Consider the following 59,544-nt stretch of genomic DNA (forward strand, 5'->3'; position numbering starts at 1 on the left):
GGCTTGGTTTCAAGGAGTCCAGTGTGCTGTCACTACTGGAGGGACCTTTATTTTATTTTATTTTATTTTTTTTTTATTATTATTTATGATAGTCATACAGAGAGAGAGAGAGAGGCAGAGACACAGGCAGAGGGAGAAGCAGGCTCCATGCACCGGGAGCCTGACGTGGGATTCGATCCCGGGTCTCCAGGATCGCGCCCTGGGCCAAAGGCAGGCGCCAAACCGCTGCGCCACCCAGGGATCCCTATTTTATTTTTTTTTTTAATTTTTTTAAATTTTTTTTTTAATGATAGTCACAGAGAGAGAGAGAGGCAGAGACACAGGCAGAAGGAGAAGCAGGCTCCATGCACCGGCCAAAGGCAGGCGCCAAACCACTGCGCCACCCAGGGATCCCTGGAGGGACCTTTATTGCTGCCCACAGGCATATCTTCTGCAGAATCGAATTTATTTCCTTTCCCAGAATTCCATGGGTGGCAGGGTAACCTTTTCCTCTACGAATGGTCTCTGCTTCCTAGGAAGTTCTGGTCTTTCCAGACACCTGCGCCCAATGGCTTCAGTAGGGCATGCTCACAGTGGCCTCAGGTTTCTAGCCAATCACTGGCTGGGGTTGAGGTTCCCTGATTGCAATCTCCCAACTGGGTTAAAAATTTGGGTTTGAGGGCAGCCGGGATGGCTCAGCGGTTTAGCACCGCCTTCGGTCCAGGGCGTGATCCTGGAGTCCCACATCAGGCTCCCTGCATGGAGCCTGCTTCTCCCTCTGCCTGTGTCTCTGCCTCTGTGTGTGTGTCTCTCATGAATAAATAAAATCTTAAAAAAAAAAAAAATCTGGGTTCAAGTCCAAAGTATGATACAGGTTATTGGCCAGCCTGCAGTCCACTAACCCTGGCAAGAGGTCCATCCACGGTGCACCAGCCTCCAGCCAGGGGGTAGAACCACATGCAAAATGAGACTGCAAAGGCATGGGGTGGGGCCCTTGGCATGACCAGTATCCTAAGGCACACAAGATGGCCTAGCACTCTCATTGCACCACTGGTCCTTGAGAACAAGGTTCCTCAATCCAGCCTCAAATGTCATTGAAGCTAAACACTGCTGCAGGAAGGGCTGTTTTGTGCATTGCTCAGACATTTAGGAGACTCCTTGGCCTCCACCACTGGAGTGGGCAGCTCCACCTTCACCACCACTACCCCAATGTCTCCTGACACCACCACATGTCCCAGGGAGGGAGAGAAGTGCAAGTCCACCCTCCTTTGAGAATCCCTGCTCAAGGATCACCCAGCGCCCCCCCTTAAGTTCTCTCTATGACACTCGCCTTCCCAACACTAATGCTCCACACTTGACCACTCGTTGACAAAGTCCTGAAGCAGAAAGGATTTATCCTGCATGGGAGTTTGGAGGAGATAAAAGAGCCTGATCATCACGCTGGCCAGAGGGTCCTGGGATTTCCCCTTCCTCTGTCCTGACTCCAAGAGAAGAGCCGGCGGCTAGAACCATTCAGCAACCGATGTCCAGCTGAGGTTTCACTACTCGAAGCGCTGCCAGTCTCCTGTGGGTCATCTTATTCAGCTCCATTCCAAATAACCTTAGGACACAGAGCAGGACACATTATGTTCCAGGCCACAGCTGTGGCATTCAAATCTCTCGGGCTTCCTACCTTGTTAGCACAATTTCCTTATCTAGTACTTCATCGGAAACCAAATCCTCTTGGGAAGCAGGTTTGACTTCCAGCTGAGCACCAACATGGTAAGTCCCTGACCTGTGCTGACTTCTCTGATTTGGAGGATACCGAGGAGCCAAGACATTGGATAATGTGCAGAAACATCACAAAACTAATAAGGGACAGAATTCAAATTTTTTTAAAGCTTTTATTTATTATTTATTCATAGACATAGAGAGAGAGAGAGAGAGGCAGAGACACAGACAGAGGGAGAAGCAGGCTCCATGCAGGGAGCCCGACGCGGGACTTGATCCCAGGTCTCCAGGATCCTGCCCTGGGCCAAAGGCAGGTGCTAAACCGCGGAGCCAGCCAGGGATCCCCCAGAATTCAAATTTGAGGCCTAACAGTCATTCCAGATTCTAAGCCACAAGGGCCTCATTTGACAGGTTAGGAAATGGGTCCTCAGTGATAGACATCGGCCAGGACAGGGATTCCTGGCTGGCTCCAGTTGAGCATCTGCCATCGGCTCAGGGTATGATCCTGGGGTCTTAGAATGGAGTCCCACATCAGGCTCCCCCAGGGAGCCTGCTTCTCCCTCTGCCTAAGTCTCTGTCTCTCTGTGTGTGTCTCTCATGAATAAATAAATAAAATCTAAGGGGATCCCTGGGTGGCGCAGCGCTTTGGCACCTGCCTTTGGCCCAGGGCGCAATCCTGAAGACCCGGGATCGAATCCCACGTCAGGCTCCTGGTGCATGGAGCCTGCTTCTCCCTCTGCCTATGTCTCTGCCTTTCTCTATCTCTCTGTATAACTCTCATAAATAAATAATAAAAAAAATTAAAATAAATAAATAAAATAAAATCTAAAAAAAAAAAAAAAAAGAAAGAAAGAAATTGGCTAGGACATAAAGACCTCAGCGTTCCACACTAATTGCACACATTACCGCACGAAGGAAAGTTTTCTAGCTTTATTTGTTCACCGAACCACGGGTATTGATTACTGACCCTCACCCCCACCTCCAAGTCCTACGCCCTGCCTCCTTCAGACCCAGAAACCGGTCTCTCACCAGAGGACTTGAAGTTTGCAGCCGGGATGACTCAGTCCTTTGCAGAGCAGCCTGACCCCTGCATTCCCCAGGGCATTGTTGGTCAGATAAAGCTCCCTCAGGGTCTGGCTCACCCCGAGGGCAGACGAAAGATCCTCACAAGCTTTGGCAGTGAGGCCACAGCTATCCAGCCTGTGGAAGACAAGGAGTGGTTGGAGCAACATAAGGAGCTGCCTCTTCAGAGGGATTTGGGGTGATGTTTTTACAGGACCAATTTAAGAGGAAGCAGAGTAGAACCTGACCGGTCCCGGATAAGGCCAATGTGGTGAACGAAAATACTTAAGACAGGTATTTGGGGATCCCTGGGTGGCTCAGCGGTTTAGCGCCTGCCTTTGGCCCAGGGCGCGATCCTGGAGTCCCGGGATCGAGTCCCACTTCGGGCTCCCGGCATGGAGCCTGCTTCTCCCTCCTCCTGTGTCTCTGCCAATCTCTCTCTCTCTCTCTCTCTCTCTCTCTCGAATAAATAATTTTTTTTTAAAAAAAGAATATTATATTTTAAAAAAAGACAGGTATTTAAGGATGCTTACCTATCCAGAGCTGCATCTCTCTATAGGATACCCACTGATTTTGCAATCAAGCATCCACTTCCCTTTCTGGTAATTCTATCCCAATTTCTCATTCATACCCCAGTCTCAGCCTACCTGCAGCTCACACCATCCTTAAACTAATATTCCAGACCTGAGCTGGTTGGTTTTGATGTCTCCAGTTACCATGAATGGCTTCAACTGGACATAGGCCCACCCAAAACCAGTGAGTCAGAACCATTCTGGATTCCTGGAGTTCTTTTTTCAGAACTTAGATCCAAAAGTCCTTTGTAGAGCTGCGGGTGTTGTGCCACCAAGTAGGATCAAGGCTACACTTATTTGATAAAGGAGCCAACACAGCAACAAGTACGGAAGATAATAGAGATCAAGACTCAACACCTAGGGATGCCTGAGTGGCTCAGCGGTTGAGCGCCTGCCTTCAGCTCAGGGTGTGATCCTAGTCCTAGGATCGAGTCCCACATTGAGCTCCCTGTGAGGAACCTGCTTCTCCCTCTGCCTATGTCTCTGCCTCTCTCTCTGTGTCTCTCATGAATAAATAAAATCTTTAAAAAAAAAAAGACTCTAAACACCTAGATCAAGCCATGCCTGAAGTCAATCCAGTTACACAAGTCAATAACCACCCTCATTTTTTAAGGAGCCAGTGTGAATTAGGCTGTCACCTGCCCAAACAGTATGCTGACTGATTCTCTCTGATTTCTAATCGGCCTCCCATTATGTTTCTTTCCTGCATTCTGTGCTGTTTGTTCCAGTAAGAACAGATAGCATTTACTGAGGGCCAAGGCATGCTGAGCACCTTGCTAAGGGCTTTGTTTACTTCATCATTTATCCCTCACAGCAAGCATCTGAAAGAAATACCATCACAGCTGGGATGTTAAGTAGAAATATATATATATATATATATTTTTTTTTTTTTAAGTAGAAATATATATTTTTTTAAAGTAGAAATATTTTAATCCTAGTTTTCCTGAGCCTGTGCGGCAAGAGATGCCAGCTTCCAAGATGAGGTATAAGACGGAAGCTCCGGGACTTGCAGAGGAAGAGAGAAAAAAAAAAACAAAACAGTTTGGTGACGAGGAACCACCCAGAGATGCAGAAGGGTCAGGAGAAGAAGATTAGGGTGAGACCTGGGGGGGGGGGGGGGGCGTGTACAAGGAGGTAGACCGAGATTCCACTTCAGGAGAGTGGGCAATGGGAACAGCTCCCGGGGGGAGGGGGAGCTGGTAAGAACGTGCCTATGGGGGAATCCCTGGGTGGCTCAGCGGTTTGGCGCCTGCCTTTGGCTCAGGGCACTATCCTAGAGCCCCGGGATCGAGTCCCACGTCGGGCTCCCGGCATTGAGCCTGCTTCTCCCTCCCTCTGCCTCTCTCTATGTCTATCATAAATAAATAAATCTTAAAAAAAAAAAAAAAAAAAAAAAGAACGTGCATATGAGGGACACCTGGGTGGCTCAGTGGTTGAGCATCTGCCTTTGGCTCAGGTTGTGATCCCAGGGTCCTGGGATCGAGTCCCGCATCAGGCTCCCTGCAAGGAACCTGCTTTTCCCTCTGCCTATGTCTCTGCCTCTCTCTGTGTGTCTCTCATGAATAAATACATAAAATAAAATAATAATAATAATTAAAAAAAAAAACGTGCATACGATCCCCATGACAAAGGTGACCTCTGGATGCCTGCCAGATGGGACCCTAGCAGCACCAATACAGGGAAAGTACCATCCCTGAGCTCCTGCCTTGATGCCCACCTACCTAGCGCCCCAGATAATTGAGAGACTCAGAAACCGCCACAACAGAAACAGACCATCCCTCAGGGTGAATGGCCAGGCTGATCGTGGGGAGTAAGGAGGAGGAGGAAGGGACAATTCACATTTGACTGGAATTCACACTGGAGCAGATTGAGTTTTTATTCCATAAAGGTCACCGAAAAGCCACAAATCTGTGCAAGTAAATGGCAGCGGAAAAGGCGAGTTTTACAGGAAATGTTTATAGGCAATGAGCAAAGGGGAAAAGGAGGCATTTTATGTTTGCATCCCACAAAGAACATGAGCGGTTTGCATCTTTTCTTTCTACGTCGCGGTTCCTGGTGTCTTCCGGAGCGGTGCAGGGATGGCCTTTCGATGAAAAGAACGTATGGACAAGACTGCGCCCCCACCCGAAGCCCGCCAACACCACCACCCTCATGCCACCAGTCCCGATGCCCAGGGCTCACCACAGTTTCTGGAGTCTGCAGGTGGGGTGACACAGCCCCTCGCAGAGCGGCCACACGCCCGCATCCCCCAGGTCATTGAAGCTCAGGTCCAGCTCCTGGAGGCAGGGATTGACCTGCAGCACTGTGCAGAGACCCTTGCAGGCTGCCGAGCTGAGCCTGCAAATGCCCAACCTGGAAGACACGAGGCCCAGAGCCCAGAGACTCAGCCTGCAGCCTGCAGCCCTCCCCGAGAAGCGGCTCCCATGCCAGGCACCCCCCAGGCAGAAAAAAGGGAGAAGACAGGAGCAGGCAGGTGGGAGGGCAGAGGGAAGAAGGAAAGAAGAGAGTGGGCGGCAGGAAGATCATATAGAAAGGGTAATAACTGGCATGGGTTGGAATTGGACAGGTGCCAGCAGATTAGCTTCCTGAGGCTGCTGTAACAAGGACCTGTGCCTGCAGGCTGGCGGCTCTCATGGTGGAAATTAACTGTCTCGGGGGGCTGGGGGCTGGGAGCCTGGTTGATTCAGGAGCCCTGAGCACCTGCTCCTGCCTCCCCTGGCTTCTGGGGTCTGCTGGTAATCTCGGGTGTTCCCTGCCCTGTAGAAGCATTGCCCGGATCTGTGTGTGTGTGTGTGTGTCTGTGTCCAAATTTCCCTTCTTCATAAGGATTCCACACAAAAGATCAGCCCTGCTCCAGCCTGCCCTCACCTGAACTAATTTTTTCTGCAATGACCCTGCAACAGGGTCACAACACAACTCTGAGTTGTGTCCCTCCCCAACTTCTTTTTTTTTTTTTAAGATTTTTAATTTATTTATTCATGAGAGAGAGAGAGAGAGAGAGAGAGAACAGCAGAGGGAGAAGCAGGCTCCATGCAGGAAGCCCGATGTGGGACTCAATCCTGGGACTCCAGGATCACGCCCTGAGCCAAAAGCAGGTGCTCAACCGCTGAGCCACCGGCATCCCCACCTCCCCAACTTCTATACTGAACTCTATCCTAACCCCCTGCTTCAGAATACGGCTGCATTGGGAGATGAGGCTTTACAAGGCATGATTAAATTAAAACACTGCCCAACTTGCGATTCCTGGGTGACTCAGCAGTTGAGTGTCTGCCTTTGGCTCAGGGTATGATCCCAGGGTCCTGGGATCGAGTCCCACATTGGACTCCCTGCAGGGAGCTTGCTTCTCCCTCTGCCTATATCTCTGTGTCTCTCATGAATAAATAAATAATTTTTTTAAACACACAGACACACACACACACACTGTTCACCCTAACCCAATATGAGCTGTTGTCCATACAAGAGTAACTTTCGCCACACAGACAGACATGGGACATGTGTGCACACACAAGAAAGATGGTGAGGACAGTGATGAGGTGGCCATCTGCAAGCCAAACAGAGAGGTCTGACAACAAACCAACACTGCCAACATCTGATCCTCAACTTCCAGCCTCCAGAACTGGGAGAAAGTGCATTTCTACATGTGAGCCCTCAGTCTGCGGTATTTTGTTAAGGCAGCCCTAGCAGATGAAGACAGACTCATACAGACTTTACTTCCAAAGGGGGCCTGGAGGTTGGGACAGCAACATGGGGATTTTCTGAACATATGAACTCATAACAGCAAGCGATATACAAGGGTCTCATAGCCCTTTCTTTTTTATTTTACTTAAGTAATGTCTACACCCTTCATGGGGCTCCAACTCATGACCCTGAGATCAAGAGTCACATGCTCTCCTGATTGAGCCAGCCAGGCTCCTGGCAAAGGATTTCTTAGGCCTGTTACAAGAATATAAAATCAGGGCAGCCCTGGTGGCTCAGTGGTTTAGCACTGCCTTAAGCCCAGGGCCTGATCCTGGAGTCCTGGGATCGAGTCCCACATGGGGCTGTCTGCATGAAGCCTGCCTCTCTTTCCGTGTCTCTCTTGAATAAATAAATTTTTAAAAGATTTTATTTATTTATTCATGAGAGACACAGAGAGAGAGAGGCAGAGACACAGGCAGAGGGAGAAGCAGGTTCCATGCAGGAAGCCCGACGTGGGACTGGATCCCTGGTCTCCAGGATCACGCCCTGGGCCGAAGGCGGCACTAAACCGCTGAGCCACCCGGGGCTGCCCTAAATAAATTTTTTTTAAAAAAGAATATAAAATCATTAAAACACATATGGGTTTGGCCTCAAAACATAAGGATTTCTGTTTGATGAAAGCATCCACAGACAATTTGACAGATTGATGACCTGCTGAGCAGACATTTGCAAGGTATGCAGTCAACAAAAGATAAATATCTGAAATAGGGAACATCTGGAAATCAAGATAAAACAAGGATACATAGCAAAGAAATAAATACATTATACAAATAGGCAATTCACAGATTGGGGAAACCAAAGAAGCTGATAAGCACATGAAGAGATACTCAACACTGAAATGCCGTTTAAGAACATCTTACACCCACCAGGCGTTTAAAGATAGAAAGTTGAATAACCACAAAGATTCAGGCAAAGTAGCTTTCCTAAATTGCGGGTGGAAGTGTAAACTGTGGATCTTTCCAGAGAGCTTTTCAGAACGGTTGGAGATAACCAAGCATGCAAATTCAGGCTGAGCAGATGACTCTTGCCCCTGGGTGGGATCCCAGTGGGGTTCCGAAAGGGACACAGACAAGCAAGAGCAGAGTGGAAGAGAGGGGCATGGCTCTATAGCATCTGGTGCGTGCATGTGATGGCACGCTCCAAGGAATGCATTAGGAGCATCTGGGGGCTCAGTCGGTTAAGTATCTGCCTTCAGCTCAGGTCAGGATCTGAGGGTCCTGGGATGGAGCTCCACATGGGGCTCTCTGCTCAAGGGGGAGCCTGCTTCTCCCTCTGCCTCTGCCCCTCCACACTCCTCGTTCTCTCTCTCTCTCTCTCTCTCTCTCACACACACACACACACAAATAAATAAAATCTTAAAAAAAAAGAGAGAGAAATGCATTAGATATGTCTACACCGGAGTGAGCACATCCTGAATGTATAAAGGTAAGTGGATTGGAGTGGGGAGAGGGGAAGAGTTGCGGGAGACACTGTCGAGATATATTGTTATGTAAAACAGAGACAGGAGTGCCTGCAGATGAGCTTTGGGGTGCCAATGAAGGAGAAAAATTAAAGGAGAGGCACGGTGGGTCCTCAGTGATCTTGCAGTACAGGATGCAGTGGACAGCAGACTGTGAAGAAACAGGACACCTCTGTGAACCTAACAAAAACAATAGAAGCCACACTATTCACAATGTCTTAAAAGGAGAAAAAAGAAAGAGAAAAAGACCAAAAAACCTTTCAGCATGAACAACGTGAGATAGTACATGAGGCTTTTGTAGGACAGACAGACTCTCCTTTGGGACAACAGAGAAAAATGATTTTCTGAAAACTGATAGCCTTCTGTGTTTTCTTTTTGTTCCTTGATTTATTCACACATTTACTCATTTAAAAATATGTTAGCTGTACTGGAATTAAAACAAAAAACTTAATAAAAAAATAAAACATATGTATTTCTAAACACCCCTGAGTCAGGTCTTATACTGGCCATCGGAGTACAGAGCTAACACAGCTTCTGCACTTTTGGAAGATCACACATATGCACACAAATGACAAGTTTTGATAAGTGATGCCGAGAAGCACAAGGTCAAATTAAATCCCTAAACTAGGAATATAGACCTGATTTAGGGGTTAGAGTAGGCATGCACGGGGAAGAAGCATTTGTTTTGAGTCTTTTTAAAAAATTTTATTTATTCATGAGAGACACACACAGAGAGGCAGAGATATAGGCAGAGGCAGAAACAGACTCCTTGTGGGGAGCCCGATGTGGGACTTGATCCAGGTACGCCGGGATCACACTCTGAGCCTAAGGCAGACCTCAACCACTGAGCCACCCATGCATCCCAGTCTTACCGATAAAACAGATATCATCCAAATAAAAGGGGATTTAGCATAGCAGAGAGGCAGGCAACCCAGGAAAAAACTGCTTGTGCAAAGGCCCTGTAGCAGAAAAATCTTTGCGGCAGATGTATGTAGCTAGAGGTTAGGAGACCGAGAGGAGTGAACATGACCCCAGTGACCCCATGCAGAAGAGCAAGGATGGTGAGCAGAGTAAGACTCACCGGAGGGTCTGGAGTCTGCACTGGGGATGCCTGAGGCCTTCACATAGCAGCAGCACACCGGGGTCCCCCAGGTCATTGAGGCTCAGATCCAGCTCTATCAGGCTCTGGTTCACACCCAGGGTGGAGGCAAGGTCCTTGCAGGCAGCAGCAGTGAGATGGCAAATCTTCAACCTGCAAAAAATCCAATTCAACATATATTACAAGGGACACCTGGGTGGCTCAGCGATTGAGCATCTGCCTTCAGCCCAGGGGGTGATCCTGGAGTCCCAGGATCGAGTCCCACATTGGGCTCCCAGCATGGAGCCTCCTTCTCGCTCTACCTCTGTCTCTGCCTCTCTCTGCGTTTCTCATGAATAAATAAAATCTTCAAAAAAAGAATAATTTTAAAAAGCCCCCCCAAACCACAAGCGTTAGCAAGGACACAAAGAAATCAGAAACTTGGGATCCCTGGATGGCTCAGCAGTTTAGCGCTGCCTTCGGCCCGGGGCATGATCCTGGAGTCCTGGGATTGAGTCCCACATCAGGCTCTCTGCATGGAGCCTGCTTCTCCCTCTGCCTGTGTCTCTGCCTCTCTCTCTCTCTCTCTCTCTCTCTCTCTCATGAATAAATAAATAAATAAAATCTTAAAAAAAAAAAGAAATCAGAAACTTTATGCACTGTTGGTAACAACAAATAATGGTACAGTGGCTGTGGAAAACAATATGGCAGCTCCGCAAAAAAACTTAAAATGACCACATGATCCATCCTTTTCACTTCTGGTTACATAGGCCAAAGACATACCTGTACCTTTATGTTTACAGAATTATTCAAAATAGCCAAAAGGTAGAAGCAACCCAAGTGTCCATTAGTGGAAGAGTTGAATGGATAAACAAACTTGATATATCCAGGCAGTGTAATGTTGTTCAGCCATAAAAAGGAAGGAATTTCTTTTCTTTTTCTTTAAGAGTTTATTTATTCATGAGAGACACAGAAAGAGAGAGAGAAAGGGAGAGACACAGGCAGAGGGAGAAGCAGGCTCCTTGCAGAGAGCCTGATATGGGACTCGATCTCAGGCCCCTGGGATCATAACCTGGGTCAAAGGCAGATGCTCAACCACTGAACCACCCAGGCGCCCTTTTTTTCTTTTTCTTTCTTTTTTTTTTTTTTAAGACTGTATTTATTTAAAAAAAAAAAGACTGTATTTATTCATTCATTAGAGATATATAGAGAGAGGCAGAGACATAGGTAGAAGGAGAAGCAGACTCCATGTAGGGAGTCCAATGTGGGACTCAATCCCAGGACCCCAGGATCACGACCTGAGCTAAAGGCAGACACTCAACCACTGAGTCACCCAAGTGCCCGGGAGTCTGTTTACAGGACAGACTCAGTTTTGCAAGATAAATAAAAGTTCAGGAGGCAGATGGTGGTGATGGTTGCACAACAGTATAAATGTGCTTAATAATGTGGAACCATATCTTCAAAATTATAAGATGGTAGGGGCACCTGGTTGGCTCAGCTGGTAGAGTATGCAACTCCTGACCTCTGGGTCGAGAGTGCAGAGATTACTTTTTAAAAAGATGGTGGGCAGCCCCAGTGGCCCAGCGGTTTAGCGCCACCTTCAGCCCAGGGTGTGATCCTAGAGACCCAAGATCACGTCCCCCATTGGGCTCTCTGCATGGAGCCTGCTTCTCTCTCAGCCTGTCTCTCTCTCTGTGTCTGTCGTGAATAAAAAATAAAAATCTTAAAAAAAAAAATGGTAAATTTTATGATATGTGTATTTTATTTTATTTTTAGCATGATGCATTTTCTTGGCTAAAATAATCAAGAAAATACAGAACATTCTTTCTGTGCTCCTTTTGTGTGATTCCCCCAACCTCTCTTTGATGTTACACCATAAATCAGTGGCAATGTGTTTGGGGTGCAGTTAGAAGCACCTTATAACTGATAGGAATATAGGGCAGGAAAACACTATTGCCCCTCAAAGATGTCCTCTGTTGACATTTAGCATAGTGTCTTCCTATATATAGAAAGGGAAGACAGAGACAGAGTCCTGATTTTACCACGTGGGTCCCTGGATTCAGCTGTGCTCAAAACCAGTATTTCCCTCTGGACTTCTTGGTTACAGAACCAACAAATTCACTTTTATCTTCAACCACAGAGATGGGGTGTCTGTCACTGGCAACTTCAGGAGTTTTTGTGAATGCTTTTATTTGGGGGGGTCTTTTTTTATTTTAGGGGGTCTTGATGGCACTTGTCACTGTTGTTACTATCCCCTGGGTATTTATTTATGCTTTATTGTGTCAAAATATATAAAATATGGGGCACCTGGCTAGCTTAGTCCATAGAGCTTGCGACTCTTGATTGGAATCTTAGGTTTGAGCCCCATGTTGAGTGAAAACTTACTTTAAAAAAGTATAGAGGGGGCAGCCAAGGTGGCTCAGCATTTAGCGCCACCTTCGGCTTAGGGTGTGGTTCCTGGAGACCCAGGATTGAGTCCCATGTCGGGCTCCCTCCATGGAACCTGCTTCTCCCTCTGCCTCTGTCTGTGCCTCTCTCTCTCTGTATCTCTCATGAATAAATAAATAAAATCTTAAAAAAAAAAAGTATAGAGGGATGCCTGGGTGGCTCAGTGATTGAGCATTTGCCTTTGGCTCAGGGCATGATCCCGGGGTCCCACATCGGGGTCCCCACAGGAAGCCTGCTTCTCCCTCTGCCTGTGTCTCTGCCCCCTCTCTGTGTCTCTCATGAAGAAATAAATATAATTTTAACAAGTTAAAAAGTATGGATAGATAGGTATAGATAAATACAGACAAAAAAATTTACCATCTCTACACTCAACCCAATGTGAGGCTCTAATTCACGTCTTCTGAGACCAAGAGTCACACGAGCTCTTCCAACTGAGCCAGCCCCCATTCTAGCCATTTCTAAGTGTACGACTCAGTGGCATTAAGTACATTTGCACTGCTGTGCAACCATCACCACTATCTATGTCTGGAACCTGGCATGGTCCCAAACACAAACTCTACAATTCTCCATTCCCTCCTGCCCCAGTCCCACAGCAACCACTGTTCTACTTTATATCTGGATTTCACTATTGTAGGGATCTCATATAAGTGGAATCATAACATCTTTGTCCTTTTATGACTGACTTTTCACTTTACATAATATCTTCCAGGTTCGAGCAGCCCAGGTGGCTCAGCGATTTAGTGCTGCCTTCAGCCCAGGGCCTGATCCTGGAGTCCCAGGATCGAATCCCACGTCGGGCTCCCTGCATGGAGCCTGCTTCTCCCTCTGCCTGTGTCTCTGCTTCTCTTTGTCTCTCATGAATAAATAAATAAAATCTTTAAAAAAAAAAGATACTGATCTGTTAAAAAAAATATGTATCTTCCAGGTTCATCCACGTGTGGCATGATGTCAGAATTTCAAATTTTTTAAAAAGATTTATTTATTTATTTATGATAGACAGAGAGAGAGAGAGAGAGAGAGAGAGAGAGGCAGAGACACAGGAAGAGGGAGAAGGAGGCTCCCTGCCGGGAGCCCGATGTGGGACTCAATCCCAGGACTCCAAGATCGTGCCCCAGGCCAAAGGCAGGCGCCAAACTGCTGAGCCACCCAGGGATCCCTCAAATTTTTTAAAAAATAGAATAATATCACCTAGTATGTATATGCCATATTTTGTTTACCCATGCACCTGCTGACGGACATTTGGGCTGTTTCCACCTTTGGGCTATCGTGAATAATGCTGCTACAAACATGGGTATACAGATGGTGTGTTTTTTATATCATCCCTCAATACGAGGAGACTTGCATTTTAAGTTGGTCCCATGAAGAACTCACCACAGGATCTGCAGTCTACAGACTGGGTGCCTCAGGCCTTGACATAAGAGCTTCAGACCCAAATCCTCCAGAGCATTTCCAGTCAGGTCCAGCTCCTCCAGATGTCGACTGGTGCTGAGCACGGAGGCAATCTCCTGGCAAGCCTCGGCTTCCAGCTGACACTTCCTCAACCTTGGGAGGAAAGAGACAGATGTTGAAGAGGGCGCCTCTTGCTGTCCTCTATCCTCCTGGCTCATCCCCTGGTCCCTTGAATCACCCAACACAAACCTACACGTGTCACTACAGCTCAGGCATTAAGAAGACTAAATCATTAAAAAAAAGAAGAAGAAGAAGAAGAAGAAGAAGAAGAAGAAGAAGAAGAAGAAGAAGAAGAAGACTTCATCATTTCCAGCAAGGAGTATCCCACTGAAGGAGACAGAGGGGTAAGCAAGTATCAGCCAGTGAAGGTGATGCCACTGAGGCAGGAGTGCACCATAGCTCAGGTGGGTTCTCTAGCGCTCAGGACCTGGGAATATCCATCTCTGCTGCTCACGAGCCCTGCACCCTCTAGCAAGTGGTCAGGAAGTCTGTTACGTGTGTCATGAGCTGCTCTGCCTCAGGTTCGCTGCCTCAAAAATAAGGGTAATAATCACACCTGCTTCCTAAGGTTGTTGCAAGGACTACATACTTTACCAAGGAGGCAGGGTGTAGAACCACACCGGGTACACAGTAGGTGCTCCTCTGCTGAGCTCCAGTTTATTAAAACCATCATGATGGAGGGGACACCTAGCTCAGGTTTGGCAAACCATGCACAGTCAGGGAAGACTCTGGGGAGTTTGAGATGGTTCTGGAAGGCTCAGTAGGAGTTCACTGGCAGGAACAGGATAAGGTGTGGCAGATGGTAGAAAACACATGTACTGGTCTCTGCACACCCTCCTTCCTGACACAGGGCTCCTGAAGCCCCTGCTGTTCCTAAGTGACCAGAGCGCTAGGAGCATCTCTCTGGTTGTTGTTGTTGTTGTTGTTGTTGTTCTTCTTCTTCTCTTCCTTTTTCTTTTTTTTTTTTTTTAAGACTTCATTTATTTATTTGAGAGAGAGAGAGAGGCATGAGGCAGGAGGAGGGACAGAGAGAGAGGGAAAAGCAGGTTTCCCTGGAACAGGGAGCCTGACCCGGACTTGATCCCAGGACCCCAGGATCATGCAAAACCTGAGTCGAAGGCAGATGCTTAACTGACTGACCACCCAGGCACCCCAAGAGCATCTCTGGTTCTAATGGGTGGGCTCCCACATGGGGTTGGGCACCCAAGAGTCAATGTCAGAATGAAAGGCTGGGAACGTTCAGCCCTGCCCCCTATCCTCTTCCAAAAGGCAAGGGGCCAGAAATGGAGTTAATGAAACAGAGGCCACAAGAGGAAGGCTCCATAAAACCGCAAGACCATACATGGTTTGGAGCTTCCAGGCTGGTGAACCCGTCCAGGGTCCAGGCTAGGAGGGTGACACCCCAGCTCCATGGGTCAGAAGCTCCCAGGCTGGGACCCTCCCAGGCCTCACCCCATGGAGCTCTTCCTCAGGCTGTTCATCTGCCTCCTTTACCATATCCTTTAATAATACACTGATCCCTGGCAAGGTTTTCCTGAGTGCTCTGAGCCACCTTAGGAGATTATTCAAACCTGAGACAGGGGTCCTTTGGAAGCCAGGTAACAACCAGGATACCTAACTGCCTCTGAAGCAGTCTGATGGGGCCCAGCCCTCACCTGTGGGAAGTGACGCCACCTCCAGGTAGATGGTGTCAAAGTGGACTTGTATGGTGGTACACCCCACTGCTGTGGCTGAGCTGCTTGTGTGGGAAACCCCATGCGTTGGTGACCCGAAGTGCCAGAAACGCCGTGTTTGCTGTGAGAGTGAAGTTGACCCCCGGGGACGCTGGAGGCTCGTCTGCAACAGTGGCCTTGCAGCGAGAGGGGACAGCACGAGTACGTGTCGTGAACTCGCAGGAGCTCAGCATCCTGACCCCTCCGGGTGTAGCTGGTAAGTAGGGCCTGAGGACTGGGAGGGCAGGTGGCCCATGCACCCCCCAGCATGGAAACCATGGGTCAGAGGAGGCCCCGGAGGGGTTCCCTCCCTAAAGTGCAGAGTCCAGGGAAGGGGTCCAAGCTTGTGGGTCTAAGGGCAGCCCTAACCTAGAGGTAGAGATTTGGGGTCGGCAGCATCTTGTGGGACTGTTCCAGCCCCTCCGGGGAGAAGACTCAGACCAAGGAGGGTCTGGATTGGGTAGACTCACTGGATCACCTGCAGCTTGCATCTGGGATGCCGGAGCCCCTTGCAGAGTGCTCTCAGGCCTGGCAGCCCCAGCCTGTTGCTGCTCAGGTCCATCCTCCTTAGATTCTGATTGGCCATCAGGGCGGTCGCAAGGTCCTGGCAGGCGGAGCTGGCCACGCAGCACCTCTTCAGGCTGGGTGGGAGGGAGGGGGAAGGGCCAGGTCACCGGTGCTCTGTGGGTTTTGTCCCTCACCCTTTGTCTCCCTCCTTCCTTTGGTCCGTACCTATTCTCTCCTCTTTCTGAAGTAAAAGAAAGGAGATCACGGGGTGCCCAGGGGCAGGGCGGGGCAAGGGGTGGTGGTGGTGGGGGGCGGTGGGGGAGTGGAGCAGGGTGGACAGCTAAGGGATAGGGTGTTTCTGCTGTGATGAAAATGTTCTGGAGTTAGCAGATACATTTGCTCAAGCCTGTGCCTACCCTAAAGAAAAAACACCACTGAGGGTCCCCTGGGTGGCTCAGTGATGGAGCGTCTGCCTTTGGCTCAGGGCACCATCCTGAGGTCCTGGAATCGAGTCCCACATAGAGCTTCTTGCAGGGAGCCTGCTGCTCCCTCTGCCTGTGTCCCAGCCTCTCTCTTCTGTGTGTCTCATGGATAAAAAAATAAAATTAAAAAAAAAAAAAAACAAAGAGAAAAACACCACTGCATGTTTTGACATCCAGCATGTCAATGATGTGTCAATTAAATAATAAAAGAAACAAGAATAACATAAGGAGTCTTGGTGCTTTAGCACGGGAGCGCTATCACAGAGGTGCCTTTAGAGAGGAATTTGAGGCCTCTCCTGCTGGCTCTGCTGGGGGAGGGGGCTTTCCCCTTCACTTGGAGAAGGAGACTCTGAGTAGCCAGCAGGTCCCAAGGCACCTGCTTGGGCCACACGCCTCCTGCCAGGGCCACGCAGAAGCTTGCTCATCACTGTGTGTGTGTCTCTCTCTCTGAGCTGCACCAGAGCGGGGCTGATGGCATTGAATTAACTGGAGACACATGTAATATAAGTTCTTGGAATGGCTCCTCGCACGTGGCACGAAGTCAAGAAAGAATGGTATTATTTATTATTATTTCTTTGGGATCGGGCCCACGTGCTGCTCACAAAACGGTAGCTTGCTTTACTGGGCCCCAATCCGGATCCCTATCCCTGTGTCTGCCCTGCAGGATGGGCTAAGGGAATGGCACAGTGTTCTGGGTCAGGATTCAGACACTCTCGGTTCCCTCAGCTGGGTGCCATCTAATTCCTACCAGCTGTGCCTTCATATTGCCATGTTTGATAACAGCGTGGTAAAATATGCATAACTTAGCATTTACCATCTTAACTTCTTGTCTGTTTCTTTTTATAATTTTTTAAAAGATTTTATCTATTTATTTATGAGAGACCCAGAGAGAGAGGCAGAGACACAGGCAGAGGGAGATGTGGGACTTGATCCCAGGACCCCGGAGTCATGCCCTGAGCCAAAGGCAGACCCTCAACCACTGAGCCACCCAAGTGGCTTTTGTTTAGTTTTTTAAGTAATCTCTGCCTCCCAATGTGGGGCTCGAACTCAGGGCCCCGAGATTAAGAATCGCACACTCCTCAACTGAGTCAGCCAGGAGCTCCTGGCACTGGACTGTTTTAATTACTACGACTTTGTGTACTCAACTTTCAACTCAGGTAGTGTAATTGGAAATAGGAAGCCTGGAAAGAAGGAGCTAAAATAAGAAAAGTGGGAGGTAATGACGCTGGCACTTGTACTAACTGCTTCTGCTGTGGGCTGGGTCGTGTCCCCCGCTAAATTCATACCCTAAAATCCTAACCCCTGGAAACCCAGAGTGTGCCAGCAGGAACACACACCACTATATATTCCTTCTGACAGAGCCCCCTGAGGACAGGGTGCAGACTTGCCTGGACTCACCTCAGGTTCTGAAGTTTGCAGCTGGGGTGTCTGAGCCCCTGACACAGCAGCCTCACCCCCCGGCTGCCCAACGCATTGCGGTACAAAACCAGCTCTGTCAGATTCGGGTTGGTGCTCAGAGCGGCAGCAAGCTGTTTGCTGTAGGCATCTGGCAAAACGTTCTTCTCGGGTCTGCAAGAAGGAGAGACAGGACAAAGCCTAGTCAAACCAACCACTGTACAATGATTATGTGGGGAATCATGTGTCACCTCACAATTTATGAAGCATCTTGTCATCTTTATTTTTTACATTTTTTAAGTAGGCCCCACGCCCAATGCAAGGCTTGAACTCCCAACGCCGAAATCAAGAGTTGCACACTCTACCAACTGAACCCTCCAGAAGCCCCTGTCATCTTTATTTTATCATCTGAATGACCCTGGGGGCTTGTCCAACGTCCCTCAGGAGACTGGAAATGGGACGGAGCACTTAGCCTGCCTGTGGGTGTCCTTGGGTGGGGGTGGGCTAACCACAGCCTTGGAGCCGGATCTTCCTAAATGGTTCTATTGGAACACAAGCATGTCCACTAGGCAAGGTGTTTTTCTACGTTGCTTACTGCTTCGATGGCAGAATGGAGTATTTGCAAAAGAAAGTAGCTGTCTGGTGCACGAAGCTGAAAATACTGACCACTAGCAAAGGTGATCACATACTAAAGACAAATGCCCAGCTCCTCAACAAGACATGGTCATGGAACAAAGAGTCAGAATGGAGCTACTGTAGAAAAGAGAGAGAGAGAAAGAGAGAGAGAGATAGAGATTAAGAGATGTATCAAGAAAATACCATGTGTGCACAGGGCCTGGATGCTGGCTGGAACACAGCAGTGCTGATAGAGATACCTGGGTGCACCTGTATGCAGGTATTGCCTGGGTATCAGATGTCAGGAAACCGTTAGCTGGGGTGGAGCCACGGTGCTCATGGGGAAACAACAACCTTCTCTGTTAGGGATCAATGTTGAACGACTTAGTTCAGCAGTAGGTGAGTATCTGGTGCCATGTGGGTGAAATGACTTGACTCAGATTTGCTTTAAAATACTTGAGAGAAGGGATCCCTGGGTGGCTCAGCGGTTTAGTACCTACCTTTAGCCCAGGGCGTGATCTTGGAGTTCGGGGATCGAGTCCTGCATCAGGTTCTCTGCATGAAGCCTGCTTCTCCCTCTGCCTGTGTCTCTGCCCCTGTGTGTGTGTGTGTGTGTGTGTGTGCATGTATGTCTATCATGAATAAATAAAATCTTTAAAAAAATATATTTGAAAGAGTAAGACCAATGAATCGCTGACCTCTACCTCTGACACCATTAACATATTATATGTTAATTAATTGAATGTAAATTAAAATTTTTAAAAAATAAAATGTTTGAGGGACGCCCAGGTGGCTCAGCAGTTGAGCTCCTGCCTTTAGAGCCCAGGGTGTGGTCCTGGAGTCCTGGGATCGAGTCCCGCGTTGGGCTCCCTGCATGGAGCCTGCTTCTCCCACTGCCTGTGTCCCTGCCTCTCTCTCTCTCTCTCTCTCTCTCTGTGTCTCTCATGAATAAATAAATAAAACTTAAAAAAAATTAAAATAAAAAAATAAAATGTTTGAGAGAGAAAGAGAGAAAAGCAAGAGTAGAGGGTGATAGGGACATCTGGGTTGCTCAGTGGTTGAGCGTCTGCTTTTGGCTCAGGGAGTGATCCCAGAGTCCTGGGATCGAGTCCCACATCTGGCTTCGTGCATGGAGCCTGTTTCTGCCTCTCTCTCTCTCTCTCTCTGGGTATCTTTCATGAATAAATACATAAAATCTTAAAAAAAAAAAAAAAGAGTAGAGGGTGATAGGTCAACTTATGGCCAAATGTGGCTACGTGGTAAGGCTACATGATGAGCTCACAGGGGAGATTATCAGTAAATACTGTTCTCTCCATTTATGTGTGGTTTTTTTTTTACTTTATTTATTTTTAAAATTTATTATTATTATTTTAAAAAATATTTTATTTATTTATTCATGAGAGACACATAGAGAGAGGCAGAGACAGAGAGTTTCTCCAAAGCCGTGGGCCTGCTGGTGATGAGCTTTTATTTATTTTTCTTAAAAGATTTATTTATTTATTTATTTATGGGGGGGGAGGGAGGGAGGTGGGGGAGGAGCAGAATGAGAGAGAGATAAGCAGACTCCTCACAGAGTGGGGAGCCCAACATGAGGTTCAATCCCAGGACCTTGAGATGATGACCTGAGCCGAAATCAAGAGTCAGATGCTTAACCAACTAAGCTACCCAGGTGCCTCTAATTTCAGAGATACTTTATTTTAAAGACTTTATTTATTTATTCATGAGAGACACAGAGGGGGAGAGAGAGAGAGAGAGAGAGAGAGAGAGAGAACTGAAGCAGGCTCCATGCAGGGAGCCCAATGTGGGACTCAATCCTGGGACTCCAGGATCATACCCTGGGCCAAAGGCAGGCTCTAACACTCCGAGCTTCCAGGGATCCCTAATGTCAGAGATACTTTAATATAGCTCTGTTAATGGCATTATATGCTAATTCAAAATTCAGCCTGATATGTCCTTAGGTGGCCTGTCAATTCTTTACAGGCTGATTGTTTTTTAATCAAAATGTTTGAGTGCTTCCTGCTCTGGTACGGGCTCCAAGGACATGTGAAAATTCAATAAAATGTGCCTGCTTTTCTCCTGTGAATCTATCATGTCAGTTTGTTTGTTTGTTTATCATAGGCCAATTTAAAATTTTTTTAAAGATTTTATTTATTTATGAGACACACAGAGAGAGGCAGAGACACAGGCAGAGGGAGAAGCAGGTTCCCTGCAGGCAGCCTGATGCGGGACTTGATCCCAGGACCCCAGGATCACGTTCTGAGCTGAAGGCAGACGCTCAACCACTAAGCCACCCAGACGCCCCTGTCAATTTAATTCTTAGGCTGAGCCAGAGACCCAAAGAGAGAAGAGAATTTTCTCCCACTACAGCTCTAAGACAGACCTGCACAAACACACCTCAGCCCATTAGTTTCCCCCATATTTCTGCCTTCTCACAACTAACCTCCTTAGAAACTCAGTGTCCCTTTCTTTTGTCTTGCCGATGCTCTAAAAAAAATACTGTTCTTCTGTTAGAATGCTATAAAAGCCCAGGTTCTAACCATCCCTTTGAGTTACTCATCTCTGGGTATTCCCAGGTACACGTGCAGATGAATTAATAAACTCCTTTTTTAAAATGCCCAATGTGGGGCTTGAATGCATGACCCTGAGATCAAAAAGTTGCATGCTCTACCGACTGAACCAACCAGGTACCTCAGAACTAAGAAAGATCTAATAACATCTTTGTTTTTCTCTGTTAATCTGTCTCTTTTCAGTTTATTTTTTATTTTTTTAAATTTTTAAAGGATTTTATTTATTTATTCATGAGAGAGAGAGAGAGAGAGAGAGAGAGAGAGAGAGAGAGGCAGAGACACAGGCAGAGGGAGAAGCAGGCTCCATGCAGGGAGCCCGACATGGGACTCAATCCCCAGTCTCCAGGATCAGGCCCTGGGCCGAAGGCAGACCCTCAACCGCTGAGCCACCCCCTTTTCAGTTTAATATACAGGCCTCCATACAAGATCTAAAAAGGTAGAAAGAAAAAGGACGATTTTCTTCTCCTGGATGTTACTTACATTCAAATTTTTGCATCTAAGATGACTTCTTGGGGAACCCAAACCAACACAAAATCTTAGCCAAAAAGCCAAAAGAGTCACTTCCTCAGAGATTCCTTCCTCTATCTCCTCTTGATACCACCCAACCCTCCATATCACTGTCTCTTACTGCACCCTGTTTTATTTTCATTGTAATAGTTCTCTCCTCCTGAAATTACCTAAATGAGCCTTTTTTTCCCCTTCTGGTTTGCTTGTTTATTTATTTACTGTTCCTTGTCTCTCTTCCCATTAGGATGTCTGTGCTGGCAGGTGCCTGGTCACACTATGCACTCCAGAAAAGCACCCTTGATAATATTTGTTGGCTGGATACAATTTCCTTGACCATAGCCCCAGTTTAGTCCAAATGAGTACTGTTTAAATGCAGGACACTAACCTGGACAATGTTGACATTTGGGGGCCAGACCATCATCTATTGTGGGAGGCCATCCTGGGCACTGTGGGGTATCTTACAGAATCCCTGGCCTAACCCTCCAAAAACCATAGTGCCCCCCATCTCCTCATTATGAAAACTCAACATATCTCTAGATATTGCCAATATCTCCTGGGGGTGGGGGCAAAATCAACCCTAGTTGAGAATATGAACATGGTGGAGAGCAGAAACTTGGAGAGTGAGCCCCGTTGAGTACTTACATCTGTGTCGGTAGCATCTGGGGCCCTGAAGCCCATCTCCCCCCATCGTCTTCATCTGGGCTGTAGGCAGCCCCATGCAAGTGCAGCACCAGGGCACTCCTACAGTTCTTCACACAAAAGGAGGAAATCATGTGCTCCATCTTGGTGGCAATGTTGCTGACCACGACCACTTGGAAGGGGCTCAGGGCCTGTTGGATGAAATCCTCCTCCTGGATCTCATACAGACAGCTGAAGAGCTCCAAGGAGCCCTGCTGCAGAGTGGAACCCTCGCTCTGAGCTTTCCTTTGGATCCACTCCAGCAGCTCCACCTTGACGTGAGGTGAGACCTTCCAGCAAAGACTCTTCTCCAGGTAGCTCCTTGTCTCCTCATTCAGAAGTCCAAACAGGAAACGGACAGTGAGTGCCAAGAAGCTCCTTTCTGAAAACTCGTACTCAGCTAACAGCCGTGTCACATTGTGCTCTGGGCTGGACCTGCTCTCCTCAAGATCCAGGATATAGTACATGGCAGCAAAGAATTCCTGGAAGCTCAAGTGGATGAAGCTGTAGAACTTTTCACAGTTGATATCCTTCTGGAAGATGTTCATGTTGAGGAAGGAAGAGACATCTGCCCCATCTAGGCCATGCTTCCGGAGGTCCTGCTCCTCAAATAGGATTTTCTGATTCCAGAGGCCATCTGCCGCCAAAGAGCACAGCCCTCTCTGGTTGGGTGGGGACTGGAGGATTGGGCTCCCTGGCTTGGGCTGCATCAGACTCAAGAGGTAGAGCATGTACACTGCTGTGGTGGTCCTGGATGTCTGTCTTAGAAGCCCCCCATCCTCCAACTGCTGCTTGAGGCAGGTACAAACCACCCAGCACACCATGGGGACAAAGCATAGAGTGAAGAGGGGCTCATTGTCCCTGATGAAATTGAAAACTTGACCGGCCTGCTCTGCATTGTGGAAATACTTATAGAAGTACTCCTTCCTTTCTGCCTCAGAGAAGCCCAGGATCTCCACATGCCTGGGGTGCTCCAGCAAGCGGTGGAGTTTCTCCAAAGCCGTGGGCCTGATGGTGATGAGCACAGACAGCTCAGGCAGCAGCTTCTTCCGAATCAGGCTGCTGAGAAGAAGCTCTGTGGGCCGTTTCTCCTCCCAGCAGAGGCACCAGGGGCCCTGAGGGTCGTGGAAAGAGGGTTTTAGCTCATGGAAGCCATCAATGATGAAGAGGAGGCGCTCAGGGACTCGGACAAGCTCCTGGAGGGGTACGCTGGGCTCAGGCCAGCAGCTGGAGATGAGATCCTGGGCGCTCTGCTCCGCAGTGCTCTGGTTCATCTTCCTGCAGTTGATGTAGAAGAGGTAATCAAACCTGTCCTGGAAGAGCCTCCCGTCGGCCCAGTCCAGCATCACCTTGTGGGCCAGCATGGACTTGCCCATCCCGGCTGCTCCCTGCAGGACCACGGTGCGCGGCGGCTCGGGGCGCTCCTCGTCGGGCTCGAAGAGGGTCTCCATCTGGATGAAGCTGGCCTGGTGTCCCACGGTTCTCGCCTGCCCCCAGCCTGTGTCCAGAAGCTTCTGCTGGGCCCACATGGGATTTGAGTGTTCCTTCACCAGGAGGAGGCGGGTGTACCTGTGGCTGAGGTTGACGCATTCTCCTAGGCGTGCGTTGCGGTCTTCCATCAGCCGGAACTTCCTGCGAACATAGTCCCTGTACGTTTCCCGGGGATCTAACGGAGAGGAATGAGGGGTCCGTGGGAGACTCGTCAGCAATCGTGCACGGATTCATGAGTTAAAGCAAACCTCAGTCTAGTGTCTGTTTGTTCTGCAATATCCTTGGGACAGTTTTCTGGATGGAGCCTGGGAACCTTGGTATTTCTCTATAAAGATCTTCCCTTTTCTTGAGAAGCAGAGGTACTAACATGAGGACTGTCCTGAGGCACTATTCTTGCTACTCAAACGGGGGCCCACGCCCAGGAGCTGCTGGAAGACCACAAGGGCACCTAGAGGAAGGTGTCAGTCTCTGCCACTGGTTCACTTGGGTCCTCCCGGTGAAGAGACACTGAAATCCCATGTGGGCTCACAAGGAGCTGGTGGGAAATGCAAAAGTGAGCCCCACTCCCCACCTACTGAATCAGAAACCACATTTCTACCAAGACTGCTTTATGATTTGCATGCACATTTAAGTGTGAGAAGGCAGGGCACCTGGGTGGCTCAGTGGTTGAGCATCTGCCTTTGGCTTGGGTTTGTGATTCCAGAGTCCCCGGATCGAGTCCTGCATAGGACTCCACATAGGGATCCTGCTTCTCCCTCTGCCTATGTCTGTACCTCTCTCTGTGTCTCTCATGAATAAATTAAATCTTAAAAAAAAAAAAAAAGTTTGAGAAAGCAGTTTAGAGAACTTACTCGTTCTATACGTCCTGTGCTTAAAGTCTTAGGGAAATCTACTTGGTATAGAAGTGAATGCATAATCTAGAACAGCAGTGCTCACCAAGGTGATTGTGTTTACACACACGTCCCCCAGGGCATTTCTGGTAAGGTCTGGAGATATTTTTGGCTGTAACAAATAGGGGTGAGGGGCAGGCTACTACCATCTAGTGGGTGGAGGCCAGGGATGCTATTCAACATCCTACAGTGCCCAGGACACCCCACAATAAAGAATGATCCAGCCCAAATTGCCAATGGTGCCCAGGTGGAGGAACCCTGGTCCAGACAAAAATGTATCCTTTTGTATTTGGATGTCACCAGAGGCCTGTAATATCTGGCCAAAGGGGGACACCTGGGTGGTTCATCAGCTGAGCATCTGCCTTCGTCTCAGGACATGATCCTGAAGTTCCAGGATCAAGTCCCACATCAGGTTGCCTGCAGGGAAACTGCTTCTCCCTCTGTATATATCCCTGCCTCTCTCTGTGTGTCTCTCATGAATAAATAAATAAAATCTTTAAAAAAAAAAATCTGGCCAAAGGAAGGTTAAAAAAGAGATCTAAATTTGAGCTCAGCACTCTCTCGAAAGGAATGCATGTACCCTTTTATTTTTAATTATAGTAAAATATATGTAATGTTAAACTTAGCATTTTTACCATTTTTAAGTGTTTGATGGATTTGGTGACATCATGTGCATTCACAAAGCTATGTAATCATCACCACTATCCATTTCCAGAACTTTCCTCATCCTCAACAGAAACTGTATGCCTACTAAGCACTAACTCCTTATTCCTTCCCCTACCCAGCCCCTGGCAGCCACTGTTCCACTTTCTGTCTCACGTCTACTTTTGGTACTTCATGTAAGAGGAATCACACCATATCTGTCTTTTTATGTTGGCGCATTTGACTTAGCATCATGTTTTCAAAGTATGCCCATGCTGTAGCAAGTATCAGAATTTCATTCCTTTTTGAGTCTGAATAATATTCCATTGTGTGTATATATATATGTATATACATGTATACATACATATATATATATACACACCATATTCTGTTTATCCATTCATTGGTTGATAAAATTATTTTATTAGCTCCCTTAATGTGTATTGATAAATACTAATTCTAGGTTCAAAAATATGTCAGTTGTACTTCTCTTTTGTCAACTGTGATTCTATTTCATGTAGAAAGCATTTTTCAGTTGAACAAAGATAATTGGGACAGTAATATTCGGATTTTGTGAAAGTCTTAGTCTTTCCTGTAGAGAAAGTGTTCTTATTTTGAGACACAGGGAATATTTGGAAACTAGAAAAGCTTAACATAATGATGAGAATAAAGATGGAGTTACCATATATTGACCATGTGCTATGCCCAGTGCATTAAGATGCCTTGAAAGGTGTCCAGAATTATTTGTATTATAGTTAACAGTGGTGCCGTCTTTCCAGCAGCCCACAGTCATTTCTTCTTTGCCAACAATCCTGATTCTATTAAGGTAATGGGTGCTGATCCCTTGATTCCAGTGAATGCTGTCCTTTCATAAGCCCCAGAGGATGAAGAACAGTTCGGCTAAACCATTCGTGAGCAATCTCATTCCTTGTTGCCAGCGGCTGGTCTGGGAATATGCCCCAGTCCTGACCAATGAGGTACACAGAGATGACCACTGGGAAGGAGTAAGCTTATTGAAAGGATTTTATTCCTGAATAAAATGATTCTCTCTTGAGGAAGAAAGCCTTTTTGTCTCTCTTTTCTCCCCTGCTTGGAAGTCACTTGCATGGTTCAGTTGCCATCGTGCAACCATGAGGTGACAAGTCTTAGGACAAATGAAACAGCAAGAAGTTGGGGCTTTGACAGTGTTGTTAATCTGTTACATAAACTCTGCAACCACCCAGGTCAAGATCTCTTGTTATAGGCAAACATTAAATAAATATCTTTTTTTTTTTTTTTTTTTTTTTTTGCTTGATCTACTCTGTTGAATAGTCTGGTGTGTGTAGCCTTGTGCAGTCTGCAAGATACATGGCTCATGGCTCACCTCTTCTTAGAGCTCCAGGAAAGACTTCCAGAGAACATGCTGACTGGCTCCCCAGTGAGGATGGGTCACCAGGTGGAGTATCTGGAAGAGACATTTTAAGAGATCAGCTAGCATATACCTGGCTAGCTCTCAATAATAATAGCTACTTTGCACACCTGAAATGAATATAACTTATATGTCAATTAAAAACATATTAGTTACTATTACATCAAACTGTCTACATGATAACTGTCTGCCCACCCATACCCCGAATGATTGGCGGTCACCTCACATGCAGCACTGCTGAAAACACTTGTTCATCATAACCCACTCTCCTTCCTGGGTACACATCATGGTGATTGGCACCTCTGTCCATCCAACAAATCCCCTCAGGCAGGAAGTTGTGAGTTAGCTTGAATTCCCTCCCTCCAGTCCTTGGTCAGGTCTCATCCACCCACCTCTCCAAGCATCACTGGCACCAGTGTTATCCAGGCAAATTTTGCTTGCACTGGAAACACAGCAATAAACAAGGTCTCTGCTCCGTGGACCTTACATACTTTTGGCATGGGGAGTTGAATTTCTAAAAATAATAAACACTTTGTATAACTTCAGATAATGATGAAAGTTGTGTCTAAAATAAACAAGTGCACATGACAGAGCGGTTGAAAGTAGTATTTTAGTTTGGGTGACCAGGAAAGGCTTTTCTGTGGATGCATTGTAAGGTCAAAAATCCCAAGTGCTTCCTGGACATCTTTGAGCTTCACAGGACCCTAAAGTGCAAGCCTACCTGTGAGTTCCAGCGCTCTGGCAGGTATGCCCCCACCTGGTGGGACAGGCTCCCCACTTGGCTAGTCTTCCTAGCAGAAGTAGACCACAACCATAACAGAGGGGGCACCTGGCTGGCTCAGTTGGTGGAGCACGGGACTCCTGATCTCAGGGTGATAAGTTCAAGCCCCACGTGGGGCATAGAGTTGTTGGTTTTCGTTTTGTTTTCTTTCTTTCTTTCTTTCTTTTTTTTTCCATGAAGAAAAAGCCCCCAAACCTGCAGATAACAAGTGTTGGTGGGGGTTGTGGGAAAATTGGAATCCTTGTGCTTCCATAGTGGGAATGTAAAATGGTGCAGCCACTATGGAAAACACTGCTCCTTAAAATATTATTATTATTATTATTATTATTTTTTTTTTATGATAGTCACACAAAGAGAGAGAGAGAGGCAGAGACACAGGCAGAGGGAGAAGCAGGCTCCATGCACCGGGAGCCCAAAGTGGGATTTGATCCCGGGTCTCCAGGGTCGCGCCCTGGGCCAAAGGCAAGCGCTAAACCGCTGCGCCACCCAGGGATCCCTCCTTAAAATATTAAAATAGAATTACTGGGGCAGCCCCGGTGGCTCAGTGGTTTGGTGCCGCCTTCAGCCCAGGGTGTGATCCTGGAGACCCAGGATCGAGTCCCACATCAGGCTCCCTGCATGGAGCCTGCTTCTCCCTCTGCCTGTGTCTCTGCCTCTCTCTCTCTCTGGTCTCTCATGCATAAATAAATAAAATCTTAAAAAAATAATAAAATAGAATTACTAGTGGATCCAGCAATTTCATTTCCAAGTATATATTCAGAATAATTGAAAGCAGAACTTGAAGAGATAGTTGTACATCTGTGTTAACAACAGCATTATTTACAATAACGAAAAGGTAGAAGCAACTCAGATGCTCATCAAGAGATGAATGAATTGAGGCATCTGGTGGCTCAGTTGGTTGAATGTCTGCCTTTGGCACAGGTCATGATCCCAGGGTCCTGGGATCGAGTCCCATGTGGGGGTCCCTATTAGGTGGAGTTGCTTCTCCCTCTCCCTCTGACCCTCCCCCCATATTTGTGCTCTCTCTGTTTCTCTCAAATAAATAAAATCTTTATTTTATTTTTTTTTTTATGATAGTCACACACAGAGAGAGAGAGAGAGAGAGAGGCAGAGACACAGGCAGAGGGAGAAGCAGGCTCCATGCACCGGGAACCCGATGTGGGACTCGATCCCGGGTCTCCAGGATCGCGCCCTGGGCCAAAGGTAGGTGCCAAACCGCTGCGCCACCCAGGGAGCTCTAAAATCTTTAAAAAAGAGAGAGATAGGGCACCTGAGTGGTTCAGTGGTTGAGAGGCTACCTCAGCTCAAGTCATGATCCTGGGGTCCTGGGATTGAGTCGTGCATCGGGCTCGACTGCAGGGAACCTGCTTCTCCCTCTGCCTATGTCTCTGCCTCTCTCTGTGTGTCTAATAAATAAATAAGTAAATACATCTTTAAAAAAGAGAGATGAACGAATTAAAATGTAATATATATATATATTAGTGTATGTATTCCACATGATGGAATATTATTCAGCCTTAAAGAGGAAGAAAACACTGACATATGCTATAACGTGGATGAATACTGAAAACATCATGCGATGTGAAATAAGCCAGTCACAAAAAGATACTCTATGATTCTACTTCTTTTTTAAAAATTTTTTTAAAGATTTTATTTATTTATTCACGATAGACATAGAGAACGAGAGAAAGAGGCAGAGACACAGGTAGAGGGAGAAGCAGGCTCCACCCAGGGACCCCCTATGATTCTACTTCTATGACATATTTAGAATAATTCAGTTCATTTATAATTTTGTTATGTGTATTTTGCCACAATTTAAAAAAAGTAATCAGTGAATATTACAGCTGACAAAAGACTTCAGAGATGTTCCAACTTAGTGTTTTCTGAAGTATGCCATGAGCGCCATCCACATCCCGTCCAAATGCAGATTCCTGGTGCCCCAAACCTGCTGAATCAGAATCTCTACCACGGGGTTTTGGATTCTACTTTTATAGCAAGGTGTCTGGATGATTCCCAGCACATTAACACGCAAGAACCACTGTGCTGGTCCAATCCCTTTGTCTTACTGATGAGACAACAGAGGCCCGGAGAGGTACACTGATTCTCCAGCATCACACAGCTGAAAAAAAGCTGTGCTTCAGCCCATGGGGGTTTTGATGAACTGAAAGGACACAGTCTGGTGAAGGATGCTCACCAAAGTTATCAGTTAAAATGCTGGGGAAAGGTTTAGGAGCAATGTGAGAAGGGTGGGGACTTAATACTTATTAAGGATATTATTTGAATTTCCTACAAGAAGTATTTAGAACTTCTATAAGTAAAACAATGATATGAGATCATAAATGAACATACTTATCCTTTTGTCTTTATTGCTGATAGCACTTTGATTTATTTTATTTATTCATTCATGAGAGACACAGAAAAAGAGGCAGAGACACAGGCAGAGGAAGGAGAAGCAGGCTCCATGCAAGGAGCCTGATGCAGGACTCGATCCCGGAAATCCAGGATCACACCCTGAGCCAAAGGCAAATGCTCAACTGCTGAGCCACCCAGGCATGCCGCACTTTGATTCTCTTATGTGCTCTTGAATAAAGATGTGAGGCAGTCTCATACTCCCACAGTCGGATGCTTCTCCAGTGCTATCTGAGGATGGAGAGAGGAGAGAGGGAGCCACCTGGAACCCGGCCTAAGGAGGCCTCTTGTCATCACACCTCACCAGGACAAGAGATTATGCCGCTAAATTTCTATGATTACAAGCAAGTCTACATCACATTGGTAATTTCAAATCAGCTCTTCCTGGAGTATTTAGACCTTGGAAATTAGCAAATGCTACAAACCAGGGTCTTTCAGGTAGATGCTCAACCACTGAGCCACCCAGGCGTCCTGAGCCTCTGAGTTGTCTTACCTCTAGAACAGGTGTGATCATTACCCTGTGGGTCGCACAGCACTTAGGACGCAGAGCGCGGCCTTCTGCACAGCGGACGCCGCGTGAGAGGAGGGGTCGGTGTTAGCAGCATCGTGATTCTCTCACGGCACAGAAGACACAGTAGGAGAGATCAGGGCGAGCAGGAGAGATCAGGGCGCAGCAGAAGGCAGCCAGGGTGGTTGAGGGCGAGGGCCAGGCCCAGTGCGGGAGGACAGCGCCAGCGCCCGACCAAGTGCCCCCAGGGTTTGGGTGGAAGCGGCAGTTCTGGGGGCAAGGACGGCAGCGAGGGCGCCGGGGCCGAAGGCAGAGCGCGGCCAGGGCAGCAGCTAGCACCGGGGTCGGGGTTCGGGGTTCGGGGTTCGGGGTTCTGCGCGTGGTGGTGGCCCCCGCAGGGCCGGGCCCGGCGGCCTCCTTACCCCTCACCGGCTCCTCTCTCCGGCCCTTCTCCCACAGGTCCCGCCGGTTGATGCGCTGGAAGAGGCCCAGCGCCAGCGGCCAGGCCGCGTCGGGCCCGCAGTGTGCCACCAGCAGCTGCGCCGTGTCCAGGGGCCCCGCCGCCTCCAGCCGCCCCCAGGGGATCCGGCCCGCCTCCGCCTCCGCCTCGGCGCCCAGGAACAGCTTGAACTTCTTCAGCTCCACCGCCTCCAGCTCTTCCAGGTAGGCCGAGAGGCGACAGAGGCCGCTGCTGGGCGGGGCGCGGGGCATGGGGGCGCCGTGCACCCCGCAGGGCGGAAGCGGAGCCCCGGGTGTGTCCGCGGTGCCAGCGCCCCGGCCCCGGCCCCGGCCCCGCATGCCCACCGCGGGCTCCGCGCGAGGCTGCAGGAGCCGGACCGGAAAGCCCTGGTGGCGAAACAGAGCTTCCTCACCCTCGGGCGACGCCTGCCCAGCCCCGCAACGCGCCAGTGGGTGTTCCCCTTCCAAGAAGAGGAAGTTGGTCACATTAGGAAATCCCAGGAGCCATTCCACCATGAGAAAGACTTTCACTTCTGCTCCCTCTTCCCGGCTCCCTGGCCAAGAGGACACTCCCTCCTTCATCTTTCCTGCTGTTTCCCTTGCCTCTCCCCTGCCCCTGGTCCCTTGGAGTATTATCCAACTAGCTACTGGCCCCTCCTCGTGGGAGGATGAGACCTCCTCTCTGTTGGCATGGGACTTGGATAGGGCACCTGCTCTGAAACCTGAGCAAGCAACCCTGAGCAAGCAACCCTGCAATGTGGGCAAATGTGAGCCAACCTCTCTTCCAGGTAGAAGCATTAAGAACCTTACTTGCAGGGGCCTGATGTTTTCTCTTTTCGTGGGCACAGAAAGGGACTGCGGGGTAAACAGGATAATGGTCCCCCAAAGACGTCTGTGTCCCAATGCCCCAATCTCTGAAATGTTACGTTAAGTAGCAAGGGAGACTTTGCAGGTGTGATTAAATGTAAGGCTCTTGAGACGGGGTCCTGGATTATCCACATCCAGGGGATGGGATAATCCACATCCAAGGGGTGGGCTCAGTGTCATCATGATGACCAGGGTCAGAAGCAAGAGAGATGGAAGCAGAGGAAGGAGGGATATGATGACTGGCTGGAAAAGGTAAGGAAATGGATTCTCACCTGGAGCCTCTCAAGGAACAGCCTGCTGACGCCCTGACTTTAGCCCCTTTTTGGACTTCTGACCTCCAAAACTGTAAAATACTCAAAGTGTGTAGTGGTGTTAGTTATAGCAGCATAAGAAACTGATACAGGGGGATCCCTGGGTGGCTCAGCGGTTTAGCACCTGCCTTCCACCCAGGATGTGATCCTGGAGTCCTGGGATCAAGTCCCACATCAGGCTCCCTGCATGGAGCCTGCTTCTCCCTCTGCCTGTGTCTCTGCCTCTCTCTCCCTCTCTCTGTGTCTCTCATGAATGAATAAATAAGATCTTGAAAAAAAAAAAGAAGAAGAAGAAGAAAAGAAATTGATACAGACTTTTTCCTGCCTGGGACCAGGAATGAGAATATAGATGTAACCAGGGCTAACAGGCTCAATATGGTAACAGAACTGCTGTAAGTCAGGAAGATAGAGGGCTCATTTCTCACTGTGGCATACGTAAGCCCAAACTGCCTGGCATAGGGATTTAATGATTTGGGGAGGGCAGTCAAAGCAGTATTACTTCACTTAGGATGCCTTGAGCTAAATCCAGGAAGCCTGATTTCAGTACCTTAAACAATAAGGAGAAACAAACCACAGCTATAAGAAATAATATGGATAAATCCTATAGGCATAATGTTTTGTGGGTTTTTTTTTTTAAGATTTTATTTATTTATTTATTTATTTATTTATTTATTTATTTATTTATGAGAGAGATACAGAGCAAAAGCAGGGGGAGTGGCAGGCAGGGAGAAGCAGACTCCCTGTTGAGGACTCCATCCCAGGACTCTGGGACCATGACCTGAGGCAAAGGCACATGCTCAATCGACTGAGCCACCCAGACGCCCCATATGGGTATCATATTAGGCAAGAGAAGCCAAATATTAAAAAGTGTGTTCTATATAATTACATTTCAATGAAATTCAATAACAGATAAAACCAATGAACAGTGTCAGTTGCCCTGGGGAGGCAATCCAGTTCAGCCCAAATAGTTCCGATCACCATTTTCTTCCCAACAACTAGAACAGTGCCTGAAATGTACCCCCCCATTATATCTGATTAGCTATATAATGAATGAATCACACATACATCTAACATTTTATATGACCCAAGATGGAGATGTTACCTAAGAGAGGGCATAGTATTTGGAGAAGAAAAATATGGATTTTGTTAAACTACTTGGAATGAAAATAAGACCTTAAAGCTATGTCCAGCCTATGAGCAGTGCTGGCTAAATAATTTTTTTTTTTTAAGATTTTATTTTTACTTATTCATGAGAGACACAGAGAGAGGTGAGGTAGAGACATAGGCAGAGGGAGAAGCAGGCTCCCTGTGAGGAGCCCAATGGGGAACTTGATCCCAGGACTCTGGATCACACCCTGAGTCAAAGATAGACATTCAACCCCTGAGCCACCCAGGTGCCCCAGGCTAGATCACTTTGCCTGAGAAAAGGAATGCAGAAAAAAGTGGGGATGGGTGGGTGAAGAACGTGGGGAAGGAATTCTATGAAATGGTAATACCTTCCTCACTTTTATTTATTTAAAGATTTATTTATTTATTCAGAGAGAGCGAAGAGAGAGGCAGAGACACAGGCAGAGGGAGAAGCAGACTCCATGCAGGAAGCCTGATGTGGGACTCGATCCTGGGTCTTCAGGATCACACCCCGGGCTGCAGGCGGTGCTAAACCGCTGCGCCACCAGGGCTGCCCCCTTCCTCACTTTTAAATGAAAAGTGTAGAATGCTTGATTGCAGGGGTTGTGGAAATTATTTAAAATAATTTTTAAATTATTATTATTGGTCTAGATTGATTAGGAGGATAAAATATTTGACACCAAGCAGGAGACAGGGCATTGGGAATGTTATTCCACCAGGAGTCATAAAAATCAGTGGCTCCCATAGGGAGCAGGGAGTCGGTGAGTGTTTCTGTGCATGCCAGCAACATGAAGAAGGGGCATGGCAGAGTCCCTGCTGACTTTCCAGGGACAGCGGTGCAACGTGGAGATCCCCCAGGTGTCTCTCTTCCCCCACCCCCTGTACCCCACCATCTCACTAGCAGTGTGACCCTGGAAGAGTCACTTTACCTTCACTCCAAACCTCTGAAGGCTCACCAAGAAATAGGACGCAGGACAAGGCCTTACATAACTTATGTAAAATGGGAATCTCAGAGGTGAGGTATTGGGCTCTGATCCTCAAATGTGACCTACTTCGATTTTCCTACTTTCACTACCTACTGTGGCCTCTGCAAGTCTACCAGTCCAACTGTGTTGCTACTAGAAGCAGGGATGGGACAGATATGCTCAAAGGAGAGGGGAGACATCGTGAGAGCCAGTAATGCTTTCTGGACTCACAAAATAGCTGCACTCACAATACACAAAGAATATAGCTTTTGAGGTTGTTTAAGGAGTGGGATTGAGATTAGTGACCATTGGTGGGTACAATCTCAAAATCATAAGCCCAGTGCTTCTTTTTTTTTTTTTTTCTTAAGATTTTTATTTATTTATTCATGAGAGACACACACAAACAGAGAGAGGCAGAGACATAGGCAGAGGGAGAAGCAGGCTCCCTATGGGGAGCCCGATGAGGGACTCCATCCCAGGGCTCCAGGATCACCCCCTGAGCCAAAAGCAGACACTCAACCACTGAGCCACCCAGGCAACCAAACCCAGTGTTTCTCAAACTCTAATTGTACATGAATCACCTAGGGATTTTTTTTAAAGATTATTTATTTATTTATTTATTTATTATTTATTTATTTATTTTTTATTTGAGAGAGACAAGGAGAGAGGGAGCATAAGCAGGGGGGAGGGGTAGAGGGAGAAGAAGACTGAGCACGGACTCTGATGCAGGACTCAATCCCAGGACTCTGAGATCATGACCTGAGCAGAAGGCAGAGGTGTCACCGATAGCCACCCAGCCACCCCCACCTGGGGATCTTATTAAAATAAGGATTCTGATTTAGCGGGTTTGAGACTTTGCATTTCTTTCTTCCTTTCTTTCTTTTTCTTTTTTTTTAGAGCAAGAGAGAGAGCATGAGTGTGCATGGTGGAGGGGGGAGGAGCAGAGGGAGAAGGAGGGAGGGAAAATCTCAAGCAAACTCCACTCTACCCTCAGCACAGAGCCATACGTGGGGCTCAATCTCATGACCCTGAGATCATGACTTGAGCCAAAATCAAGGTTGGATGCTTAACCAACTGAGCCATCCAGGCGCCCCCTGGATTCTGCATTTCTAACAAACTCCCAGTTGATGTCAGCATTACTGGACCAAGTCCACATTGGCAAGGAGCCAGACTTCTTTTTTTTTTTTTAATTTTTTTAAAATTTATTTATGATAGTCACAGAGAGAGAGAGAGGCAGAGACACAGGCGGAGGGAGAAGCAGGCTCCATGCACCGGGAGCCTGATGTGGGATTCGATCCCGGGTCTCCAGGATCGCGCCCTGGGCCAAAGGCAGGCGCCAAACCGCTGCGCCACCCAGGGATCCCCAGGAGCCAGACTTCTGTAAAGATTAAACCTCTGTAAAAATCTCTTCAGCAGGTCTTGGTGTAGAACAAATGTGAGGAAATAAATAAAAAGCATTTATATAAATGAAAAAAAATTATGGGTTAACTTTGGATCTTTCAAAGCCATGGAGTTGAGAGGTTTTTTTAATTTAATTTTTATTTTTTTTATTATTATTTTTTATTTTTTATTTTTTATTTTTTGAGTTGAGAGTTTTAGACACCAAAGATGCTCAACCACTGAGCCACCCAGGCACCCCTGAACTATTTTAAAATGTACAATTCAGGGATCCCTGGGTGGCGCAGTGGTTTGGCGCCTGCCTTTGGCCCAGGGCGCGATCCTGGAGACCCGGGATCGAATCCCACATCGGGCTCCCGGTGCATGGAGCCTGCTTCTCCCTCTGCCTGTGTCTCTGCCTCTCTCTCTCTCTCTGTGACTATCATAAATAAAAAATTAAAAAAAAAAAAAAAGGATTGTCAAAAAAATAAATAAATAAAAATAAAATGTACAATTCAGACATTAAATATATTGGCAATGTTGTGCAGCCATCACCACTAACTATTTCTAGAACTTTTTTCATCCCCAAAGGAAACCCCAGATCCTTAAGCAAGTCACTTCTCCTGTCTCCTTCTCCCAGCCCCTGGCAACCACCAATCTACTTTCTCTCTCTATGAATTTGTCTCTTCTGGCTATTTTATATAAATGAAATCATGTAATATATGACCTTCTTCTACATTGGGCTTATTTCACATTGTATAATATTTCAAGGTTCATCCATGTGGAGCACATATCAGTACCTGGTTCCTTTTTATGGCAAAGTAATATTTCATCGTAAGGCACAGAGTAGTTTTGAACAGGGGAGGGATGGAGTCAGATCCACATTAAGGAAAATTCTTCAGGGCTCTTGTGGAGGCTAAGCCAAAGGAGGAAGCTTGAAGTCTAGGAGAATAAGTAGGTTGATTGGGATCAGGGGCCTGGTTGGGGGCAGTGGGTGTGTTTGAGGGATGCGGGGGTAAGTGGCAATGTTCTAAGGCAGTGGAGAGGGAAGAGATGTTGCTAATCTGGAATCTTTATGGGTTAGATTTGAGCTTCCCTGAATGACTCACCATCTGACACCTCCCTCCCCACCACTGTCGCAGGAGGGAAAAGATTTCTAAGAATGCAGATGGGAAGGCAGAGGAAAGCTGGATCTGTAACTATTTCGTGTATCCCCTTTCAAAAAAGCCCTGTTTTCTCATGGGAAGGAGGAGAATGGGCAATTTCTGGGGACAGTACTATTTCTACACAGGAATGAATCCACTCCTCCCTGCCCTCCACCTGCCCCTGACTTCAAGGGCTTCAGAGTTTGAAGGTAGGAAAAGACAATTTTTTATGATAGTCAATTCAGGAAACACTGAAAATGCTTCCTGAGACTTCTTTCTTACCAAGAAAATGTTATTTTTCTGATCACGAAAATGCCTTGTCTTTCTTGTAAGACACTCCAGTGTGTTAGAAAGTGGAAAGAGACATAAAGAAGGAACATAAAGATGTTGAGAAATTTTTGCTGTTGTAATGAATGACTGGCACCAGGATTTATGTTAAGGAGAATCTTCTTCTTCTTTTCTTCTTCTTCTTCTTCTTCTTCTTCTTCTTATTATTATTATTATTATTATATTTTTTTTTTTTAAAGAAAGAGAGTGAGAATGAATTGGGGGACAGGAGGTGAGGGGCCGAGGAAGAGAGACAGAATCTTAAGGAGGCTCCACACTCAGTGCAGAGTCCCACTCCGGGCTCCATCTCACAAGCCTGAGATCATGACCTGAGGCAAAATCAAGAGTCCTATGCTCAACCCATTGAGCCACCCAGGTGCCCAAAGGAGAATTTTGATGAGCAGTTTGGAAGAGAAAGATAAGCATTAAGAGTTAAAAGGAGTGAGGTGCCCAGCTGGCTCAGTTGGAAGACCATGTGACTCGATCTTGGGTGCATGAGTTTGAGCCCCACGTTGGGCGTGGAGCTTATTTAAAAACACACATGACCACACAAAAACTTACACAAGTGTCCATAGCTACATTATGAATAATAGCTCCCCAATGGAAACAATTCAAAGGTCCATCAATGGATGAACAGATGAACAAACTGTGGCATATCCATAAGATGGGATATGATTCAATCATAAAAATGAACAATGTTCTGATGCGTGCTACAATGTGGATGAACTTAAAACGTGATGCTGAGTGGCAGAAGCCAGAAGCCAGAAGCAGAAGGCTATGTATGGTATGATTCCTCTTACGTGAAATGCCCAGAATAGACAGATCTTTGGAGATACAAAATAGATTAGTGTTTGTGGGGGGGAGGAGAGGGATGGGGAGTGACTGGTAATTGGTTTGGGGTGTCTCTTTGGGAGATGGAAATGTTCTGGAATTAGACAGTGGTATATATATATATATATATATATATATATATATATATATATACCATCACCCCTCCCCCTCCAAATCAACATTGAATTGTGTACTTTAAAAGGGTGAATATATTAAAAAAAATAAAAAATAAAAGGGTGAATATAAAAATAAATAAATAAATAAATAAATAAATAGGTGAATATAGGGATGCTTGGGTGGCTCAGCAGCTGAGCCTCTGCCTTTGGCTCAGGGCGTGATCCTGGAGTGCTGGGACTGAGTCCCACTTCAGGCTCCCTGCATGGAGCCTGCTTCTCCCTCTGCCTATGTCTCTGCCTCTCTCTCTCTGTTTCTCTCATGAATAAATAAATAAAATTCAAATAAATAAATAAATAAATAAATAAATAAATAAATAAATGGGTGAATATAGGGGCACCTGGGTGGCTCAGTGGTTGTGCATCTGTCTTTGTCTCAGGTCGTGATCCCAGGGTCCTGAGATCAAGTCCTGCATTGGGCTCCCCGCAGGGAGCCTCCTTCTCCCTCTGCCTGTGTCTCTGCCTCTCTCTGTGTGTCTCTCATGAATAAATAAATAAAATCTTAAAAATAAAAACAAGAACATCACCCACTATCCAAATAGGGCTGCTTTTAAATACGACCAAAATAATGTCTTTCATGATTTGTTTGATTGGGGGCAACATAAATTTTGATGATTTATACAACTTAGTTTTGGTATTTACCTGTCAATTCCACTGTGACTTAAGTAAGTAGATTTTATTTTTCCTGTATAACAAAGCTGAAGCTGCTTAGCTGCCCACTGGTATTCTCAGGGGCCCCAGCTCTCTCTGCATCCTGCATTCTACTCCCTCCCTGGCATCAACTTTCATTGTCATGCTTAACACCTTATCCTAAGGGGGCTGCCACAGCTTCCAGGGTCCCAATCACAATCCGGGGCAGACATCAGTGGGGAAAAGGGTGCTATTTTATCAGGAAGAGTAAATGCCAGCTCAGAAGACAGCCCACTTTGATTTACATTTTACCGGCCAGAACCGGCCACCTGGCACCTGGTAGAGAATTCAACAGGTCAAAGAATTTTTTTTTTTTTAAAGATCTTATTTTATTTACTCATGAGAGAGAGAGAGAGAGAGAGAGAGCCCGCCATGGGACGTGGGACTCGATTCCGGATCTCCAGGATCACACCCTGGGCTGCAGGCGGCGCTAAACCACCCGGCTGCCCAGGTCAAAGAACTCTTGTTTTGCTCTCCTACTTCAGTCCATTTGCTCCTACCATGCTTCCAGACTCAAGACTGACCCAGTCCCTAGTTCCTGAATCTAATATCAAGGTGGTCACGATGACAAACTCTAAAATTCTTGTGATGAAATTTCAAGCCTGAGATGGTGTGATGGAGTGGAAAGACCATGGTCCTGGACTGGCTGTAAATTTCGGCTCTGCCTTTGTGATAGGTCTGGGACCTGGGGCAAACCACTCCCTTCTGCAAGTTTCAGTTTCCTCCCTGAAAAATGAGTGTAACAACATCACCTCTTCCAGAATATGGTTGTGAGGATCTAATGAACTATGTCACATGTCCTCTGTAAGTGCCAGGTGTTCGTTTTGCTGTGACTGATTCTTAGCAGGGACCAGCAGACAGTGGGTGAGGCTGGTCATGGGCTTAGATGTGACACAGACTCACCCTCTCCAGCATGAGAGCAGAGTGCTGTCAGCCCATGGCTTACCACCATATTCCCAGCACCCGGCACACAAGGGACGCTCTCAATGCTTGAATGAACGAATTATATAAATAGATGAAAGTGTGAATGAATGGATGAATAAATGAATGTGTGCCAGGCGAAGAGTGCATTGCCACATTATCTCATGGGATCTGCACTACAGCCCTTATCAGGGACTATTGTTGAACTACTTGTACGTAGGAGAAAATAAATCTGTAGAGATGACTTGATCAATATAGTAAAAGGCAGATCCAAGTCTAAACCCGTTCAAAGCTGATGTTATCATCCCCCTCTTGATTCTCAGCTGAAGGTGAAGATCATGATCACCCAGGGGATTTTATTTTATTCTATTAGAGAGAGAGAGAGAACGAGCTAGGGGAGGGGCAGAGGGAGAAGGAGAAAGAGAATCTCAAGCTGACTCCCTGCTTAGCAGGAAGCCTGATGTGGGGCTTGATCCCAGGATCCTGAGATTGTGACCTTATTTTAGCTAAAATCAAGAATCTGAAAAAAAAAAAAAAAAAAAAGAATCTGACAGTCAATGGGCTGAGCCCCCATGTGCCCCCACAGGGAAATTTTTAAAAATTATATATAATATATATGTATAGATGTATAGATGTGTGTATACACATATAAAAAGTTTTCAAATATACATATACAGTGTATATATTTTCCATGTGAAATTATTATTATTTTTAATTTTTATTTATTTATGATAGTCACACAGAGAGAGAGAGAGAGGCAGAAACATAGGCAGAGGGAGAAGCAGGCTCCATGCATCGGGAGCCTGACATGGGATTCGATCCCGGGGCTCCAAGACCACGCCCTGGGCCAAAGGCAGGCGCCAAACCGCTGCGCCACCCAGGGATCCCCCCATGTGAAATTATAATTATACATAAATCATAATCTATAAAGATATGAACATAATATGTACATTAAATTGACCTCTTCTTATGCTCCCGAATCAGCATCTTTGTTGGGGGGGGGTATGGGGGTATGATGTGAGGCCATCAAATACATGTTTTTAAAAAACTCTCCAAGTAATTCTAAGAAACATATAGTTATGTTAATACCGTAAAGGCACAGAGAAATTATACTTTTTTCTAGCAACAGAATTCCTATCTCCCTGTTCTAGAAGAGACCTGTTTCTGTCGAGAGAACATTTTGGAAAGTCACTTAGGTGTAAGACCTGTTAGCTGCACAGATTTTTTTCAGTGTGAGGTGTGCATGTTTGCAGACAGAGCTAAATCATCCAGGATAAAAAGGAATTTTAGAAGCCAGGCAGGGAAAGCCAGAGGGTAAAGAAATAGATGTCAGGTGCCTGGAGGGAACTTTTGGTGGATTTATGGAGATGACTAATGGGGATTTTAATTGCTTTGCTCTATGGTGGGTGAGGAAAGTGCTCTCTGCCTCCACTCCCATCATCAGTATGATCTATGTTACTCCCTACCATAAGCTGGATTTACTTTTGCAAGAGATGTGACAAAACACTGAGTCCTTGGTGGCACCAGATGATGCAGGGGCTGCCCTGTGGGAGCCCACAGAGGGAGTTAACATTCACACTTGTTGTCACATAGAGAGGACATCGGGTGTCACTCACCACAGTTGTCACCACAGCCAGCATCACCAGCATACAGACAACTGGCTGTAAGATGGAAATCATCTTTCCAGCCTGCAGATAGGGAAACCAGACCCCAGAGAGTGTGCATATTTGGCAGAGCCAGACAGTGAGAGGACTCAGAAAATGAGACAAACTCAGATCTATGTGACTCCGGGGGCCCTTGGGTAGAGCATCTGCTTTCACCCTGTGATGATCTCAGGGTCCTAGGATGGAGTCCCACATGGGGCTCCCTCTTTAGGAGAGAGCCTGCTTCTCCATCTCCTTCTGACCCTCTTCCCTGCTTGTGACCTCTCCCTCTCTGTCTCTCTCTGTCAAATAAATAAATAAAACCTTAAAAAAAAAAAAAAAAAGATCTGTTTGGTTCCAAGTTCCAGCGTTTGAGGCCTTATCTGCTGGAAGGACACTTACTGACCTCCCAGGCAACTCCTGGGGGGTACACTGGGACCCAAAGCAGGGAAGTCACCTGCAGACCATCACTTAGCACCCCAAAGCTGTCAAGTTCACCAGTTGCTCCTCCCACTGCCCAGGGCCCTGCTGCCGTAGTCTTGCATTCACAATCACACCGTCATGGAGGCCTGCGCACAGGGGTTGTGAAACTTCCTGCATAGCTGTGTCCTCACTGTCGCTGATGCAAACCCTGGAGGAAGTGCCCAGCCCCACTGGTCCCTCCCCACCGGGCTCCTGGACAGCCTTCTGGAGCCTCGCCCACCAGGATCCCACGGAGTCTGGCCTGACCAACCAGGAAGAGCAGGCCACTTGCTGCTGATATTAATTAATTATTTTTTTAAAAAAGACTTTACTTATTCATCATAGACATAGAGAGGGGCAGAGACATAGGCAGAGGGAGAAGCAGGCTCCTTGCCGGGAGCCCAACATGGGACTCCATCTTAGGTCTCCAGGACCATGCCCTGGGCCAAAGGCAGGCTCTAAACCACGGAGCCACCCAGGGATCCCCTGCTGCTGACATTAAAACAAAGTAGTGCAGGCAGCCCCGGTGGCTCAGTGGTTTAGCGCCACCCTCAGGCCAGGGCCTGATCCTGGAGACCCGGAATCGAGTCCCATGTCGGGCTCCCTGCATGGAGCCTGCTTCTCCCTCTGCCTGTGTCTCTGCCTCTCTCTCTCTCTCTTTCTCTCTCCCCCTGTGTCCCTCATAAATAAATAAAATCTTAAAAAAAAAAAAAAAACCCCAAAACTCAGTAGTGGTGCGAGGCACTCAAAGGCGATCTGTTATGTTCCTAAAACCTCAAACCAGGTGATGTCTCTCTACTACAAGAATGCAGGAGGATGGGTCACAGAAGTTAGCATGGTATGGGATCCTATACCATCCCCACCCGGCTAGTCTACAACCACCAGGAGCTGACCTGTAGGCTAAGTCAGCTTTGCTCCAGGAGAACTAGGATGAGGTCTGAGCTGGGATCAAGCTCTGGGAGTGGAGCATGGATCCTTCCCACCTCCTCTCCCAGAGTTCCAGAATCCCCAAACCACTCTGGTCTCGGGAACACTCTCTCCGTTCTGGAGTGGACGTGTGTTTACTACGTGCCGCAATACTGTCCCTTTCTTTATCTGGACTTCCGCATTCCAGCCTCTGCTCTGGGAATCTTCTTTTAGAGCCGAGTGAGTAGGGAAAAGCTTGCCAAGCTGATGTAACGTAGCATCCCAGAATCCACGACAGGCCTGTCTTCTCCCACAGAAGTACGTGCTGGGTACCAGGCCAGCAGGTGGCCCCATTCCAGACTCCTCCAGGACCAGGCTGGTGGATGCCTCCACACCGCTCAGCAGATTGCTTCCACGCCTCGGCCTAGGGAGGCTGCCACTGCTGTCACCAGACCCCAGGCAGCAGGAGGATGGAAGGAAGAATATGGAGAGCAAACAATCTTCTCAGGGAAACCACAGGCCAGACATTACACAGATGCCTTCAACCCTTCAACCCAATCCTCAGAAGCAGTCACATGACCAAGGGGGGGAGGTAAATGTCTTTAACTGGGCCATCACATGCCCAGATAAAATGCTGAGTGTTCTTTCACTAGGGACTGGGGAAGCAGAGTAGCTAACAGCCTCCAGCATTATGCCAGAAGGTTGTTTTCTGAAGCAAAAAAGCAATTTTTTCCATCTTCCATTCTCCTGGAATGCACAACTATAGCCACAGTCAGCTCTTAAACTAGCAATTTTTTTTCTTCCTATCCAAGTGGGGGCAAAATTGCTTTCGTTGGAAAAAAAACAAAACCAAAACACCAAAAAGCAAACACAAAGCAAGTAACAAGCAGTCATCTGCAAAGCTTATGCCCTGAGCTTTGAAAGAAAACCTCCCCTTGATCAGCAAATCCCTGCACCAGCTCTTTGCTAAGGCAGCAGACAAGGGGTTCACAGGGGTGATAATGGGGTGTTGGAAAAAGCAGCCCCGTTGTTGAGGTCTGCATGGGGTTCAGATATGTGATGAGGCAGCTCCCGTGGCTGACAGAGACCCCCAGGATGAGGGAGGAGCAGGCCAAGGAGGAGCCCTGAGGAAGGCAGGAACAGCAAGAATGCTCAGGATGCCACTGTAGGACAACGCTGGCCAAGGCCACAAAGACAACAAGGGTGCGCACGGCCACCAGGAAGGGCTCCAGCTGCAGGGGCCTGGTTGCCAGCAGGCTCCGGCACAGCCCACGGAGCCTGGTGGGCAGGTATGCATCCTGGGAGGAGGACACCTGCATTTTTTTTTTTAAAGATTTTATTTATTTATGAGAGAGACACACACACACAGAGAAAGAGAGAGACAAAAACAGAGACATAGGCAGAGGGAGAAGCAGGCTTCATGCAAGGAACTTGATGTGGGACTCGATCCTGGATCCGGGGATCATGCCCTGAGCCAAAGGCAGACACTTACCCGCTGAGCCACCCAGGCATCCCAGACCACCTGCATTTGATCCTGGTTCTCTGGCCTGGCCCTGCATCTTCATTCATTGTATATTCATTATATATTACATTTATTATATACAGGTTCATTATGTACTTCATTCACTGTATGCAGACCATATCCTGCCTTGACAGAGTAGGCTGTGCAAGGGGGCTGGGGTATCATCTTTTTTAAAAAAATATTTTATTTACTTGGCAGAGAGAGAGAGAGAGCACAAGCAGAGGGAGCAGCAGGCAGAGGGAGAGGGAGAAGTAAACTCCCCACTGAGCAGGGAGCCCAATGTGAGGCTGGATCCTAGGACCCTGGGATCATGACCTGAGCTGAAGGCAGATGCTTAACCCACTGAGCTCCCCCCCCAGGGGCTCCTGAGGTATGATAGGACATCTGGGAAGGCAGGTCTTCCTGCCCACGGGTCATGTCCCTATGCTTTAATAAAACCACTTTTTTTGCACCAAAAATAATAATGATGATAATAAAATAAATGATAAATATATATGCATATATATGTCATTTAAAAAACACTCAGAACTGATAATATCTTTACTAGTTCCCTCATTAGTTAATTAGTTAAATATAATCTTTTGACACATTACCTTTCTTTTATTTTATTTTATTTTTATTTATTTATTTATTTTTAATTCATGAGAGAGGCAGAGACACAGGCAGAGGGAGAAGCAGGCTCCATGCAGGAGGAGCCTGATGCGGGACTCAATCCCAGGTCTCCAGGATCATGCCCTGGACTGGAGTCGGCACTAAACCGCTGAGCCACCCGGGCTGCCCAACACATTTCCTTTCTAAATCATATGGACACTAGGATTTCACATTTCAAAAAAGATCATCCTCTAAGCCTTAGAAACACGGATTAGCCTTTGTTAAAATAAACGGATACCCTGGACAGCTCGGGTGGCTCAGCGGTTTAGCGCCGCCTTCAGCCCAGGGCCTGATCCTGGGGACCCAGAATCAAGTCCCACGTTGGGGCTTCCTGCATGGAGCCTGCTCCTCCCTCTGCCTGTGTCTCTGCGTGTGTGTGTGTGTGTGTGTGTGTGTGTGTGTGTGTTTCATGAATAAATAAATAAAATTTAGAAAAATAAATAAACGGATACCCTGCATCACAGGGGGACTTGATGAGAAGCCTTGAAAGGAAAGTTGGTTTGTTGCTGGAGTGCTCAGAGGACATAATTGCTGATATGGCCCTTGGTCTCTGCGTGAGGATGTGCAGGTAAACAAATGTGTATGCCCTAGGGTCTGGGGAAGCAATGAATGAGGATCTGTGATATTGTGATTTATAATAAGAGAGGGCCCATGCTCTAACTCCCTCAAGTGGCTTAGCAACAAAAAAACAAAAGCCCATATCAGTGGAGCCCAACAGACATTCTATAAATGCCATATTCCAGACCTTTTACAAAGCATCAAGCTGTCTTATCCAAAATGTAGCTCACTCTTGATTCCGGCCTCCAGTAAAAAGTGCCCTGGTTTTACTGTCAAGTGGAGATATGATCTCTGCAGAATTAACTCATCTAGCTAGGGTTTTTAAAAGATTTTATTTATTTATTTGAAAGAGGGAGGATGAGGAGTGGGAGGGATAGAAGGAGATTCAGACTCCCTGATGGACTTGGTGGTTTGGGGGTCTCAATCCTAGGACCCTAGGATCACTTAAGCTGAAGGTAGACGCTTAACCACTGAGCCACTCAGGCGCCCCTCCATCCAGTTACTTTTAAGAGCAATTCTACTGGTCAAAGTTAGTCTGAAAACCTACTAGGACCAGTGTCGGCTGTCCTGATAACAATCCCATACCCCACATATCTGAAACCACTCAAGAAAGTTAATGAACACAACCCAGGGCAGGTGAGAATCCCCTGCTACAGCTGAGCACAGTGAGGTGCCAGTCACATAGTTAGTGGCCGCTGAAAATCATAAACAACGTTATATATATTTATTTTTTTATTTAAGTCATCTCTACACCCAACGTAGGGCTCAACTCAGAACCCCAAGATCAAGAGTCCTAGGCCTTTCTGACTGAGCCTGCCAGGAGCCCCATACATGACATCTGAAGTCGAATTGCCCAGCAGTCAATCAGAGCAAAAAATAATAAAATAAAATAAATAATAAAGTAAGATAAATGTAATTAAATTTAAAGAGAAAGAAAAACAAAATCCCCTGAACTCCCGAGGATAGTGGCCACCAAAGTCAGGATTGAAACCAGGGAGGCACGCCCCTGGCTGGATTTTGCCCGGCTGACCTGACCGGTGACCTCCGCCGAGGGGCCGCCCGCGGCTGCAGAGGGCCCTGCCGCCAGCAGAGGGCGCTCCGACACAGCAGGTGCGCGCCCGGCCAGCCTCGCGGTCCAAGCGGACGCCAGGTGAGCTGGGCCGGTCAACCTGCAAATGACTCACCACTGAGTAACCCTGTGTCAGCTCCTGGAAATCATCTGCAAGCAACTAGCTGGCAGTGAGCAAGGTAGCAAAATTCCTGTAAGATGATAAAACCCTAAGAAATGCAAGTGAAAGACTGCCATTGTTCTCTTGGACAAAGCTGAGGGTGGTCATATGTCTTAGGATCCTGGGCGGTGGCCAGGAGACACTCTTAATCAGCAAACCATTTATGGAAGTGATTCTTAACAAGGATTCAACTCTGAGTAAGGTAATGGGTATTTTCAATGCTACTGGATAACGTGGTTATTTAAAGGAAGGGTGAGCAATTAACTTCTTTAAAGAGTAACAGAAGGAGGGAGTTGGCAGGGAGACAGACCCAAGGAGAGAGGAAGAGAGCACCAGCTGGGCAGGTGGCCCTTCTGTCCACTAGTCGGTGGCAGCACCAATGGCACACAATGCCATCTTGAGACTCATCACCTAGGAGCTACTAGGGGCAAAGGAGTAGGCTGTGTCCCCCTGGATGGTTTTCCCCACATACACACAATCCCATCTGGAGTCGGGAAGAAGGTAGCAGCTGTCTGTGCTGAGACAACCCCTCAAGGAAGCAAGACATGTGGCCCACTGTCACCATGATCCCTCTGCGCTCGCCCCAGCACAGCGCCCGACACACTGCAGGCGTGCACGGGAATATTTGGCACATGGTCCTGTTGGGTCATTTGCAACTGGATTCCTTTCACCTGGGGGTTCCATGAAGCATGGGGACACATGACCACAGACCAGGGGGATCTCAATAGATTTTCCCAAATGCTGAAAGGTGGATACAAAGTCCTCCTCCTCCTCACACACCAGGAAACATGCTGCCCAATGTTAAGTTCTCGTGAAGACAGTGGGGTGTGTTCCTCTTGTTCCTGGTTTCGATTTAGTTTCTGGTGTATTATGTACTGGAATACGTACTCGCATAATTACTCCCTGAGATCCTGAATTTGAGGCTAAGATATCTATCTAATATTTTATTTTATTATTTTTAAAAGATTTTATTTATTTATTCATGAGAGACAGAGAGAGGCAGAGACATAGGCAGAGGGAGAAGCAGGCTCCCTTTGAGGAGCCCTGTGTGGGACTCGATCTCAGGACCCCAGGATCGTGCCCTGAGCCAAAGGCAGACACTCAACCACTGAGCCACCCCAGTGTCCCTATCTATCTAATATTTTAAAGAACCATCACATTCTATTTCATTGTGTGCCAACAAGTATAGATATTAAAATTTACCAAATGCCTCTTGAACATATCTGGGGATGATAATAGGTTTTTTTTTCCTGCTTATCCCTGTTAAGATGATGAATGAATGATTTCCTAATCTGGGTCATCCTTGAATCCCCACTTAGTCAAGACATATTTTTGTTCCTTCGTTTTAACGTGCTGCCGGGTATCCTCTATATCCCAAAGCACAATCTCCTGGAGCACAGCACTGCGGTCAAAACCTTTGATGCTGATCTAATTTTTTTTCCCTTCCAAGTCAACTTGATTTATTTATTGCTCAGATGTCTAAATAATTGTTTTCCTCTTTACTTTTTTTTTTTAGGATTTTATTTATTTGACAGAAGCAGAGAGAAAGAGCACAAGCAGGGGGAGCGGCAGGCAGAGGCAGAGGAAGAGGGAGACTCCCTGATGAGCAGGGAGCCTGATGTGGGACTCAATCCCAGGACCCCCAGGGATTGGGGTCATGACCTGAGCCAAAGGCAGATGTTTAACCACTGAGACCCTCAGGTGCCCCTGTGATACTATGATTTTGAATAAGAAGTCTGCATTCAGTTGACCCCTTCCTCTTGCATTTTAGGGTTCATCGGGACACTTGGTGTCTTCATTTTCCTGAAGATGATGTCCATAGATAATTCCCTCTGCCATATTTGTTGTTCTGGCATTTCATTTGTATGTTGTTGTTGTTTTAAAGATTTTTATTTGTTTATTCATGAGAGAAACAGAGAGAGAGGCAGAGACACAGGCAGAGGGAGGAGCAGGCTCCACGCAGGGACCCCGAAGCGAGACTCGATCCCAGGTCTCCAGGATCACACCCCGGGCTGAAGGCGGCGCTAAACCACTGAGCTACCCAGGCTGCCCTCGTTTGTTGTTAAGGAAGGAATTATGGGGATTCAAAACCAGATCCTTCTTGCCTCTGTGCATTTGTTGTTCCTTGAACATGTACTCAGGATGCCCAGGCATGCATGCATTCATTCCCTCAGTCATTCATTCTTGGAGTACTCATACCCCCTGCTGAAGGCGGAGACTTCACAGGTGCGCGTTGGATTCCACCCACAAGACGCAAGGCAAACTCAGGAGATCCAAGAAGGAGCTGGCAGTGTGGAGCAGATGCCACTCTGCACGGGAACACAACACGATTACTCATCTTTCTCATCAAATCAGACTCAGGAATATAAACAGTTGGCACGGATAACTCTCGCCTCGTTCCACTCTTTCTAGGGCTTTTGTCAAGAGCCTTCTGGACCTCTGGGTCTGGAGTCAGCCCATGAAGGCAGACCACAGCTCTTCCCACATCAGGACCTGGGTGGTTCTGCCGCTGTGCTCCTGCACAAGGTCCAGAACACAGGAGGTTTCCGGAAAAGTCTACTGAGTTAGTAAATCCACTGTGGAAAGATAAGCTCTTTGGTTCTGTTCTTTTTTTAAAGATTTTATTTATTTATTCATGAGAGACACAGAGACACAGGCAAAGGGAGAAGCAGGCTCTCCACAGGGAGCCCGATGTAGGACTTGATCCTGGGACCCCGGGACTACAACCTGAGCTGAAGGCAGATGCTCAACCACTGAGCCACCTAGTTGCCCTGGTTTTGTTCTTTTTTTTTTTTTTTTTTTTAAGATTTTATTTACTTATTCATGATCGAGAGAGAGAGGCAGAGACACAGGCAGAAGCAGGCTCCATGCAGGAAGACCAATGTGGGACTCGATCCCTGGTCCCTGGGGTCATGCCCTGGGCTGAAGTCAGCGCTAAACTGCTGAGCCACCCGGGCTGCCCTCCTGGTTTTGTTCTAAAGCAAAATTTCTCAGCCTCAGCATGACTAGACTTTGGAGCTGAGTCATTCTCAATGGGTCCTGGGGGGGGGCTGTCCTGCATGCAGGTTGCCAAGTAGCACCCTCCTCCTCCCTTAATGAGACAACCAAAACCGTCTCCAGGCATTGAAATCGTTGAGGGGACGAGTGTATTCATCATCTCCTATTCTGTGTTGTTGGTGCTTTGACACGTTGAGGTCTGGCTGACACTGGAGGGACCCACCGCCCTTTTCAGGTCTAGCTAATTCCTAGAAGGAGCAAACAACTGGCCCTTGAGTGTGCCTTTCCTATGAAGACCACCCCTTTATTTCACACCAGGTCCCTCTTCTCTGTCCTAATCCAGGGGGGCAGGTACCAGACAACCAGGGACATCCCCTGATGGCCAAGAGTGCATCCCATATCTATCCACCCTGCCTCACCCTGTTCCTTCCCACGGTAACCCACTGTCAGGCTCTTGCCCATGGTTTGCCCTCCCTCCGCATCCTGTATGACCCTGGTTTTTCCCCACCTGGAGTGGCGTGCCCCCTCCTCCTGGGATCTGGGGGTGTAACTGTGTCTTTCTTACCACCAGCAGTTCTGACAGATGTGGGGGGGATCCCCATACCAACAACCAGACACCAATGTCCAGGGATCCAGGTAAGTTCTGACCCTCTGTACCTGGAGACAGCATCCGACCCTATGAATTAAGGCTTGTCCCACAAGACCCACCCCCTCCTCACTTCAGATACCAGCCGAAAGTCCCAATTTGCCATCTGTATTTCTGACCAAGTGGCTATAAGTCAGGGGTTCTCACACCCCCTCCTCAGGTTTGACAATTTGCTGGAATGGCTTGTAGAACTCAGGAAAGTGCTTTGCTGAAAACTAGTTTAAAATCAGAAAATGCAACTTAGAAAGAGCTGAGCAGAAGAGACGCACAGGGGCACCTGGCTGGCTCAGCCAGTACAGCGTGTGACAGTTGATCTCAGGGTGGTGAGTTCAAGCGCCACATCAGGTGTAGGGTTTACTTAAAAAAGAAAAATGAATAAAATACAAACTACTAGAAGGACCATTGTGCCCAGATTCTAACATCTCTATAAAAAAAGAGATGCATAGAGCAAGGTATGCAGGCTGCCCCAGACACAGCTTCATGCCCTCGGCGGCTGTGTCGCCCTCCTGTTGCCTTGATGGGCATGGGCGTGCTTACCCAGAAATTCACCGGACTCCATCATTCAGGGGTTTGATGGAGATTTCATGATATAGGCACAATTGATTGAATCCCTGGCCACCCGTGATTGACTCAGCCTCCGGCCCCCCTTCCCTGTGCCTTGCACTGAAGGCTCCCATCCTCCAACCACACCTGGGTCTGGGTGGCAGCCAGCTGCCCTGCTGAAGCCACGTAGGGGCCACCAGTCAGCCCGCTGGCACACAAGACGCCATTCTGCAGAGTCCAAGGCTGTTAGTCCAAGGAGATAAGTGCCAGGAACTGCCCACAAAGACCAAATATTAAAACAAATAATGCCCCTACCCCCCATCACTCAGGAAGTTACAACAGTTTTGGAAGGTGAGTCAGGAACCAAGACAAATACTACTTATAAACTACATTTTCAATGGCAAACAATCATCCCAATCTGCTGGCCTCACCGTACCTGAAGAATAATGAAACCTCTCTCTCTCTCTCTTTTTTAAAGATTTTATTTATGTATTTGAGAGAGAGGGAGGGAGAGGGAGAAAGAGAGCACAAGTGGGAGGAGGGGCAGAGGGAGAAGCAGACTCCCTGCTGAACATGGGGCTCGATCCCAGCACCCTGGGATCACACCCTGAGCTGAAGGCAGAAATTTGACTGAGCCACCCAGGTGCTCCACTAACTGGGATTTAAATAAAAACTTGAAAAGAATAGAGGTTGGGGCATCTGGGTGGCTCACTATGTCAAGTGTCCACCTTGGGCTCAGGTCTTGATTCCAGGGCCTGGGATTGAGCCCCACATGGGGCTCCCTGCTCAGCGGGGAGCCTGCTTCTCCCTCTGCCTCTGCCTCTACCCCTCCCCCTGCTTGTGCTCTCTCACTCTCTCTCTTTTTGCCCTCTTTTGCCCTCTTGCTCTGTCTTTTTAAAAATCCCAGTTAACAGTGTTATATTAGTTTCAGATGTACAATATAGAGATTCAACACTTCCATACAACACCTGGTGCTCATCAGGACAAGTGCTTCCTTTATCCCCATCACCTGCATCCCCCCTCCCTCCACCCCCCTCCCCTCAGTGTTCTCTACAGTTAAGAGTTTCTTGGTTTGTCTCTTTTTTCCCTTTGCTCATTTGTTTTATGAATGAAGTCATATGTAAAGCCTCTATTTTTTATTTGTTTGTTTTATTATTAGGGAGTTTATTTTGAAGAGAGAGAGAGTACAGCGGGGAGGGGCAGAAGGAGAGAACTCCAAGAGACTCTCCGCTGAGCACCCTGAGATCACAACCTGAGCCAAAACCGAGAGTCAGGCTCTTTTTTTTTTTTAAGATTTTATTTATTTATTCATGAGAGACACACAGAGAGAGGCAGAGACCCAGGCAGAGCGAGAAGCAGGCTCCACACAGGGAATTTGTTGTGGGACTCGATCCCTGGACTCCAGGATCATGCCCTGGGCTGAAGGCAGTGCTAAACTGCTGAGCCACTCAGGCGTCCCAAGAGTCAGACTCTTAACCAACTGAGCCCCAAAACCTCTTTTATTTTATTTTAAAGACTTATTTATTTATTCATGAGAAAAAGGCAGAGACACAGGCAGAGGGAGAAGCAGGCTCCCTGCGGGGAACCCAAAGCAGGACTCGATCCCAGAACTCTGGGATCATGACCTGAGCTGAAGGTAGATGCTCAATTGCCGAGCCATCAGGCATCCCAAAAAGCTCTATTTTAAAGTGGGGCAAAACCATCCCCAGTTGAGTATCATTGTTCTAAATTCATCTGTTTATTAAATAAAGATCATTTATTTTATGCACAGAATAATTATGCAAGTAGGAATAACATTATTTCAAGTTCTAAAATAAAATAATCTCGGCAATCCTTTTTTTTTTTAAGTGTTATTTATTTAAGTAATCTCTATACCCAGCGTGGAGCTTGAACTCATGACTCAGAGAGATCAAGAATGATGATGCTCTTCCGACTGAGCCAGCCAGGCACCCCAAGGCTAGTTTAAGCTTGTAAGCTTTTTTAAAAAAAGTCATCTCTATGTTTGATGGAGGCTCAAGCTTGTGACCCTGAGATCTCCACAGAGCCAGCCAGAAACCCCTGAGATGATTCAAACAGGTTTCCCCAAGATAAGCCACTTTGGCATGTGGTCTATTTGGAGCTGAAGCCAATCCAGACCCTGCAGGCTCAAGAGAAACTTGGCCCTCCCTTAACTCCCTAGAAGACTCTACATTGGGGGTCTTTTCCAGAATTAGAGCTATTCCCTGAGATAAGTTTTATCTGAGCGCCCCGTCTGTACAGCGGGGCAAACATTGACTTACCAAATCCGTGTTCTCCTTGCCCTGCTCCCCTCTGAAGCCCCAGCCCCCGTCCCACTGCTTAGCTCAGGCTGGCACGGGTGCCTCGTCTTACCTTTCTGTCTCAGAACCTCTCGTGTCTGTGAGGATCCTGTATGTACAGAATTAAATTTGATTTTCTCCTGTGAATCTGTGTCATGTCAGTCTGATTCTTAAACCAGCCATTGAAGGGTAGAGAATTTTTTTCCTCCCCAATATTCTACACAGGTTAAGATACTTAAAACTGCAGGCACCTGGGTGGCTCAGTTGGTTAAGCATCTGCCTTCAGGTCAAGTCATGATCTTAGGGTCCTGGGATCAAGTCCCATGTCCGGCTCCCTGCAGGAAGCCTGCTTCTCCCTTTGTCCTTCCTCCTTTGTGCTCTCTCTCTATTTTTTTTTTTTAACTTTTATTTATTTATGATAGTCACAGAGAGAGAGAGAGAGAGAGAGGCAGAGACAGGCGGAGGGAGGAGCAGGCTCCATGCACCAGGAGCCCGATGTGGGATTCGATCCCGGGTCTCCAGGATCGTGCCCTGGGCCAAAGGCAGGCGCCAAACCGCTGCGCCATCCAGGGATCCTGTGCTCTCTCTTTTTAAAAAATATTTATTTATTTATTTATTTGTTTGTTTGTTTATTCATTCATTCATGAGAGACACACACACACAGAGGCAGGGACATAGGCAGAGGGAGAAGCAGGCTCCCTGCAGGGGGCCCGATGTGGGACTCGATCTCAGGACCCTGGGATCATATCCTGAACCAAAGGCAGAAGCTTAACCACTGAGCTACCCAGGTGTCCCAAATTTTTTAAAATCTTAAAAATAAATAAATAAATAAACTGAAGTATACTTTTTATTTTGGCTTTTTTTCTTTTAGAGAGAACCTCAAGCAGGCACCCCCCACCCCCACCCCCACCCGGGCCGCAGAGCTCAGAGCCCATACACCCTGGGTTCTCAGGGCTCGGACTCATGACACTGAGATCATAACCTCAGCCGAAATCAAGAGTCAGACGCACAACCGCTGAGCCACCCAGGCGCCCCTAAACTGGAGTATATTTGACATTCGACGTTAGTCTAGTTTCAAGTATATGACACAGTCCACAAGTTTATACATTATGCTGCACTCACCACAAGGGTAGCTACCATCTGTAATTATCACAACTTTGTTTAGCAAATACACTTTTTAAAAAAATTTTTTTCCTTTTTAAAGATTTTATTTATTCATGAGGGACAGAGAGAGAGGCAGAGACACAGGTAGAGGGAGAAGCAGGCTCCATGCAGGGAGCCCAAGGCAGGACTCGATCCCAGGTCTCCAGGATCAGGCCCCAGGCTGAAGGCGGCGCTAAACCCCAGAGCCACGGGGGTCTGCCCCACACTTTCCTTTAATAAACTTGGTTCACAGCTTCTGATGGGCAGAATATTTCACATAGAACATTTCAACAAACATAACTGTCTGCTACTAACAGTCACAGTCTCAAGGTTTCAAGTTTATGATCCTCAGGATTATTCTTTTAAAAATATATGAATGTTATTAAAGTATTGTCTTTTATGATGGCAAGTTATGGAATAAATGTAATTTTGACTCTAATATTAAGACATTTGGTGTGTCAATGTTTGCTAAGTTTTTTTGGAGCCATTTACAGAAAGGTTAATGACTAATGCAGTTATGGCAGTTCACTCACTCCTGTCAACATTCTTTTTTTTAAAGATTTTATTTATTCATGAGAGACACACAGAGAGAGGCAGAGACACAGGCAAAGGGAGAAGCAGGCTCCCCATGGGGAGCCTGATGTGGACTCGATCCCAGGATCCCAGGATCCCAGGATCACGCCCTGAGCTGAAGGCAGATGCTCAACCACTGAGCCACCCAGGCACCCCCAAAAGTAAAATCTTTAACAAAAAAAGGAGGCACCTGGGTGGCTTAGTCAGTTAAGCATCTACCCTCAGCTCAGGTCATGATCCCAGAGTCCTGGGACTGAGCCCCATGTTGGGCTCCCTGCTCATTGGGGGAATCTGTTTTTCCCTTTCCCTGTGCCCCTTCCCACCCCTGCTCGTGTGCGTTCTCTTTCTCAAATAAATAAATAAATAAAATCTTTAGAAAAATAAAATTAAATAAAAATTTTTTAAAAAGATTGATGGTTTTCTCAGTAGCTACATGTTGAAGCTTAGGGCCTCTGGTTTCTGTAATAATTTTGATAAAGGGCAGGGCTTATCATCCTTATTTATTACTTGCACAGAATTAATAAGCCCTGAGGGGACAACCAGAAACATGCTTCTGATAGAGACTATCCTTGCCTGGCATGTGTCCTAGTCATCAAGCTTGAGGAACCATAATAGGTAACATTTATTGAGCACTGACTGTTTTAGGAGTTGATCCAAATCCTTTCCACGCATTAAATAATTTAATCTGAGGTATGTGTTATCACAGAGGGCTGAAGTAATCTGCCAGTCAGCTGTTGCTGTGCAACAAACTTCTCAAAATTGGAATAGCTTAAACAATAATGATTTCTTACTTCCCACGGTTGCCGGGGTTGGCTGGGCTCTCAGCTGGGTGGTTCTCTGGCTCTGAGTGGTGCTGACTAGAGGCCCTCATGAAGCTCCTTCAGGTGCTGGCTAAGTTGAGCTGGAAAATCCAAGGTGGTGTCACTCAAGTGCCTGGAGCCTTAGTCTAGGCTAAGACTAGACTTAGCTCCTGTCCCCAAAGGAGTGACAGGAGCATGGGTTCTTCCTCTCATATGCTCATCAGAGTCTAGCCCAAGGCTTCTTAACTGGTGGCTGGCTTCCAACACAATTAGAAGCTGCAAAGTCTCTTACTGCCGAGGCTAGGAAGTCACGCAGTGCCACTCCCAGCATGTGCTCTTGGCCCAGGAAGTCATAGGACCACATACACTCAAGGGGAGGCAAACAAACTCCACCTCTCAAAGGGACAAGCAGCATAATTCCACATGGATTTGGGAGGAATTGTCTGCAACCATCTTTGTAGAAAGTGTATCACAGGCATTTCACCTTTATTTTTTTATTTTTTTATTTTTTGTAATTTTTATTTATGATAGTCACAGAGAGAGAGAGAGAGAGAGAGAGAGAGAGGCAGAGACACAGGCAGAAGGAGAAGCAGGCTCCATGCACCGGGAGCCCGATGTGGGATTCGATCCCGGGTCTCCAGGATCGCGCCCTGGGCAAAGGCAGGCGCCAAACCACTGCACCACCCAGGGATCCCGGCATTTCACCTTTAAATGGTAGATCCAGGATTTGAAGCTTGGCTGTCTTGACCAGTGCCCTAGCTCAGAACCATGATGCTATTCAGTCTCTCCTTGCACACTTCCAAAGACACATGCAAGGGAAGCTCAGAAGCAGAGCTACCTCCTCTGAAGTTCTGAATAAAGTCTTGTATGTTATGGTTAATTTTGTGTCAATTTGACTGGACCAAGAAGTACCCAGATAATTTGGTCAGGCATTATTCCAGGCATATTTCTGGGTGAGATTGACATTTGAATCAGTACACTGAGTTGAGCAGATTGCCCTCCAGAATATGGGTGGGCCTTGTCCAATCAGTTGAAGACCTGGATAGAACAAAAAATTCTTTCTGCCTGACTGCCTTTGAGCTGGGAAATTTGCTTTTGTTTCCTGACTTTGGTTCTTTCTGGGTCTTGAGTCTGTCAGCCTTCAGACCAGAACTACACCAATGGCTCTCCTGGGTCTCCAGTTTGCTAAATGCAGATCTTGGGACATGTCAGCCTCCATAATTTTATATATATATATATCACAAATACCCATGCTTGTCATCATCCTATCAGCTATGACCACTGGATGAGCAACTCTTCCAAGTGGAGGAGGCCAAACTTCCAAGTGGATTCATCTGCTTCCCATAAAACTGTAGCTCAAACCCCCTGGATGTATTCATTTGCTTCCCAGAATATCCCCAGATGAGCCCTGCCTCCTCCTAAAGTGTGTGTCTGCTTGCCTCCATAACAACCATTTAATAATTCCAAGAATAGCTCCTTTCTTTTAACCTTTTTACTATGTTCCAGGCATTCTTCCAAATCCTGTGAGAGACTGAGCTCCTAACTCTGAATGGGAAGCATGACCACAGCCCTGTCTGAGGCCGCATCCGCTGGTGAGCCTCAGAGATTGGAGGGATTGGCAGCTCACTCCTCAAGGGCATGTTTGTCAAGGTCTGGGATTTTATAATTCTTACAGACTCATGAGTTATCTTGTCCCTGTTTCGTGGACACTGGTGGAAGACTCGCACTTCTGAGTCACAAAGGATGTATTCTCCTGGTACAGCAGCCAGTAGGGACAGCATGCCTGTGTGGTTCCCTTGGGTTGCTCATGTCCCACCTAGGCAGCGCAGAGGTTTGCAGCGGTGTGCGTTAAAGCTGAAGAATGCTAGCTCCCAGGTCTGCCTCTTGCAGAGCAAGCCTGTGCTCTTTGTCCAGGAAAGGAGGCAGCCCCTCACCCACCGAGGTTGTTTGTGGCAAACTGAGCCCTGAGAAATGGCCAGATGGACAGTGGAGGGCCTTGCCTCTCCCCGTGACATTGCCCCTCCAGGCGACATTGCCACATAGACATTGCCCTAAATATCCTGCTGGATGGCTGTGCGACCTTGTGGTGAATAGTTAAATCTAGATCATCAAAACACTGAGTCAGCATTACCTGAAGCGAGTGGATCCCTCAGATTATCTCGCCCACAATCTCAGGAAGGAGGTCTCCTTACGGAGTGAATCTGTAGTCCTAATCTTCATCCCCTCTAATGAGAGTATCTGCCTTTGAGTGAGTGTGTGTCCCTGTCCCTCTACAGACCGCTCCCAACCAACTCCCTGAGCATCTTTCAGATGTTCCTCCCCTAAATTCCACTGGTTCTCAGGCCCCACTCTCCTCTGGCCACACCTTTCATTTTACTCATTTTATTTTTTCAAGATTGTATTTATTTGCGGTGCCTGGCAGATGCTTATAGTTAAGCATCTGCCTTCAGCTCAGGTCATGATCCCGGGGTCCTGGGATTGGGTCCCACATGAGGCTCCCTGCTCAACCGGGAGTCTGCTTCTCTCTCTCTCTCTGCCCCTCCCCCTGCTCATGCTGTCTTGCTTTCTCTCAAATAAATAAATAAAATCTTTTTAAAAACAAATAAATATTTTATCTGAGTGAGACGTAGACAGAACAAGCAGGGGGAGTAGCAGAGGGAGAGGGAGAAGCAGACTCCCCACTGAGCAGGGAGCCCCATGTGGATTTGATCCCAGGATCCTGGGATCATGACCTGAGCCAAAGGCAAATGCTCAACTGTCTCAGCCACCTGAGCACCAACAGGAGCCAACAGGTGCTCCTGTTTTATTTATTTTTTTAAGATTTTATGTTTTTTTTTTTTTTTAAGATTTTATTTATTCATTCATGACAGCCACAGAGAGGCAGAGACATAGGCAGACAGAGAAGCAGGCTCCATGCAGGAAGCCTGATGAGGGACTTGATTCTGGGTCTCCAGGATCATACCCTGGGCCGAAGGCAGACGTCCAACCGCTGAGCCAGCCAGGCGTCCCAAGATTTTGTGTTTTTAAGTCCTTTCTACACCCAACATGGGGCTTGAACTCAAACCCAGAGGACCAAGAGTCATATGCTCTGCCAACTGAGGCAGCTTGGCGCCCCCATTTTACTCATTTTAGAACAAGCAAACACACTCCCACCCTCCCACTCCCCACCCCATATTTTAACTTGCTGTTCCCACTCCCAGGAATGTTCTGCTTTAAGGCATTCAAGCCCCAGGCAGAGAGGCCTTTTCTGATCACCTAACCTGGAAGGGACCTACTCGCTCGTATCACGGGCTGTTTTATTTTTCTCCTGACACCGTACAACATGTCTGAGTGCTGCCGTGGTCAGAGATCAGCTCCCCCTGAAGAACAGCAGCCCCACGAGGACCTCGTGGCCTCACCTGCAGTGCGTGGAATGGGCACAGTGCACTCACTCTGCTAACACCCCTGGGGGGCGTCGCCCTGGTCAGTACACTGACCTCCACGCCCCTGAAGCCACCCAGTGACCACACCGGCATCTTACCCCGGGCCCTTGCCCACTCTGCTCTCCCTCACTTCACTTCTTGTCTTTACTGCAGCCACTTTGCGGGCTGTTCCCCCCAGCAAGACGGTTTTAAGCACAGAAATCAGATTATGTCATTTGCAGTTTTAAAAGCCTCTAATTGCTTCCTTTTTGACTTTGAAAAAGAGCCAGCATCTTTATCATGCCCTAAACCATCTTCCAGAATGGGGCTCCTTCTCATCTCACCGGCTTCATTTCCTGCCTGCTGCCTGGCCATCTCTGCCCCACACTGCATTAGCCTCGAAGCTCTCCTCCAGACACTGTGATTACACGCCTTTTATGCAGGATCCTTAAGCTGATTCCTCCCCATGGTCAAAATATCCAGACTCCTTCTCTTCTACTCTCCACGTGGCTGGCTTCTCCTAATCGCTCTGTTCCAGCTCAGACGTCACCAGCTCGGATGTGGTCTTTCCTACCAGGTAAGACCCAACGGGGTTCCCCATCTTTCACATTGGAAAGGATCTGATCCACGTCTCTGTGTCTGTATTGTCTGCCTCTCCCCAGGGCACATGCCCTGGATGGGGCACATCTGTCTTATCCACGGCTATATGCCCTGTCCTACGTGGCCAATACATTCTTGCTGAAGGAAAGAATAAAAAAGAACCTTTGTCATCTTCATCAATATCTAAGATAAATGCATTTTCCCATCGCAGTTCCTAGAGCAAGACCTCAGCATGCAGGAGCCCTCACGGGACCCAGATTCACTCAGTCGCTTTTCTGAAAAGCCCCACCCC

The 59,544-nt window shown here is 47.3% G+C and overlaps 1 protein-coding gene across 3 annotated transcripts; it reads right to left on the bottom strand.

Annotated features, from left to right (window-relative positions):
• Positions 1-300: 300 nt before the first annotated feature.
• On the bottom strand, positions 301-30,974 carry NLRP12 (NLR family pyrin domain containing 12). Of its 3 annotated transcripts, XM_025985301.2 has the most exons (10): positions 30,510-30,974; positions 26,345-26,425; positions 21,923-23,624; positions 17,595-17,765; positions 15,678-15,848; positions 13,418-13,588; positions 9,602-9,772; positions 5,505-5,675; positions 2,719-2,889; positions 301-1,579 (listed from the first exon to the last, which is right to left on the bottom strand). In XM_025985301.2, exons 1-10 carry the CDS (start codon positions 30,883-30,885, stop codon positions 1,492-1,494), a joined length of 3,273 nt encoding a protein of 1,090 aa, XP_025841086.2. In that variant the 5' UTR covers positions 30,886-30,974; the 3' UTR covers positions 301-1,491. The 3 variants fall into 3 exon arrangements, with proteins under 3 accessions (XP_025841086.2, XP_072614559.1, XP_072614557.1); XM_072758458.1 differs by lacking the exon at positions 15,678-15,848; XM_072758456.1 differs by lacking the exons at positions 301-1,579; positions 2,719-2,889 and adding an exon at positions 5,178-5,406.
• Between the last annotated feature and the right edge of the window lie 28,570 nt (positions 30,975-59,544).

Source organism: Vulpes vulpes, chromosome 1 (assembly GCF_048418805.1).
Source record: "Vulpes vulpes isolate BD-2025 chromosome 1, VulVul3, whole genome shotgun sequence".
Taxonomy (NCBI): Eukaryota; Metazoa; Chordata; class Mammalia; order Carnivora; family Canidae; genus Vulpes; species Vulpes vulpes.

Bases quoted from the DNA above. Each gene is read 5' to 3' on its own strand.
- NLRP12 (XM_025985301.2), bottom strand. From the start codon at position 30,885: ATGCGGGGCCGGGGCCGGGGCCGGGGCGCTGGCACCGCGGACACACCC. The intron at 15,849-17,594 runs GTGAGTCCAGGC...CCTCCCACCCAG, and splicing joins TGCAAACTTCAGAACCTGAG to CCTGAAGAGGTGCTGCGTGG. The intron at 13,589-15,677 runs GTGAGTCTACCC...TTTCCTCCCAAG, and splicing joins TGCAAGCTGCAGGTGATCCA to GTTGAGGAAGTGTCAGCTGG.